The sequence below is a fragment of the Ylistrum balloti genome, unplaced genomic scaffold (assembly GCF_031769215.1).
Source record: "Ylistrum balloti isolate Yb309-2 unplaced genomic scaffold, AGI_CSIRO_Ybal_v1 Utg371002, whole genome shotgun sequence".
Classification (NCBI taxonomy): domain Eukaryota; kingdom Metazoa; phylum Mollusca; class Bivalvia; order Pectinida; family Pectinidae; genus Ylistrum; species Ylistrum balloti.
Genome location: NW_026782559.1, coordinates 1 through 72,089, shown reverse-complemented (window position 1 = coordinate 72,089; position 72,089 = coordinate 1). Strand labels below are relative to the sequence as shown.

Here is a 72,089-nt window from a genome sequence, read left to right as displayed (position 1 = left end):
TAAGTAAATGTCATTTCATTCATTAGCACTGTCAGATTATCTGATCACTATATTGAGTTTCGTAACACCTGCCAATTATTTATTCTGATGTCTGTTGTGGAATTCAATTACAGGAATGTAAACTAGCTGGTCTGAGAATCTGCCAATAATCAGTCAATACCTTGCTGCCTGTCTGTCTTTCCCGAAAAAAAGTTCCTGGCATTTGTATTCTGGCCTGGTCTGTCCCAGCAATAAACACCTTCCTCTGCATGGTTCGCTGGCCAATTTCCTCTCACAGCCAGATTCTCAGAGGAGGGTAAGTACTAATGGTTCAAGATTTATGAACAGCATTCTTAACTGCTTTGAAGCTTTGTCTTGTAATAGGCCTGTGTTTATAGCAGGCAGCCCCATGGTAGATAAGTAACATTACTTATACTAATTTAATCTTATATTGGCGTCATATTCTAAGTTTGTAAGGTTTTTATACAAATAACCTCTGTATTAGGACATAATACACAAAACCTCTATATAAGGACACAATACATAAAACCTCTACATAAGGAAACTATACACAAAACCTCAGTTTAAGACACAACACATAATAAGGCCTTTTACACAGGTGACAATTCAAAATTACCTGTCAATAAGGACCTTACAGATGACTTTTCCAGATTACCTGCCTTTAAGGACCTTACAGATGACTTTTCCAGATTACCTGCCTATAAGTACCTTACAGGTGACTATTCCAGATTTCCTGTCTATAAGGACCTTACAGATGACTTTTCCAGATAACCTGTCTATAAGGAACTTACAGAAGACTATTTAAGACTACCTGTCTTTAAAGACCTACATAGGTGGCTTTTCAAGACTTCCTGTCTATAAGGACTTGTACACAGGTGACTATTCAAGATTAAAAGTCTATACGAGGGCTGATTGATAACTTGTGAGCCTTGTATTGAAGAAGTAAAGCAGGAAGTTCCTTTTTCAGCTCTACTATTCCGTGGCTGTTCAAGACTATGAACCAGAAGACTGGTGTCATTTGGTCAGATTATGTGAATGAGGTAGCACTCTAAAGTAAACAAGGCATGTGATTTTAGCAAAAAAATTGCTGAAAAAGCAGTGATACAATGTTTGCATAAGAAAGGTCTAGCACCTGATATGGTAGCAACATAAGGGAAGGATGCCCCTTCATATGCTACAGTGAAAAGGTGGGTGGCAAAATTTAAGCATGGCAGGCTCAGCCTTGGAGGTGACACCCATCCTGGAAAGCCTGCCACTGTTGCAACTCCAGAAATGGTCAATAAAGTCCATGATATTGTTATGACTGACAGGTAAGTTACAGAGAGATATATAGCAAGTGCAGTTGGGACTTCACCAAAAAGAGAACATTACATTCTTACAGATGATCCTGCATTGAGAAAGCTCTCAGCCTGTTAAGACTTCGGACAGTTGATCACAAACAAACCAGGTGGACTTTGTCGCATGCTAATCTGAACCTTTTAGAGACAGATCCTGCTAACTTTCTGTAGAGGTTTGTGACTATGGATGAAAGGTGGGTCCATCATTTCAACCCAGAGGCCAAGTAACAATGTAAACAATGGAAACACCCTGGTTCAACCCGGCTAAAGAAGGCTGAAAATATGGCCGTAGTTTTCTGGATGTTGGTGATATTCTGCAAAATGGACAAACTTTCAATGGCACATATTATGCATCACAACAGAAAATATTAAACTCAAGCACTGCAGAAAACTCAGTAAAGGTGTGTTGTTCCACCAGGACAATACCCCTGTTCACAAGTCTGTCATTGCCATGGTTGCCAGTAACGATTGTGCCTTTGAATTGATTGAGCATCTGTTTATTTGCCTGATGTCGCTCCATCAGACTTTCAATTGACAAAGGCCATTTCCGGTACCCACTTTTGGTCAGATGATGACATCATACATGCAGTGGAGGACTTGTTGAACAGTCAAGAAAAGGACTTCTTTAAAGTGGCATTGAGGCCCTTAAACATTGCTGGAAAAGTGTCTAAATACTGAATGGTATTATGTTGAATAATGAGGCAATATGTTCGTTAAAAGTTAAACCCTTGAATATGAGGCTCACAACTTAACAATCAGTACTGTTAAGTCTTTTTACACAGGTGACTTTTCAAGATTACCTGTCTATAAAGACTTAAATTCACAAAATGTATATTGAATAATTTTAAAATATAAATGTTATAGGAATACTTATACCATTTTAACCAAAAAACTCCAGGGACGTGTTTATAGAATATATACATGATAACCTGCCAGTCTATGATGTCTGTACTGATGACTTGTCATACATTCCCTAGTGAGTGAGATGTCGTGCCAGGAACAATATGTCCCACATTTGTTCGTATATCTATATTGATCGGACAGTAAGTATCCGTGATTAGGTCTCGATGGTCAGATAAAATCGGTCAATTACATTCCCAGTGGTCATTACCTGTGGTCACATTTATAAAATAAGGAGTACAGTCTGAATGATTTATAAAAAAAAATTTTGCCTGTTAAATGTTCAAGTTTGAAATATGATGATACGATGACTGATTTGTCAACCAATAAGCACATCACATTAGAAAAATAAAATGTCTGTGAATTTTTTTTATTTTCCTTTTCTGTTTTTTTTAGATTTTTAGCTGTAAATTTATGAACCATCGAACAAAAACTTCTTGGCAGAAGTTTGTGCCAACAATTACTTTCTTGGAATGTTCTTTAAGTCTGTGCCATTAATGTTTTAGTAACAATTCAGAATACAACATGTGTGCCAATATCATATTGGATTTTCCCTAAGCTTCTTCTATGTATATTCATACGGTGTCCAGAGTCTACAATGACTGGCTGATCGGTTCACTAGTCCATGGAATGTACTGTGAGATGTGAGGATGGTGTAATTCTTTCCAATCATCTTTACACAAAAAGATGTCTGGTCATGTGATTTGGTGTGCGATTACAATTTTATTCCCGGAAATCAATATTCCCTCTTGGTCTATGTTTGCACTTTGTGGTAGAATTAAAGTCTCTCTTGTCTGGTGGTTTTTGGCAAATTACTCATCGAAGGATTATGATATTACCTGATACTGTAAAATCCTTATTTTTTGTGGGGATTTAATTTTGTTGATTCTGTCGGAACTCTTCATCTATGAATTCATAAGTCCACATATATCTTACAATCTGATTTAACAGGCAGTATTTTTCGACGAAAAAGAGATGTTTTGAAAAACTATGAAATTTGAGTTTCACAAAAAAGATTCGCAGTAATATTTCATTGTTCTCCAATAATTTTTTTATTCGATGCGATCATGTCTCTAAATCGTATTTTTGACAAATCAAATAGTTGCAACATTGAGAAAAAAGAAATTTTTTGACATAAACTTCTGTGAAAATTTCTTCTTCAAGACTCTAAAGTAGATGCTATCTTCAGTAATGGAGAGTGTTTCTCAGAGACATCAAGGCAAAAAAAGTCTCCAACACAACAGCTAGAACACATAAGACATCTGTCCCCAATGATTTTTAGAGCTATTTCTCTCCTTTATAGAAAGGTCACACGAGTTCACAATGTGTCTCCAAGATGAATCAGATTACAGTAGACATCAAGTCTTTAATAATTGAAGACATTTTTATGTACAAAGTACTTTGTTTCCTTTAATCTTATTTTGAGGAGAAAAATTTATCTTCAGCTGTTTTGTGAAAATCAATACACATTAAGATTATAATGGGTCTTTTTTCACCTAGCCTAACTGTTATCCTGATCTGTTGTGCGTAACTGTTGTGCCTAACTGTCATAGCCTAACTGTTGTGCCTATCTGTTGTAACCTACCTGTTGTAACTAACTGTTGTGCCTATCTGTTGTGCCTAACTGTTGTGTCTATCTGTTGTGCCTAACTGTTGTAGATAACTGTTGTGCCTAACTGCTGTAGGTAACTGTTGTGTCTGTTGTAGCTAACTGTTGTGCCTATCTGTTGTGCCTAACTGTTGTAGCTAACTGTTGTGCCTATCTGTTGTGCCTAACTGTTGTGCCTATCTGTTGTGCCTAACTGTTGTAGGTAACTGTTGTAGCTAACTGTTGTGCCTATTTGTTGTGCCTAGCTGTTGTGCCTAACTGTTGTAGCTAACTGTTGTGCCTAACTGTTGTAGCTAACGGTTGTGCCTAACTGTTGTGCCTATCTGTTGTGCCTATCTGTTGTGCCTATCTGTTGTGCCTAACTGTTGTGCCTATCTGTTGTGCCTAACTGTTGTAGGTAACTGTTGTAGCAAACTGTTGTGCCTATTTGTTGTGCCTATCTGTTGTGCCTATCTGTTGTAGCTAACTGTTGTGCCTAACTGTTGTAGCTAACTGTTGTAGCTAACTGTTGTGCCTATCTGTTGTGCCTATCTGTTGTGCCTAACTGTTGTAGCTAACTGTTGTGCCTAACTGTTGTAGCTAACTGTTGTGCCTATCTGTTGTGCCAAACTGTTGTGCCTATCTGTTGTGCCTAACTGTTGTAGCTAACTGTTGTGTCTAACTGTTGTAGCTAACTGTTGTGCCTATCTGTTGTGCCTAACTGTTGTAGCCTAACTGTTGTAGCTAACTGTTGTGCCTATCTGTTGTGCCTAACTGATGTGTCTATCTGTTGTGCCTAACTGTCTTAGCCTAACTGTTGAAGCCAAATATCACCAACAAACAAACTGATCTGGTGCAGACTGTGGCCTAGAGACATTTTGTGTAGTTGTAGTTGTCTAGCACTTGGGGAAGACAAGTTACTCTAATTGCTGTGGATGTCATGCATTGGGCCTCCCATATGTTGTTCAGTAAGGTAGCCACCAGCCATACATGTACAAGAACACTCTGTCTCAAAATGACCCTGACTGCCCACAGGGCAACAAACCCAATAAATAAACAAAAGTGTATGAAGGATAATTGTCCATCATTATTAACCCTATGTCTGTGCTTGACTATACAGAAATATATCCAGGTTATACATGACATCAGGATGTGATGATGATGATGATGATGATGATGATGATGATGATGATGATGATGATGATTTTTTTTCCCAGAAATATGGCTTTCAGAATAGATTGATTAGAAAAAAAAACAAAACTTTGATAATTATGATTATTTTTGTCCAGTATACCCAGTACATGTCATTATAATTAACTTGTAATTTTATTTCGTAGAGGAGCAGAGATTTTAAATCTTATTCTAATTCTCTAGACATTCCATGCATTCAAGAAGAATCCAAATTGAAGTTTACATAATGGATTTTTTTATATGTTAGCTTTAAAATGTCAAGTTATCAGGAATTGTTGTCACAAAAAATAAAATTGCAATGATAAAAAATACAAATCTTCTTAATAAGCGATTGCTCTAGTTCCCGTTGTTATGGTTACAGAGAAACCCCTATGGATACAAACATTTGTATTTAGATCATCTACTCTGTATACCACTATACTAACTGAACTTTTTTTGTCTTCCTTGCTATAAAGTTTACAAGTCAAAGGTCAAAGGTTATAAAACCTATGGGAAAGAAAAGACAGCTCTGCAGTAATACAGACCAAGCCTCTCTTTGTATCAGGGAAACATTGATTTAGTGTGGAGGATATAGGGGTAAATTGTGATGAACAGTCCCATCGGAATGACTGATGTCAATAGGGCAGGCAAACATTATAGATTCTTCACCCTCCAGAAGTTTGTGTATATATGGCCGACATAGCTGTAATCAAAGAAAATAGAGATTCTGTTAACTCATGTAATGTTATAAGTGGAATCTTGTTAAAAATAGATGTGAAATTTATTCAGCTGTGTGAAGCAAAATAGCCAAAATTATTCCTGCCAATAATTTATTTTTTAATTTTTTATTAAAATTTTGAACAATTAAAAGCACTTAAAGCTTAATATTTGTGAAAGGGCTATAGTACTGTTAATAGATTTCATGTAGGAAAGGTAAGGAATGGGGTCAGAGGTCAGCTGGGGAGGGGGTAGGAGGGGGGTGATCCGGGGGTCAAGAGGGGGGGGGGGGGTTAAGTTTTGATTGAGGTTATTGTATATTTTTCTCATGTAGAATATAGCATCTCTGTGTTTGTTTTTGATGCCAAATAGTTCCAAATTATAAAATATCACAAGAATCCATACTAAACTAAAAATAATACGCTCTTCATTTAGGTTGAGTGATTGGAAGTTAATGTGTGGCTTCGTTTTCTGTTCTGGAGTGTGAATGTCTGGTCCGGAAATAATGGTGTTATATTGATGGTTCCAATATGGAAACATCAGAAAACTGTGTTGTGTGTGATGACATTTAGGTAATACTTCAAGAAAATGGGAAAGGAAATGATATGCTATGTTGAGGTAATATATGGTTCTCGGTAGAAAAGAAATACTCTTTATCAATGCAGATCGTGTGACAGGATATGGAACCATCCCTCAGTTATCTCGAAAGTCATATATGACAGGAAAAACAAAAACTGTCCATTTTGTTAATTGGTGTGCTTTAAACTGTATTTTACCACTGATATATGGAAAGATCTGCAAATAAACTTGTCCATGTCTTGCAGTCTCAGTAAAATAAACGCTAAATTCTAAACACCATGTGATATATTCCATTCTCTATTTCAGCCCTCCATTATCAGATAAGCCCTTGGAACAAAACCTATGATTGAGTACCCAGAACAAGCCCCCTGAATTAGCCTGAAAATTCTTCATCAAGGAAACTTGGTTTCCTGAAACACTGGTAAGTGAACATGTAATCAGGATTTTCACCTTTCATGTAACGTATTTGAGAAGTTGGAATTCGCAAACATCATTGTTTGAATATATTGATTATTCACTGACTTAATTTAGTGATAAAATACAGTGATGAAAGAAATTAAATTTGCAGAAATCATTTTCTGACATTTTTACGGTGGTTGTATTTGCAAAGTCTGTTTGAATGCGTTAAAAGCTGTGGTGCTAGGGCATGCATATGGATTATTTTGTGTTATGTTGCGTCAGTGTCTAACGCCTACACACAAACATCACAAAAACATGACGTACACTAGGGTTTACTTAACGTCATTGCTGTTTAGAAATACAATCAATTGTATTGATCAGAACATAAATAACTTAGCAATATCTCTATATTATTAAGTATGTTTCCTTTCTTGGTTGGATTTCTGAATGGAGAAATTTCATGCTCACTAGCTCTGTTATGTTGCTACCTTACAATCAATTTGTATCTTAACAAGGTGTAGAAAGTGGAAAAACTAATATTTTGTAGGTTAACATCACTCTCTGTAAAATATGTCTGGCAATAGGACCATGTCTGGTAATAAGCCCACCCTATACTCTCCCTGTCAAAGACAATTTTACCATGTGGCTTATTGTAAAATGAATCAATACTTTCTATTTATTTATGGGAATATAATGAAGAAAAATGAACCCACTTTAACCATATATTGTCAAATTAAAGTTAATTCCAAATTATGAATTCAGCAATTTCAAATCTGAAAGAGTCATCACTATGAGCTAAGTGCGTAACTTATCAACTGAACAAATGTAGTTTTAATTCTAATCAAACATTCCATTTTTTCATGAATTATTACAGAGCCAATCTATGGGTTTGTTTTCATCTCATAGTGTTAAAACCCTGCTGTACAAAAAAATAATTTTCTAAAGAAATCCTATTGAAATTTTATTAAGTATCTGTAATCTACAGGAAGTCTTACAGAGTATTTATAATATACAGGAAGTCTTACAGAGTATCTATAATCTACAGGAAGTCTTACAGAATATCTATAATCTACAGGTAGTCTTACAGAGTATCTATAATCTACAGGAAGTCTTACAGAATATCTATAATCTACAGGTAGTCTTACAGAGTATCTATAATCTACAGGTAGTCTTACAGAGTATCTATAATCCACAGGAAGTCTTACAGAGTATCTGTAATCTACAGGAAGTCTTACAGAGTATCTGTAATCTACAGGAAATCTTACAGAGTATCTGCAATCTACAGGAAGTCTTACAGAGTATCTATAATCTACAGGAAGTCTTACAGAGTATCTATAACCTACAGGAAGTCTAACAGAGTATCTATAACCTACAGGAAGTCTTACAGTGTATCTATAATTTGCAAGAAGTCTTACAGAGTATCTATATTCTACAGGAAGTCTTACAGAGTATCTATAATCTACAGGAAGTCTTACAGAGTATCTATAATCTACAGGAAGTCTTACAGAGTATCTGCAATCTACAGGAAGTCTTATTAAGTATCTGTAATCTACTTGGAATCTTATTAAGTATCTGTAATCTACAGGAAGTCTTACAGAGTATCTATAATCTACAGGAAGTCTTAAAAAGTATTTGTAATCTACAGGAAGTCTTACAGAGTATCTATAATCTACAGGAAGTCTTGAAAAGTATCTGTAATCTACAGTCTCAGTGAGGATCTAACACCTACAGAAGTCTTATGATCTATTGGAAGTTTTATCAAGTACTTGTGATTTACAGAAAGACTTACAATTTATTGATAATTCATTTAGGTTCTTTCCAAATCTGCTTACAGTAAGTGTGTAGATACTATGTCCTAATTATCACTGTGTCTATAAATAGATATGTGTTATCATTATAGAAAATACAAACTCATAATGTTCACTTATATTGTTGTAGTGCACAACTGCATGTTTAGTGCAATTCACCTGTATCTGGATATCAAAGCCAGTGTTATTTAAAGTAGTCACAGGGCCTTTGTGAAAAAAAGTTTGAACAAATAGATGTGAGCTATTTTAAGAGCTTAAATTGATTTTCTGTACAAGAACTTAATTGGTCATGCTGTGTTTGCTGTGTATAGTATATACATGTAAGGTGTGCGTAGGTTGTACCGTGAATGTTGTCAAGCTCCTACCAACCATTTAACTCATTACTCCATTCCTGAATTCAATCCAGGAGTTCCTCTTACTTAACGAGCATCTATCAGATTGTCACCACAGGATTTTCTATAGAAAATTGGTTGTTAAAAAAATAAAAATCTGTATGACAAAATGCAATTCGGGTGCTGTAATTACCATGACAACGGCTGCTGCACAATCTCAGGCAATCAGAATGAAGCTTTCTCTGTGTAGCCATCATTTTTGTTCAGTTTTAGCAAATATTGGCTGATTTTGTTTTTTCTAAGAATTTTGTTTATCATCATCAGTGAATGAGATTTCATGATCTGTTTAATTCAGGCTCAAGTAGTGGAGATTTGAGGTCATGTGTGCTGTAAATTTGAGGATACTTATTTTCGTGGTCATGCATGTGATGGCCTTTGTGTGTCCAATAGAGATATTGTAGCCCAGTTCAATTTCAGAATAGTATCATTTTTAAATTCACAAAATTTCTTCTCTTGTTAGTATTTTTTTCCAATTTTAAAGAGCAGTTTTAAAAGTCAATAGTGGACCTGACCCATACTTTGTGTCCTTATAAATAATTCATGACTAGTAATGGTATCACATTTTTTTCTAGTTGAAAATAACACGAAAAAATTGTACATACAAGTAAATAATTTACCACATGCCGTCATCAAGAGTTACATCCCCCGACAAGTACCGACCGAATCCTGTTATCATACTGTAATGTCACACTGGTAAAGTACATTGTAGCTGCTTCAATTCCTTCAGTCTCTGCAAGGGAGAATAACTGTTTTTCCTCTTTCAGTACGGGATATATTGAGAAAGCTGAGGTTCCAGGAGGTTTGAGCAGAGACAATGAGAGATATATAGTCTGTGTCAAATTGGTATCTGTGTAGGGACCAGGAAAAATATTGACAAAATCCTTAGCTTTCCTATTACAAGCATCACTGTTGCAAATGGAAAAGTGAAAGGAATATATAACAGTTGCTTCCTAGCAATTTGTCAAGGGTGGAATTCTCTTAGTCTCATTCCCAAGATAATAAGTTTTGAAATCAGAGGTCCCAGTATTAAGATATATGAGCTAAAATTTATCTCAAGATTAAAGATTCCATTGTGTAGGAGAGAAATGTGTTACGGAAATAATGGGAAAGGAGGGTTATGTTAGTAATTTTGCCTTGCTGGAATGAATTTTTCATCTTTTGAATCTTGATCTTTTAGTTTTAGTTTTTAGACAGTGCAGGATCACTGAGGAAATTACACATTACTGACAGTGCAGGATCACTGACAACACTACACATTACTGACAGTGCTGTATCACTGACAACACTACACATTACTGACAGTGCAGGATCACTGACAACACTACACATTACTGACAGTGCTGTATCACTGAGGAAATTACACATTACTGACAGTGCTGGATCACTGACAACACAACACATTACTGACAGTGCTGGATCACTGACAACACAACACATTACTGACAGTGCTGGATCACTGACAACATTACACATTACTGACAGTGCAGGATAACTGATAACACTACACATTACTGACAGTGCTGTATCACTGAGGAAATTACACATTACTGACAGTGCTGTTTCACTGACAACATTACACAATATTGACAGTGCAGGATCACTGGGGAAATAACACATTTCTGACAGTGCAGGTCCACTGACAACACTACACATTACTGACATTGCTGTATCACTGACAACATTACACATTACTGACAGTGCAGGATCACTGACAACACTACACATTACTGACAGTGCAGGATCACTGACAACATTACACATTACTGACAGTGCAGGGTCACTGACAACACAACACATTACTGACAGTGCTGGATCACTGACAACAAAACACATTACTGACAGTGCAGAATCACTGACAACACTACACATTACTGACAGTGCAGGATTACTGACAACATTACACATTACTGACAGTGCAGGATTACTGACAACATTACACATTACTGACAGTGCAGGATCACTGACAACATTACACATTACTGACAGTGCTGGATCACTGATAACATTACACATTACTGACAGTGCAGGATAACTGACAACACATTACTGACAGTGTTGTATCACTGATAACATTACACATTACTGACAGTGCTGGATCACTGATAACATTACACATTACTGACAGTGCAGGATAGGATCACTGACAACATTACACATTACTGACAGTGCAGGATCACTGACAACATTACACATTACTGACAGTGCTGGATCACTGACATCACTACACATTACTGACAGTGCTGGATCACTGACAACATTACACATTACTGACAGTGCAGGATCACTGACAACACTACACATTACTGACAGTGCTGTATCACTGACAACATTACACATTACTGACAGTGCAGGATCACAGAAAACACTACACATTACTGACAGGATTACTGACAAAATTACACATTACTGACAGTGCAGGGTCACTGAAAACATTACACATTACTGACAGTGCTGGATCACTGACAACATTACACATTACTGACAGTGCAGGGTAACTGAAAACATTACACATTACTGACAGTGCTGGATCACTGACAACACAACACATTACTGACAGTGCAGGATCAGTGACAACACAACACATTACTGACAGTGCTGGATCAGTGACAACATTACACATTACTGACAGTGCTGGATCACTGACAACATTACACATTACTGACAGGATCACTGACAACACAACACATTACTGACTGTGCTGGATCACTGACAACATTACACATTACTGACAGTGCAGGATCACTGACAACACTACACATTACTGAGAGTGCAGGATCACTGACAACATTACACATTACTGACAGTGCTGGATCACTGACAACATTACACATTACTGACAGTGCAGGATTACTGACAACATTACACATTACTGACAGTGCAGGATCACTGACAACATTACACATTACTGACAGTGCAGGATCACTGACAACACTACACATTACTGACAGTGCAGGATCACTGACAACACTACACATTACTGACAGTGCAGGATCACTGACAACATTACACATTACTGACAGTGCTGGATCACTGATAACATTACACATTACTGACAGTGCAGGATCACTGACAACATTACACATTACTTACAGTGCAGGATCACTGAGAACTACTACACAGCAGTGTGTATTCTGGTCAATAAGTGTATTGATTCTTTCACTCACTATTCCCCTTTCTTTTCAGAATCTGCAGAAAAATTTGACTGCATAGTGAATGAACTACACACACAACGAAGAATTTTTGTGTCATACTGACAAGAAAAACTACGCTATTCCACTTTCCTTATGATGTAGGTTTAGGATCCGAATTCTGGCAACTTAAACAGAGAATGATCGGCTTACGGTTAGTATTGATGCTATCCAATGCTATTTCAGGCTTTCCAATAGCTCTGATTGGAATTCTTTCCAGGGCTGTGGGAGCTGGTCCCAGAGTAGCGTTGCTCAGAGACCGAGTCACAGTTCTAAATGAGTGTGATGACGAGATTGCTTGATATTGACTCTCATAGCAAAGCGTTTTCATTGATGACCAGAAACTGAGAGTTAAATACTGACAGAGACAAGAGTCCAATATAGCTTTGGCTCTGACTATTCCTGATCATACGTGTGTTTGTACCCACTGTGTGTGGATTGTTGTTCCAGAAAGCATGGATCTAAATACTTCATAGTGACTAGGTTTTGGAATTCTAAATTATTATGCAAGTTATTTCTCGTTTTCATTGACTTCTGACCATGTGTTATAAATTTCCGGCATTTTGCGGCATTTCTCTGTAGCATTCTCTGGTAACGGTAAGTCTATACTGTTGTGAAATGTCCCAGGAGTAAAAATCATTGCTGTGACCTTGAATTGATATATTGGAGCAGCCCAAGAAATCAATTAGTGTTTTTCATGAGGTTAATATTGAACATGGTAATGAGAATCTTGTTGTCCTTGCTACTGTTTATAATCAGCCTATATTGTTTGTGTGTAGTTGATATATCACACTAGGTATATCAGAAAAATGGGAGACCTATTGTGATAATTAAATGGATACTTATATACATCATTGTGAAAACACAGACACTCTTTATCTTTCCTATTTCTGGACAGACACACTGGGGACATACAGACAGACATATCAAACAGCATTCCCTTTCATATACATGTTTTATGATATTTGGACACACATCAAATATTGAAATTTAATCTTACTTGCTTCATATATCAATTCCCATCATCACAGAATTTACTATGAATCGGAAACTTTCACATTCATTTTCTATAATTAGAATCTTGAGTCATCCTGGCAACCATGCAGACGAATTTGAAAATTTGTGTTTTTATTTGAATTTCGTCAAAAGGGATTTTAAAAAACTGCTTCCATTATTTGCCTCTTGAAAAAACTGTGTTCATTTTCCGTGTTTAATGAAGAGGGCTGGTATGCTGTACCACTGTATCAGTAGGCTGTATTTAAAAACTTTTTCTCTGAAACACATGATTCGTATTGTGTACTAGCACATAATATTCCAATATCATCCCCTAGTGTTGTTGTACAGTGTTTTTATAATCTCTAAACCTACCTATTCTAGTGATAACCTTATTTTAGTGCCTTTATCACTGAATATTTATCAGTGAACTAATTAACCAGAAAGTTGTAATGCACTAAAATCTGATTATGGAAAATTAAGTGTGATTACAATGATCATTTAAATCAGATAGCACAAGCATTTCAAAGTTCCTTTATTAAGGATTAGACAAACGATTACACCTATTATCATGAACAATCAGTTGGAGTCTTCATAGATTTTTTGAAAGATTGATAATCTGTTTGAGGAATAATGATATGTATATATATATAAAGTCAGAGAGTTGTCTTAATGATTATGTGGGTGGGCTTATTACTGGGCATGGGCTTATTACTGGACAGTATCATCATAACTGCTGTAACACTACTACTTGTGTCTATACCTTTGTACATAGCAGTTGATGATGTCAAAAATACCAACAATGGCAGACTCACTGATCTGATTTTTGTGTGAACAGGTTTCATCATCCATGTAACATTTTGACAGTTTAACAAAGAAATGTTGATTTACTCTAAATAATCTAAATCTGCATTTTAAGTCATTCATTTGTTTATATATTCACATGATCATCCTCATACAATTCACAAATGAATGTTTTATACATTTCACAATAGATGTACATCTGACGAAGCAATGGTATCAGATTTCAAAAAAAGAAATGTTTGATTACGATGACAGTGTGAAGTGAGTAATGATGAGTTCTCTCTATCATAACTATATAGATTTATTCTTTTAAATGGTATTTTACTGAAAAGCACTTGAAATCTGAGGCAGCCTGGCCACTACTTCGAAACTGCAGTCCAAGACTGACGCAGGTTACTTGTCCTTGAAAGTAATGCATTTGAAGCAAAAATTGCCAGAATTCTTACCCTATAACTAGGTATGAAGCTGGAGCTGTGAAGTGGTCTGACACTAGCTGTTGCTAACAAATGTCTGGAGTCAGGCCTTAACTTCTGGATAAAAGACAGCAGTCTGACGCAAATTGACTCTTCAGAGGAATACCTTAAAATCTTACTCTACCTGCTACAAAAATCTGACCCATTTAAAGCAGTTTGGCACAAATTGACTCTTCAGAGGAATTACCTTAAAATCTTACTCTACCTGCTACAAAAATCTGACCCCTCTAAAGCAGTCTGACACAAATTGACTGTCATTATAAAGTCCCAAAATCTTACCCTAACCTGTTACATGACTTAAACAGTCTGACACAAATTTATTGTCATTGAAAAAAGTCCCAAAATCTTACCCTAACCTTCTTTAACCAATCTGATCTCCACTTATTATAAAAAAAAAGTTCCAAAATGTGACCCTTACCTGTTATTTCTCTTAAGATCACAGCAGACTTACACAAGTCATTTCTTATTTAAAATGCTACAAATTTGAAATGAACCTTATCATTAAAATTTGCGGAAATCTGACCCTAATCTGCTATAAGTGCAATCTGACACAAACTGATTCACATCAAAATATTCCTTAATCTGATTCTCACCTTCTGATATTTTCAAGATTGTTGCAGTCTTTTGACAAGCCGATACAATTTACAAATGTCAAAAGTCTGACATTAGTCTTCTACAAGTCCATAGCAAACTGTCTATTAAGTTTAGAAATGGCAAAAGTCAAATCTATTTCTAAGTTAGCACTATAAAGTATACTGTGAATTGACAATATCACTGACCTGCTTGTTTTGGAAAACACAACTGCAGGGCCTGCATAACAGTATATGTAACAGCCTGGTTCAGTAACAGGCATGGGTCTGATTGGCAATTAAATGTTGTTTGCATTGATTTAACATAAAATACGAGGTGCTGCAACCCTTGCAATCGTTTATTGTCTTGAACTTCAAAGTTTTTTCTGATAACAGAAAATACAAGCATTGCACATCCAAAAGGTCATAGCTGGTTCTCTTCAAGGGCGAAGACTTTGTGAGAGTGCGATTGATTCAGAATTTGAGTGGAGGGTAGAGGTCAGTATTATAATAGTATTGACCAGTGGGAACGTCTCTTCATTCTTCCTACTACAGAAGTAAAATGGCAAACAGTTCTTGCAAACTTGTTCAGTAGATTAGAGCGCTTACTGAGGAGTTAATCAGTATTGGAGGTGTTCTAAGGCATCGTACCTGGATCACAGCTGTTTATAACTCCATAAAAACACTTTCACTCAGCACACTAATGAATAAGTGATATAGTGATTATTGATCTTCAAGCAGAAGAGTTCCTCTAATGTTGTACTTTCTATCCTGTTAATATAAGGATCGTTTAACCCTGGGTAGAAGACAGGTGCAACCCTATATAGCCATTATTGTAGAATGGGTTTCACTGTCAATAGCATCATCCACCTCCAGGTAAGATATATATATTGATTGGTTTACCTGAATAATGTTCTAACTACTTACCATTGTTTACTGTTTATTTATTGTTTGTTTGGACCCTTTGATTCATCAATCACTATTGTTGTGCATATTGATTTGCAGAGCAAGCATTTACTAATGGTTGGCTTTCAATCCCTAGTGTTTGGCTCCTCGTCTTGTGGTACAGCTGCCATCTATCATTGCTCAAGGTCAGAGAGAGCTCTCTAACAGGAGAACTCTCTAATGTATGGAGGACATTTAATCAATGACTTTGAAGACATTAAACACACCTTCTCTCTAAGATTTTGCATAAATTATTCTGTACTTGAAACATCCATCGTCAAAATAATTGAATTAATTTTTTTAGTTTTAAAAGTAGTGACCTTTTCAAATCTCTGATTTAATTCCATTCCTGTTTGCAGACTCTGTGTTTGGATTGAAGTTCTGGGGATATAACAAGAATACAGTTAAGGTTATAGGTCACTGCTGTTAAATCTTGAAACTTGATATAGACTATTGGTCATCATATTGGTGAATGTAGTTGTCCTTGTAACTGATGAGTAACTGACCACAATACAGGTCCTCCTGCTCTGGGAAATGCCTTAAATCCATGTCACTTACAGAGCAATAATGATGATAAACTGTAAACAAGCAATGTTGCAATGCAAAATGTTTTGAAACAAATTTTGACCAATGCTTTCATGCTTATTGGCCAAGTCTTAAAGAATGACCAATGTCCTCAAGCCAAGTTCTGACATAGATTTTCACCATAATATCACAACACTGAACCTGATTCTATTAGACCAAGCTGTGAGTCAAATTTTTTTTACCCAGGATGACAACTATAGGCCAAGCAGATTTTGATATAACTGGTATTTGTGTTATATGTATGTACCTAGACAAGGCACTTTATCCTAATTGCTCTGGATGCTTTGTAGCAGACATCTTGTATGTTGTTCAGTAAAGCCACCAGCTACTAATACGTCACCTCAAACTGATCCTGGCCAGGCACAACAAACAAGCAAACAAACTCACAGTCAACAGTTGATCAATATTGTTGTTTTGTGGTAAGAAGATTTGCGCAATCCTTATGTATAAAAAGTTTATAAGCATAAGATTTTGATGAACCTAAAGGTTATTGTTTCCCTTTGACAGTGGACGTCCCATACTGGTCCTTGAGCATGATTGGTTAACACTGCTTAATGTCTTATCTACAGTCGGAGTCATCTAACTGGCTTCCAATGAATGTGAGGTGAATGCACGTGTTAAATGTGTGTGTTTCGAGAGGCTGTGATATGATCCTGTCTGCCTTCTTGTGATAGTACGAATCGCAATTGACTTTATAGTGCTACCACACTGAGCATCCCACCCTGTCACATTATACTGACAACGAGTGAACCAGGCGTTACACTACTACAATGCTAAACCTTAAACAGGAAGTAGTAACTACCAAGATTCATGTATGTCTTGGCCTTATGTTAGACCCCGCCTGCCTCACAAGGGCAAACGCTCAACTAGAGGCCAAAAAGTGCGGCAGTGTCACGGAAACCATTAAGAAGAATGAAAATCTCTAAAAAAAAATACCAAATTTAGTCGCATCATACTATCATGCCATGGGGCAGTAGGTACAATGTCTTACCTGAAGGAGTCTGATAAGGATCTTTCACTCAGAACATACGTATCCAACAATTCATCCATGCCTGTTAATAAGCCCGCTTATGTCTATTGATATTTAGTGGAATTTGAAACAAATTTGAATCCAAGTAGAGGCATTGAAATAATCAATGACTTGTGTTATAATTGTATGTCCCACCCCCACTTTGTTTTAGAGGATAGACATTCTGTATTGTTACACAGTATCATAATTCACTATAACTAAGTTACAAATGTGTATAATAAGCCCGTGGGATCTTTCCCCTCATTGTCCACATTTCTCCTGATCCCTAAGTTGTAATATTTACATGTAAACTCAATGCAACATGTTTTGTAAAATAAAAATTCCACTTGGTCATATATATTGTGATGTTTGTGAACCGATAATTTAAGTCATGAAGAGAATGGATGAAATAACCACATACTGCAAAATAATATAATTTTATAGTACTTAATTTTCGTGGTTTTTCGAATATTGCTATTTCATTGACACTTGATTTCATCAACAAAAGCAGTTGAATGAATCTATTTATACTAATTTCAACAGTTCAAAGATATATGAATTCATGTCATGGATTATGTCTACCCACGAAATCAACAAAATAAAGTCCCACAAAAATTAATGACTTTGCATTAGAAATGTGTGTTGGTGAAAGTGTGTGTAGTGGGCCTGAGTTGGGTGGGGAAGGGAGGAGAGGGCAGATGGGGGATTATTCTTGACATACAATATAAACATACATGCAAATATAGAATGGTGTTTACAGTCCTATAAATTGCCATTTGGTATTGCTGGCATATTACGTGATAAAACCTCAGGATAGGATCATTTTAACAATTAATGAAGAATCCGTGAATAGATGTTAAACGATTGAGATAAACACTAACGGCAACATTCAGCAAATAAGGTTGACATCTGTCGGACAAATACACATCTTCTGTTTATTTTTTTTATCAATATCAATGGACATAATTTGTCATCATCTCATTACCTTTAAGGCACGCCTCTTGGTGAATGATGATTAAATTTTATGTAATGATATTTTTATTCTGCTGTTGTAAAGGATATACTGAGATGTAATATGTCATTTTCGTTGTGCTTAAGGTGCTTGCTTTAAAAAAAAAATTATTTAGCTTTTTTTTTTTAATGCATGGCCTGGAATTTCCTTGAAATCCCTGACCTTAAACACCACAGTGTGATACAATTAACCTTCTATCTGGTGTATAGATTTAAACAAGGTGACTTTACAACATTTGATTGAATTTAGAGGTCAAATGCTGGTCTGTGTATTGATTAACTGGGGAAGACAAAATGGCCACACATCTTACTGAGTGAAGAGTTGGCACAGAGCCAGTGACTGCCATGACAGTTACAATTGGGTCGGTTATCTGGTCCTGCATAGCTGTTAGGAGGATATGAAGCCTTCAAATATTCAATAAAGCAGTCTCACATCCAAATTTTTTTGGATAATGGCGGACTAAAAAAAACATGTGCTCGAAGTATGTTTAAGTCATTTGCTGTCATGGAATTTAAACTCGAGAGCATGTTTTGTTTGTATTTTTTCTACAATAAGCCCGGGGGAAACGAAGTGGTGGTCATGGTCTTATTATAGGATAGGATTTAGAATTAAAAAAATGTTTATGACACCTGGTACTGTTTGAAATGCTAAAATAAATAATAATAAATTCACAAATAGATGTTTTAAGTGGTTGTATATAAGGACAATATATTCTCTTTTGAAATAAAAGTAAAATTATATTCAGATTCCAATTGCTTTCCCACGGAAACTTTGAATGGAAATTTATATTTGAAAAAAGCCATTTTATATTATGCCTCCATGACACTAGCTACTTACCGTGATCGCTAATTACAGTATCACAAGTAATATAGATGATTTTATTATAATTGTGCTTTTGACTCATGAGTTTGCTCTTTCTTGACAGTAACTTGCCTGCTTCCCCTAGTTACGGAGTTGACATGTCAATAGTCACAGGGTTGCTCTGAATGTCATAGTTTCTGTGATTGATGGCAAATAGTGATAGAAAAACTTATTAAACAGGATTTGAAGAAATGCAGGTGATGTAGATGATGGGCAAATTTTACGATCACATTGGGAAACAGCAATTTTTCCATACTATCTAGATTTTCAGATGCATTTGATCTGATTAATGGATATGACAACCCCAACGCCCCCCCCCACCCCCCCCACCCCCCCACCCTCCACCTGCCTCCCACCTGCCCCCCAACTCACAACAGCCCTCTGGGGCTTACACCTTGTAAAATATGGTAACATTTTGAAACAATCATTCAGTCCAACACTTTTACGTGACATATATAGATATAAGATCAAGAACCAGTTTTGTCAAGTTCAATTTTCACAATCCAAAATAGAGTGAAATCTATATTTGGAAGTATCATCATGACTAGCTTTACAGAGAATCATCTCATTCTCTTAAAGGTGTAACACTATACATGACTACTTATCTGCCGGAAACTCAAATGGCTGATAGTAAGTAGTCAGTAAGATCGCAAATCAATACCATTACATGTCGACTTCTAACGGCAGTCATTTTTCCATGTGCAGGTGACGTGTAATTTAATTAAGTTGATTTCTAAGAATTTTATATGAGATTAAGGACAAGAGCCTAGATGTTATATATAAGAGGCAAAAAAGTCAATACCTTTTCAAGTATAAGTGAAGTAAAGGATAATTCATGGAATCATTTTAAGGTCACACGTCTTGGTGATATGTAAAGACGAAGTTGTTTGTGTTTTTGCTGGCAAATTTTTTTTCAAAGATCAGTATATGATCCTCCAATAAGCCCACACTTGATAATAAGCCCAGCCACATGTACTGCAGTTTCAGAAGACATGCCAGCCAATTCTATATCATTGTCAAAGCAATAAACACTGCACTCCTTTACATAGAGTCAGAGGATATTATGTGCTGGCCCCCTGAAGCGATTGAACAATAAAAAAGGTATATACCTCATGTGCAATTTTTCTCCCCAAAATGATAGTAGCAGTGTTATTGATCAAACCGACATCCTAAAATTGATTTTACATGGGTTGTCGGAATGTGCATTTATCTTCTGCCATTCTCAGTGTGAAATAATCATTTCTGTACCAGGTCTCCTTCAGTTATTTGATTAAGTTTTCCACGAATTAATGTTTGAGCTTTAAAAGCATGTCTCTTCAATTTCCTGATCTTATTGTCGTAATAATTATGCCTCAACATTTTTTCCTGTTAAAAATCATTAGAGGATTTTTGGCGAATTTCCTGTGCAAATTATTGGCTAATTCCTTTATCTACATAACTAAGTGCCTGGCAAAAATCCAAAACAAAAGAGTGCATCCCAAAGAGAGATAACTGTGTGTATACATGTGTACATAGAGAGAAGTCAGCTATCATTAAGAAGACTTCTACAGACCATGAGAGGCTTCATGATATTTGCACTTAATACTTAATAGTCTTTTCGTTGAAAAAAATCAATAAATCCTAACATCTCACTTAGCTTTCAAGTATTTTTCACAATCCTGTGGTATGATTCAATGAAAGGAATTAGATTTATCTTTAATACAATTTTTAAAAAAATAAAAGAAAAAAAAAACAAATATGAATGTACATTAGAATTGAATAAAACATTCTATACATTTCCACAGCATGGAAAATTTAATTGATATGTAAACATTTTTTTTTACTCAAATTTTGAGCCAAATTCAAGATAGTTAAAGCCCTCAAAAATACCTTGCAATACAGTAAAGAGAACATGGATATGACAGAGACACTCTGTTATAATAGTGTGATGTCTGTTCATTCAGATCAGTATAATAGAACAAAATGAAAATCCTGACAGATTTCTTTCTCTGAAAACCATTAATTTAAAATCTTGGTTGTGTGGAACCATAGCTGAATGGGATCAGACATTTAGCTCAAGGTAATCCTCGGCTTAGAAATGAGCTTTCTACACCACTTAGATACCATGCTCGTAAACACTCCCCTTTCACCAAAAAATTTGATGTTTGTTTGGTCTTTTGTTTTTTTTTTTTTTCTTTTTGATGAAGAATGTAAAACAAACATGAACAATACATGTACATGAAAAAAAAAAACTCTGTTTCATTAATCGATAATTATATACTGGATCATTCTCACTTGCACTCACACAAACAAAAGATGAAGAGAGGATAGAAAAAGGGGTGATGGAGAGTGTGGAGGGGAGAGGGTCAGAAAGAAAGGAGTGATGGGATTATTGGAATGTGAGGAGGGGAGGGGTTGGGAGAGTGGGATGAGGTGGGGGATAGTATGTACGAGAGGTAGTTTCTCCAGACTACTTCAATTTATAAATCAGATATCATTTATGATGAATATATATTTAATAAATAAATATATGGACTGTGCTGTGTCGGTGTTTGATGTTTGTTTCACAGGGAAGGTATTAAGTAAGAGAACAGTTCAATAAATTTCTTTTTCTTGATTTTGTTTTCTTTATGTTGATATTTGCTTCTTCTACTTCGGACAGACAGAAGTAAATAGATTTCACGTCATTTTTCGGGTGATTTCTGGCCCTTTTTCCTGAGACTCAAGCATTGATCATTTTTTATTGTTCCATGTACTTGACCTCGGAGAAGGATAGGAACTAAAAGTCAATATGGTGCAATACTTTCCTAAACACAATCCCAAATCTGACTCAGGTTATTTCTAAAGAACATACAAACACAATCCCAAATCTGACTCAGGTTATTGCTAAAGAACATACAAACACAATCCCAACTCTGATATGGTAGTTTTCTTAAGATTTAAGATCAAAGTTTTCTAAAGGCTGTACAAAACTAATTCAACAACTAATATTGGGATTATCTAAGACTTAACAAATGGTATTCCCTGCGGACATAGCATGTGACATTCTTGCTGAAATGATATCCTGTCTAGGGTTGCAGCATATAAATTCTGACTCAGATACAGTGGGTGGGTTTATCACAGGACAATGAAAAAGCAGATTTTCTTTAATTCTACCAAACAGCAATAGATATAGATGAACTGAGTATAACTAGGCATGGATGAGGTTATTACCAGATAAATGCAGATATCTTTAGTTTTCCAATAAACGTTCCTCTTCATTCTGTTGATTTTCATAGCCTGTACCGTAAATAGATAAAAAAAAAACAGGTTTATTTATATATATTATTTTTTTAATTTTCAAGGTTGGGACAAATTTGTGAAAAATGATCACCATTAATGTCAAATTAAGGAAGACAACCAAAGTATGTTTCATAGCTTCTCTGAGAAAAAAGGCCTTTTTATCCTACAAGTTAATCTTTAACAGACAATCCATACATCACTTTCTGGTCATTAGGTTTTGGTGTAGCAGTGTAATACATGTATTATCAACAATAACTGACGGGACATACAATGACTTTTTATCTTACAGATGATCTGAAAAAATCTAAGCAATGACGGGAAAACAGTAATCTGTTGTAGCTATGTTTAGGTGGTGTATCACACATTGAGACCAAAGATATAAACATTTTTTTTTTGTTTTTACTCTCAAATTGACTCTTTCTTTGATAGTTTCTGGAGCCATAGACCCTTGACCAGCAAAGGTAATTTTGAGGCAAGGTCTCTATGTAGTATCTGATGGCTACCTCACTGAACAACATACAGAAGGCCCATCACTTGCAATCAGTTCAATCAGAATTTAGTGTCTTGCCAAACACACAACAACATCAGCACATATCAGTCTGTTTCTCCTGATCAGCCTCCTGAGGAATACATACACACCTCTGATCTTTACCCGAGGTTACGTAGATCAACACTCTCATCAACTGCGCTAAAGCCCCACCAAATGATTTAAATCATAATTGATTAGCTGTTATATAAAACTTGTAAATTGATGGCTTCCATTTAAAAAAAGATGTTCCTCATGACAGAGACAATATTTACGCAATAAAAAAGTAACATTTCCAAATACACAAGGAACAAACAGATTTTATCCTTTAGAAGCTATCATAGCAGGAAGGCATAAAATTGTCTCCAACCACTGATGACCTTTCTAGAGGTGGTAGATATAAAATAAAACATGTACATACGTCTTTTGATTCCCAAACAGCCATATACAGTGCTGTTTCACCGTTGAAATGTCAGGTGTCCAACAGCCATATATTTAATATCCTCCGCAAATGTCACAGAGAAATTCGGCACTAAAGAAAGGTTATTTGACGAAATGAACACAAGGGCTCTTTACCATAAACATGTTAATGGATTTAAGTCTTGTCTTCTCAAGTAGTTGTCTGTACAAAACAGTTTTGATATCTCTTCTTTCTTTTAAACTTTTCTAAGATATCTTCAAAATAATAAACAAGGAATGAGTTTCTTTCAGAAAAGAAAAAAATATCTTTATTTCCCAGTGTTGCCATCCTCGTGACATCTAATCCCTGGTTGCAGTCCTTCAAAATTCAGGGTGAAGTGTGATAAAGGAAAAACACCTTATGATAATTTTCATTGTAAAGTTATCACATTTGCATGTTTTAGATAATGTTTTATGTATTGTTTGAACATTATTTTGGCTATAATAGATGTGAAATTTAATTTTGAAAATTTTAACCACTTAAACATTTAAAGCTAGACTTTTAGAGATCATGATATAGCTAATATCAACTTTGACAAAGATATCCAAGAAATTGTTTTTCATTTGAGTCTGAGTAAAAATATTCTATTTTTTCATGGTTATGTACAGGACTGAAAGGTGATATTTTGCATAACTATTCTCTCATACGCATTTTTTTCTTTAACTTATAACTCTAACTCATACTTGGCCTTAAAGACTATTTGAGTTTAATTGGCATATTAATTAGTCAAGATTCCCTAAAAATTGCTTGGAGTCATGAATGACTAATCAAATTTGGACTAAATTTGAACACCACAGGTCTTGAAGGGGCCAGTAGGAGGAAAAAGCAAATTCTTTAAAGTCTTTCTTCTGCTGTAGAAAAGTCAGGATTCTATTGCAATTTGAAGTTTGCTATGATTGAAGAACATTAGAAGATTGTATAAATGAGCGGGGGATGCACAATGGATGTAGAATTCCCTTTCCTGTTGTTTAGATGAAGCTGTTACATCCACACAAATCTAGTTGAGTGATACAGGCTCTGTGGGCCTCTTGTCTGGTTTTGCTCAACTGTTTGAATCATTAATTGATCGGATCTGTTTTAGTGATTGGCTGCCATCTAAAAAATGTATTCTGACTAGCCATTAATATTTGTGAAGTTTTTATTTTCATCGTTTTATGGGTACGCATAATCCACAAACTTATATAGCCCACCAATAAGGATTTTTTATTTATTTCATTTTATCATTTTTTTTTTTTTTTGTAATGAATTGATTTGAGTCTTAAGTGTGATTTTATGGGTATTGTTAATTCAAGAAATCAAATGCTTACAAAATAAAAGCTGTGAAAATGGAGCCCCCCAAAATACAGGATTTTTGCAGAAAATGTGAAGGTTGCAATATCTAAAACCATGCATAAGCCATATTAAAGAACAAGACGCTTTAGATGTCTCCGAAAATTATAAAGGTACTTGTGTACTTCTACAAGAACATTAAGTATGAAACAAGTATTTTTTAACTTTAGAATTGATATAACATTTTTATCAACCGGTTGATACATGCAGCTTTTTAATAATATGGAATTCTTTTAATAACATATACATATTGTAACATGAGAGAGTTAAGAGGGTATTGTTTACATAAATAAAATATGTAAACAAAAAGTGATTCAGAATGCAAATAATGTCCAAGGTGTTTCATGAAGACATGCTAACTTTGTATAGAATTCTGGGAAAAGCTAAGTAATTATCGGTACAGAAGCTTGTGTTTAATGATTCTCGTATGTTAGGAAGTGTACATCTTGTGAGGAGACAACAGAGACTTAACCACACTAATTAAGATCAATATAGATACACATGCAGGCTTTACAGATTTTCTGCAGGTACAGATTATTATATCAAATATTTACACCTCTCAACAGTGAGTCACATGGTATTCCTTGTGTCACTGTGTGGGAGTGATCACATGATGAGAGTGTTGTCATTGTGTCACTGTGTGGGAGTGATCACATGATGAGAGTGTTGTCATTGTATCACTGTGTGGAATGATCATATGATGAGAGTGTTGTCATTGTGTCACTGTGTGGGAGTGATAACATGATGAGAGTGTAATTCATTGTATCACTGTGTGGGAGTGATCGCATGATGAGACTGTTGTCATTGTGTCACTGTGTGGGAGTGATCACATGATGAGAGTGTTGTCATTGTATCACTGTGTGGAATGATCATATGATGAGACTGTTGTCATTGTGTCACTGTGTGGGAGTGATCACATGATGAGAGTGTTGTCATTGTATCACTGTGTGGGAGTGATCGCATGGTGAGAGTGTTGTCATTGTGTCACTGTGTGGGAGTGATCGCATGGTGAGAGTGTTGTCATTGTGTCACTGTGTGGGAGTGATCGCATGGTGAGAGTGTTGTCATTGTGTCACTGTGTGGGAGTGATCGCATGATGAGAGTGTAATTCATTGTATCACTGTGTGGGAGTGATCACATGATGAGAGGGTAATTGATCTCTATTATGTGGGAATGATCACAGAGTGAAAGGGTTTTCCTTGTGTCACTGTATGGGAGTGATCACAGAGTGAAAGGGTATTCCTTGTGTCACTGTATGGGAGTGATCACAGAGTGAAAGGGTATTCCTTGTATCACTGTGTGGGAGTGATCACATGATGAGAGTGTTGTCATTGTATCACTGTGTGGGAGTGATCACATGATGAGAGTGTTGTCATTGTATCACTGTGTGGGAGTGATCACATGATGAGAGTGTAATTCATTGTATCACTGTGTGGGAGTGATCACAGACAGGATTATACTTTTATCACTGTATAGGAGTGGTCAACCTGATGAGAGGGTAATTGATCTCTATTATGTGGGAATGATCACAGAGTGAAAGGGTTTTCCTTGTGTCACTGTATGGGAGTGATCACAGAGTGAAAGGGTATTCCTTGTGTCACTGTATGGGAGTGATCACAGAGTGAAAGGGTATTCCTTGTGTCACTGTATGGGAGTGATCACAGAGTGAAAGGGTATTCCTTGCCTAGTTCTACATAGCTTCATTTTTCATAGAGGTTTAAACATTCTGAAAACTTACACAGCTGCTTTGATATACATTTTGTCTGTTGTTGTTGTTGTTGTTGTTGTTGTTGTTGTTGTTGTCGTCGTCCTCGTCGTCGTCGTCGTCGTCGTCGTCGTTGTCGTTAAATAAGATGTAAAATCTTCTTTTTGAAACATGTGATTGTTGTTGTATAGAAAAACACTAATGACAATGATGCCAGTCAAATGGATACACATTTGTCATCACTTTCTGGAAATGAACTTAAAGGAAAAATCATTGCTTTGTAGAAGAACAACTGATCTTTTCTGTTGGTGCATGGTTGCTGAGATTAGATATCAATCTAAAGGATAAAAAGTGACAGAATGTCGACGTGTGACTATTACAGAATTATACATCATTAATTCTTTAACTGTCTCTCATTAAAGGATGAAAATCAAGAGAAACAGATGAAAGATTGGAATACTTTATCTGATTCAGAAAAACGTGTTTAAAAGCACCATGATTGTTATCGATGTGCCAAAGAATGTCGTAGACTTCTAAATGAGGAGAGGGGCTGTTTCTTTGATCTCAAATATTTGTGCATCTTAATTGATTGTTATATGAAGGATACGCACAAAGAAGACATTCATAACAGATTCATTCATCGTAAAGTAAAGACATTTGTCCACGCTGCAAGAAGGTCTGCAGTTTTGTTTTAATTGAAAATGAGACATGATATCTTTGATTGTAATGGGTTTATATGTCATACTAGAGAGGTTTAATTGTTCTGGATGCCAGACAAGAGAGGTCTCTTTGTACAGGATGTCAGACTAGAGAGATTTCTCTGTACAGGATGTCAGACTAGAGAGGTTTCTCTGTACAGGACAACACTAGAGAGGTTTTTCTGTACAGGATGTCACTAGAGAAGTTTCTCTGTACAGGATGTCAGACTAGAGAGGTTTCTCTGTACAGGATGTCACTAGAGAGGTTTCTCTGTACAGGATGTCAGACTAGAGAGGTTTCTCTGTACAGGATGTCACTAGAGAGATTTCTCTGTACAGGATGTCAGACTAGAGAGGTTTCTCTGTACAGGATGTCACTAGAGAGGTTTTTTCTGTACAGGATGTCAGACTAGAGAGATTTCTCTGTACAGGATGTCACTAGAGAGGTTTTTCTGTACTAGATGTCAGACTAGAGAGGTTTCTCTGTACAGGATGTCAGACTAGAGAGATTTCTCTGTACAGGATGTCAGACTAGAGAGGTTTCTCTGTACAGGATGTCACTAGAGAGGTTTTTTCTGTACAGGATGTCACTAGAGAGATTTCTCTGTACAGGATGTCACTAGAGAGGTTTTTCTGTACTAGATGTCAGACTAGAGAGGTTTCTCTGTACAAGATGTCAGACTAGAGAGATTTCTCTGTACAGGATGTCAGACTAGAGAGGTATCTCTGTACAGGATGTCAGACTAGAGGTATCTCTGTACAGGATGTCACTAGAGAGTTTTTTTTCTGTACAGGATGTCAGACTAGAGAGGTTTCTCTGTACTGGATGTCAGACTAGAGGTATCTCTGTACAGGATGTCAGACTAGAGAGGTTTCTCTGTACTGGATGTCAGACTAGAGAGGTTTTCTGTACAGGATGTCAGACTAGAGAGGTTTCTCTGTACTGGATGTCAGACTAGAGAGGTTTTTCTGTACAGGATGTCAGACTAGAGAGGTTTCTCTGTACAGGATGTCAGACTAGAGAGGTTTCTCTGTACAGAGTGTCAGACTAGAGGTATCTCTGTACAGGATGTCACTAGAGAGATTTCTCTGTACAGGATGTCACTAGAGAGATTTCTCTGTACAGGATGTCAGACTAGAGGTATCTCTGTACAGGATGTCAGACTAGAGGTATCTCTGTACAGGATGTCACTAGAGAGTTTTTTTCTGTACAGGATGTCAGACTAGAGAGGTTTCTCTGTACTGGATGTCAGACTAGAGGTATCTCTGTACAGGATGTCAGACTAGAGAGGTTTCTCTGTACTGGATGTCAGACTAGAGAGGTTTTTCTGTACAGGATGTCAGACTAGAGAGGTTTTTCTGTACAGGATGTCAGACTAGAGAGGTTTCTCTGTACAGGATGTCAGACTAGAGAGGTTTCTCTGTACAGAATGTCAGACTAGAGGTATCTCTGTACAGGATGTCACTAGAGAGATTTCTCTGTACAGGATGTCAGACTAGAGGTATCTCTGTACAGGATGTCAGACTAGAGAGATTTCTCTGTACAGGATGTCAGACTAGAGGTATCTCTGTACAGGATGTCACTAGAGAGATTTCTCTGTACAGGATGTCAGACTAGAGGTATCTCTGTACAGGATGTCAGACTAGAGAGGTTTTTCTGTACTGAATGTCAGAATAGAGAGGTTTTTCTGTACTGAATGTCAGAATAGAGCGGTTTTTCTGTACTGAATGTCAGAATAGAGTGGTTTTTCTGTATTGAATGTCAGAATAGAGAGGTTTTTCTGTACTGAATGTCAGAATAGAGCGGTTTTTCTGTACTGAATGTCAGAATAGAGCGGTTTTTCTGTATTGAATGTCAGAATAGAGAGGTTTTTCTGTACTGAATGTCAGAATAGAGCGGTTTTTCTGTACTGAATGTCAGAATAGAGAGGTTTTTCTGTACTGAATGTCAGAATAGAGCAGTTTTTCTGTATTGAATGTCAGAATAGAGAGGTTTTTCTGTACTGAATGTCAGAATAGAGAGGTTTTTCTGTACTGAATGTCAGAATAGAGAGGTTTTTCTGTACTGAATGTCAGAATAGAGAGGTTTTTCTGTACTGAATGTCAGAATAGAGCAGTTTTTCTGTATTGAATGTCAGAATAGAGAGGTTTTTCTGTACTGAATGTCAGAATAGAGAGGTTTTTCTGTACTGAATGTCAGAATAGAGAGGTATTATTGTTATACTGAAGATTTGCTTATTTTCATTTTTTCCTCCTTATTTTTTTATATCAATTTTAGTTGATGTCGTGTTAAAGAAATTCTTTTACATGAAAACTAGGTTAAAAAACGTTTCTTTGAACAGCACTTCAGGTTGATGGAAGATTCTGTCTTGTGCTGTGCTATGCCATACTAATGAGGATTCTGTTTACTTAAATATCAGATTCAGAGTTTGGATTATCCAGTAAAGATTGATTTTTTGTTGAAGAGTCCCCCCAAGAGATGTCATAAATTACAAGTAACATCCCGGTAGTATGTGAGGAATTTTAATCTTGTTTCACTTTTTAAGGTCCAATAAAACAGTTATAGATCAAGGTCAAGATCAAGGTCACATGTCTGAGGATACTTCTATTTTGATATTCAGTATTACAGATTTTACTGATGGCCATTGCTTCCCCTACTTAGAGATCTGACACCTGAACACTTTCTGTTAATATTAAGCATAACTGTACTAAAATTTTACCTAAAAATGTAAAGCAGTTCCAAGAAAAGCAAGCAATGACAGATCATTGTCCTGTAATAAGCCCACCCCTTGACTTTGAGTTAGAGGTTATATCTTTATCCTTTGGGTATACAGTTTTAATATTCTCTAAAATAAAATCTTTTATGAGATCTCCTGTGTGTGTGAGATGTGTTGGAATAAATGTAATCAATAATTTGTACGATTATTTTTAGAGAGTCAAGAAAGATAATTGAAAAAATTTTAAATTAAAGTTTTGAATGGAAAGAAACTGAATAATTTTCTAGAAAGACAAATTTTACACCAGTCAGTCAAATAGAATCTTTGAGGGAAAATTTAAGAGTTTCCTTAAATAAACACTTTTAATCATTGCTAAGATACTGAAAGAGTTTAAAGGCCCTAAAAACTTGGTTTTCTTAAACCCAGCTTCTTCTGATCATAGGTTCAAGTGTTGAAAAGAGGAAAATGATAAAATTGTTGTCATGTGTTTGCAAAATAGATTGGTTAACTGATGACTTGTAATCATGGTTTAATTTGCTGAAAAAAAATATATATACATACTGTTACAGTCAATGATATGATTATTCTGCTGAATATAATCTCCTATGGGGTGAACACTTCAAATCACAAGTGTCACACCTCTGGGCCCTGTATGTAGTATAATCTCCTAAGGGGTGAAACTTGAAATTACAAGTGTCACACCTCTGGGCCCTGTATGTAGTATAATCTCCTAAGGGGTGAAACTTGAAATTACAAGTGTCACACCTCTGGGCCCTGTATGTAGTATAATCTCCTAAGGGGTGAACACTTCAAATTACAAGTGTCACACCTCTAAATCTGTACCTAGCATAAGCTATTATCACAACTCTGGCCCTGCATTTACCGTAATATAATCTCCTAAGGGGTGAAACTTGAAATTACAAGTGTCACATCTCTGGGCCCTGTATGTAGTATAATCTCCTAAGGGGTGAAACTTGAAATTACAAGTGTCACATCTCTGGGCCCTGTATGTAGTATAATCTCCTAAGGGGTGAAACTTGAAATTACAAGTGTCACACCTCTGGGCCCTGTATGTAGTATAATCTCCTAAGGGGTGAACACTTCAAATTACAAGTGTCACACTATTGACAATATTTCCATAAGCAATCAGTTTTAGTGATAACTTTGTTAATGAATAATTACACTGACTGCAGACCAAGTTCTGTTTTGATCAGATTTAGCTGTGTTGTATACAACTGACCAATGGTCAAGCAAACATTGGTGCATTACTAATGGACAGACAGCTTAAGGCTGAGGTCAAGACTAGAGTTTCTATCTCCATACGTTAAAGAGTTCTGGACACTGATGTATTATAGCAGATTTAACCATGTGTTCACTACCTACTTGGTATGGAAACCAAGGAGACTACCCGCGTCAGTCTTGTTCTCTCCCATTAGGTATATGGGTGGGCTTATTACCAGGCATTGACTGATTGCCAGATGAAAAGACCATAGAGATATGGTAATAGTGATAGGATAGTGATATTTCACACCCGTGGTGAAATGTCATTGTTGAAAACAGATAAAATTTACCAAAACCAAAGTTTATTGAGAACATTTCTGGAGAATTTATTTGAGGTTTTCTGGTTTGGACTGCCTAACAGGTCTTTAATTTTGTGATTTTAGCTCACTATGTCTGAAGAGCAAATTTTTAAAAAGTCCTTCTTCATCGATAGAAATGGTTGAATTTCGAGCAAATCTAGTCTGAAGCATCCTTTGGGGAATTGAAATCAATTTTATATAAACAATGGGTTTTAGCTTCCTGGAGCAGAAGGGGCAGAGCTCATATGGAAATCCTACTCCTCTGGAAGGAATGTCAGTGTTCTGTCCCGAATTGGTTTGAAGCATCCTTGGGTGTAAAAGAATAGATATTGTATACCAGGAAAATGGTAAGTGTTAACACCAAAGGGGCCAGGGAAGCAAAGCCTAATTGGGGAAATAGAGCAAATTATTCAAAATCCTTCATCTTCTGTAGGAATGCCAGGATTCTGTTCCAATTTGGTTTAGAGCATCGATAGATAAAAGGGAATAAATTTTATATAAAGAGTTGGTCTGAACACCCAAGGGCAGGAAGGATGGGGCCCAATATAGGATATACTGAGCATTTTTTCTAATCCATCTTCTCCTCAAGAAATACCAGTCCTATTTTGGTCTGAAGCATCCTTGAGAGGAATCAATTTTGTATTGAATGGTTGGTGTCGGACTCCTGGTTGGAGATTTATGACCCAATAAGGGAAATATAGCAAATTCTTTGAAAAATGTCTGCTGAAGAAATGACAATATTTTGTCCAAGTATTTTAGGGACAGGCCCAATGGGGGAAAATCTTGCAAATCTTTACAATCCTTTATGTTTCGTTTGGATCATGCAAACCCAGTGATACAGGCCCTATTGGCCTCTTATTCTATCAGTTTGTATCAGTGTGTACAGCCACACCAGATATTTTCTACGATTTTAATTCATTGTAAAAATATTTACTGGGTATTTAATTTCACATCATCTTTAATAATCAGAAATATATTAAAATTAAATCCCCTGCAAATTTTAAGAACTACAAGTAAGTTTAAGTACATGGCTAGGTTTAGATATCATTTACGTATCCAAAGGAAAATATATATTTTTTTTACATTAAAATTTTTCGTGATACACAATATACATAAGATACAAGGTGACACAATCTACCACCTTCATTATTATACAATGGGGAGGGTTCATAAACACTCTTATTGACCTCATCAGATGTCAGTATCATTTCTGACTGCCAGACAATAACTTTAGGGATTATTTTCACACATGATGTTAAGATGCTGGTTAATTCCCACTCAGCCCAGCTTTATTAAGTTTCAGCACAGTGTTATTACCAATGACAGCTTTTTATACCAAATGTTTCATACCAAAATAGCTATCGACCTTATTGATTGGCTGAAAACACAGTAATCAGCGATTGGAAAAAGGAAGGTTTCATGGTCCAATTATCGTAATACTCGCTCCAGAAATTAATCATTGTCTAATACCGACGTACTTGTTAACGACCTGTGGCACTCCGCTATATGCCTGCCAATTAATCGTCATGAATTTATTGATTGTAGTAAACCATGATATGACTGGAGTCTGTTTGTGAGTCGCCAGCAAACTTGAGTTAGACAGGAGAAGCCAATATTCTGCCGTTTGGGTATATAAGGTGTCAATAGAATTTTGTTTTATTGACTTTATCACAATTGCAGGGTTCAATGTTGGTTTCGTCCATAAAAAGACATGTTCACAAGATTTTACACTGTTTTTTTTTTTTTTTTTTTATGATGATGTTAGCCAGTTCTGATCAATAAGCTGTATTTTGCATTAGTGTAAGCTTCACTTTTTACAATTTCTTATTTGCTTCTGTGATTTCAAAATATCACAGACGGTAATAAACAAATCAACATTGATTATATCGGAGTGAACACATTCTTCAGAGATACATAACTTTTATATCTTGTTTGTAATACAGGGAGTGCCTTTGTCTGTTTGTTTGTGAAAAACAGAATTATCTCAACCAAGAGAAATACATGTATAATGTGATGAATTACAGAAGAACAAGATCTGAATGTGGGATATTAGGAAACTCCATCCCCAACTGATATTGTTTTTCTTGATCTATGCGTTCGATTTTCTTTGAAAAATGGAGAAAAAAATTCATTTCTACTAAAACAGCACATCTGTGAATCTCAAGGATTAAATAAAATAAGACATCTGTCAGTGTCTGGTCTGGCAGTAAGGTCAGAGGTTACTCAGACTACATAAGACATCTTTCAAAGTGTTTCTGGTCTGACAGTAAGGTCAGAGGTTACTCAGACTACACAAGACATCTATCAAAGTGTGTCTGGTCAGACAGTAAGGTCAGAGGTTAATCAGACTACACAAGACATCTATCAAAGTGTGTCTGGTCAGACAGTAAGGTCAGAGGTTAATCAGACTACACAAGACATCTATCAAAGTGTGTCTGGTCAGACAGTAAGGTCAGAGGTTAATCAGACTACACAAGACATCTATCAAAGTGTGTCTGGTCAGACAGTAAGGTCAGAGGTTAATCAGACTACACAAGACATCTATCAAAGTGTGTCTGGTCAGACAGTAAGGTCAGAGGTTAATCAGACTACACAAGACATCTATCAAAGTGTGTCTGGTCAGACAGTAAGGTCAGAGGTTAATCAGACTACATGAGACATCCAATGCGTCTAGTTTTAGATATCCTGAATGGAGAGATGTTTAAAATGTTATATGGCGAACACCGTAATTAAGCGCCCTACCCATGTCAAACAACTGCGGGAACAGTGAAGTTAACTGGCCATAAAACCTGTTTCCTTTATTTCATGTGACATGGTATTGTAATTTTATGGAAATAACTGGATAATGATGTACTTTAGGATGGTTCCATTGACTTAAGGATACACCATTAATGTATAATGTCCTTTGTATATCCCCCTGTGTCTCTGAAAAGCCCTGGGCAGCATCAACGTGTTAGGACATTATACATGTGCAGGGATAAAATAGTCCCATAATTAAAGGGTTCTAACATTCTATCCCCAACAAAAACCAAAACTGTGGATAAGTAGTCAGGAAGAATTCTTCTACCTCATAATATGGACATGTCGATGTTGAGAAACTGTACTGATAGAGAATTACTTATTTGGCATTCTTCTGGAATGGAGGTATATTTTTCTGTAAAAATATGCAGGCAGAAGAATGGATTATGTTTGATTTCAGCATTTTATGGCCTCCAGAGCCATTGAATTTTACAACCCATAATTAATCTCTAAAAGTCCTCATCATTTTCGGCACTCTAGCTTTTCTTTCCTAATAAGGCTTCTTGGACAAGTTCCAATTTCAGATTTCACCAAGGTCAAGGTTAAGTTTCTCATAAAATCCTAGCAGCTTCATTTCTTGACAAATTTTCATCAACCTTCATTAACTTATAAAGCTTGGACCATAATATCTGTGAAAAGTTTAAATTTTCAGGATTGAAAGGTCAAGGTCTAGGTCAAGGTCATTGGAGGTATTTTTATCAAACTTTACATTTATGTAAAGAACAATGATATCAACAGACCAGGTCAAGTTTCAAGGCGAAAGGGCAAGGTCGCCATTACTATTTTTAGAAAATTATTTTCAGCACACAAATGACTTCTGTCCTTGAGGCATTTTGATCAAACTTCACACAATTCACTGTCCTCTTTATTTTGCTTAAGTCAAGGTGGACTCGTGACAGAATGTCCATCATTTGTATTGCTTTGTTCATGTGATTTTTTGGTCATTTTAATTGACATCATAGCTCGAACAAACAAATATCCTCATAAAAGTATCTGGAAAGTATTCTTAATTTGAAATTAAGTCATTTGAGAATTAAATTAGGATTGTTTTAAAACTTAATTAATTAGATTTGGGGGCAAAAACCAGTTGAAACCATATACATATGTTGAATAATCTTTTAAAGGAAATCACATTAAGATACACGTTTGCAAGTACCTTCCAGAAATGTACCAGAGTATTGAACATTTGTTCTATACAGAACTATATATTGGGAGTAGTTTTCCTCTAGTGACGAAAACTTTCATCACATACAAATTTTCATGAGAAATGGTTGTGACATGTGATTTTTTGCTTCCAGATTATTTTCTGACATCAGTATTTACATTGACTTGGCTTTAGCTGACTAATATTATGATATAGTTATTTATGTTTCATGCATGGCTGATTATAAAAGGTATTTAGAGTGATGGTGGTGTGTGGGTGGCATATTTAATGTGTATTATAGGGTTGACACAAAATTAGGTATATTGCTCAGTCAGCTGTGTGGATCATCTTGAGGCAGGCTCTCCTTGTAGTATACACATGTACATCTTACCACAGACATTACCACTGATACACACATACATCTTACCACAGATATACCACTAATACACATGTACATCTTACCATAGACATTACCACTGATACACATGTACATCTTACCACAGACATTACCACTGATACACATATACATCTTACCACAGACATTACCACTGATACACATGTACATCTATCTTACCACAGACATTACCACTGATACACATGTACATCTTACCACAGACATTATCACTGATACACATGTACATCTTACCACAGGTATAACCACTGATACACATGTACCACTGATACACACATACATCTTACCACAGACATTACCACTGATACACACATACATCTTACCACAGACATTACCACTGATACACACATACATCTTACCACAGATATACCACTAATACACATGTACATCTTACCATAGACATTACCACTGATACACATGTACATCTTACCACAGACATTACCACTGATACACATATACATCTTACCACAGACATTACCACTGATACACATGTACATCTATCTTACCACAGACATTACCACTGATACACATGTACATCTTACCACAGACATTATCACTGATACACATGTACATCTTACCACAGGTATAACCACTGATACACATGTACCACAAACATTACCACTGATACACACATACATCTTACCACAGGTATAACCACTGATACCACTGATACACACATACATCTTACCACAGACATTACCACTGATACACACATACATCTTACCACAGATATACCACTAATACACATGTACATCTTACCATAGACATTACCACTGATACACATGTACATGTTACCACAGACATTACCACTGATACACATATACATCTTACCACAGACATTACCACTGATACACATGTACATCTATCTTACCACAGACATTACCACTGATACACATGTACATCTTACCACAGACATTATCACTGATACACATGTACATCTTACCACAGACATTACCACTGATACATACATACATCTTACAACAGACATAACCACTAATACACATGTACATCTTACCACAGGTATGACCACTGATACACATGTACCACAAACATTACCACTGATACACACATACATCTTACCACAGGTATAACCACTGATACATATGTACCACAGACATTACCACTGATACACACATACATCTTACCACAGGCATAACCACTGATACACATGTACCACAGACATTACCACTGATACACATGTACATCTTACCACAGGTATAACCACTGATACACATGTACCACAGACATTACCACTGATACACATGTACATCTTACCACAGGTATAACCACTGATACACATGTACCAAAGGCATTACCACTGATTCACATGTACATCTTACCACAGGCATACATACAGGTTATATGGCTCCAGAGCCCTTGATCTGTCTTTATGTTTGAAACAATTTTTCCAATAAATATTTTTATTAGACAAACAAAACTAGATAACAACAACAGCTGCTATGTTTACAAGGCTTCTGATGGTGGATATGAGAATGACCTTTTAAACTTATACAATATTCAGTTTACTACCTCTCATTGTCTCTGAAAAGTTGTTGTCAGAAAATCTGCGTGTTAAATATTAGGATTCTAACTAAGCCCACCATTGTTGGACAAGAATTATTGACAATGTAGGCTATTCAAATTGCCCTTCACCTGTTGTCTGTTTTTTTTTTTTTTGTTTTTGTCCGTCTGTCTGTCCATTCATTCTTAAACACTTCTTGTTATTACTATTTCTGGAGGAGTAGCGGTTGCAAAGTTCTCAAATTTTAAATGTGTATTTACATTGGTCTTTTGGTACCGATCAGAAAAACAAGATGGCTGACACAAATAACATTTGTACATCAGTGGTACACCACACAAGAAACATGGCTGTGATGTGTTGCAGGTCTCCTGTGGGCATCTAATAATATCTCTTTCATCCTTAAGCTATGTGTTTCATAATTTTGTTTTAATATTTTACAATAGAAAATGCACTTTTATACATAAGAAACTATTTCTATGATCAATAATAAATACATTATTTTCTTATGAAGAAAAAAATGAGTTTGTGTGATAGATGTTCTACTAGAACAAAGTCTGAATGAAACAATTACTTTATCAAGGACTATTCTCTATGGTGCTAAACTGATGATTAATACTCAAGATCTTCATTGTACTTTGAGCAATCTGCTCTGCAATAGTTTTGGTGTTTTGCATATACACATAAATAGGTTAGGGCATACATGCTGTATTAAGAAAGCATCAGAAAGCCTTCCTATTGTATCAAGTGTAGTATATTCTTTCCTGATTAAAACCTAAGACAACATTTTAAGGTTTTAATCTTTCATGGTTATAACATACTATACACATTCTTTACTCGGGAGACTTATTCACTGAAATTTATTTACGAGGTTTTGATGTTTCCTCGTAAATTTTTTTTTTTCATAATAACTATATATTGCTTCAGTTTTATATTTGGTACCTTGGAGGTGATATTATTGTTTAAACGGAGCACTTTTAACAAACTGATATATATTGCAGTCTTTAGCAGGCAGCAATTGAAATGTGTACGTGTTATTCTGCCGGGAGTGTTTGTATTGTATTCCATCCATATATCACGTTTATCTACCATTTGTCCCTAATGACCATTCACGTCCCTCATTGACGTCCTCTCTCATTGTTATTATCACACGTATTCCCAATGAGGCCAACTGAAACCGACTATGGATACCTCGAGCCTTTTTGTCCGATTTCTATATAGTTTGTGGTACTGATGGTCATCATCTTGTCCATCTGTACTTCTGAACATAACTTAGTTATTCAAAAACTCATCACATGGTTTGCAGTGTATATAGGTCAATGACAAAAGAATATTACATTTGTTTGGATCAATAAGAGAACCAAGATGGCTAACATTTTATCGAATTGACTTACTTGGTGATCCGAGGTCATTGTGACATTTTGTTTAGTGGCTGTCCATTCAACATCCCAGTTTTCTGTACCAATATACTGGTCTTTACAACGAAGAAAATTCCAATTCTGTGAAAAACAAGGAAAGTCCCAATTTTGTGCTAAACAAGGAAAATTCCAATTCTGTATGAACCAAGGAAAATTCCAATTCTGTGAAAAACAAGGAAAGTTAGAATTTTGTACTAAACAAGGAAGGTCTTAATTTTGCATGAACCAAAGAAACTCCTAATTTTGTAATTAGGTAAAGATTGTATTACTCGTATGAAATGTTTTCATGTGTTTCATTTCCGCTGATATATATGATATGTTGGCCAGTTTGTCAATGTTATTCATGCAATTAACTGTGAAAATTTTAGCCCTCCAAAAAAAAAATATTTGCAGTAAGTAAGCTTGTCAAAACTGTAATCTTTTGTATCAAAACTCCTTAATGAAAATTTGACTGCTTTGTTTTTGTTTTACTTGCAAAGTTACATAAGCACAGTGGATTTTCTATCAACTTGGAAAACAGCCTACAGAAAGTATTTTCTTATTTCATATCAGCATGTCGTTCATTGTCCTACATGAATGCCATTATTGTTATAACACTCGCTGTACATCTTGTTATGAAAAATTTAACAGAGATGTTTTAGCGTTATTTAGGGACAATTGACATTATGGTAGCAGACATAGGATAACGTAAACAGAAGGTAGGGACCGATATATATATAAGATATCTCACAGGTAAATCAATTATATCTATATATATATAGGTGTAGGATGGAAAAAGTGCATCCGTTTACTGTGAAATTGGTGAATTACCATGGCAACCAAACAGGTTCTCTGGTCTCAAGATCATTTGTTGAGAACAGACTGCATATGGGTAAAGTACATTTATATACTTTCATATTCAGAATATGTGATTAGGAGGTATGTTTATGCAAATCAGATTCATATTTTGAAAACTGATTCGGGTGCTATGTACATTTTGTAAGTATGATAGCCACATGACTTTGACATTTTTTGCCGTAAATGCTGTTAGCCAAACAATTTGATGTGCATGATGACAGAGTAAATTGGAAGGGCCATGGGACTTTAATATTTCTAGGGTATAGCTCATTAGGGGGTTGGAAGGAGCCCCTACAATAGCTGGATGATGACTTGTCAAACAACTTGCTTCATTTTGTACTGTGAGATGAGTGTTTGCTTAAAGGTAGCTATGTGTCACACTGTATACCCTTATTTGAATCCAAAATTTTTTGAAAAATGACTCAAATTCAATTTTTTTTTATTCCAAATATTTAACTACTATGAAAAATATGACATTGAATTTTTTTTCACTGATATATCATTATTTTTTTGTTTACTTTTTGTTTACTAATATATCATTGATTTTTTGTTTACAGATATGAGAAGTGGGATCTTCATTGCGAAAAGCTGACAAGTTGAAAAGGTGAAAACACAGGAATTTGGAGTTTAAAATCATTTAACAGACATGGATTTCCTGCGAAGACGTTTGTCACAAGGAGGAAGTAGCGATGAGGAGCAGAGGTCTTCATCGTCAAGTATATCAGAAGGAACTTCTAGATTTTTTAGCTCAGTTGTTGCAAAAAAGAACGGATTATTGAACAATATTTCCTCCAAGATTGAAAACGTTGGAGCTCGTTTGACAAAGTCTTCAAGTAGTAGTTATGATTCAAGCAGTGGTGAAAATAGTCCCACTTTTCTCCCGACACCAACAAGTGAGAAATCAAAAGATACGTTGTTTCCAGACCATGATAATTATGATACAAAATCTGTGAGTTCTTTTGCCTCAACTATAAACCCAAGTGTTCAAATTCAATACGGTCGTGACCGCCATGACAGTTCTTCAGGATATTCGGACAGTAGTGGAAACGCGGACAATCACTCGTTATCCAATATAAACATGAGTTTTGAGGAGCCTCTCTACTCTCCAACAGGTAAAGTACCAGTGGATACTATTGAATCACATTACGATCATCAATTCATAGAAAAAAGTGCAAACGAACGGAATGAAAAGGATAATATTCAGTACCATAATGGAAACAACCATCAAGTGGTTGCAGATGTACATGTCGACCAGTCGAATTTCATCGATAGACACAAAGTAAGTGCTGCACACATAAAGAGCCCATCTTCTCCAACCATATCATCCCCTGATTCAGGGAAGTCGACACCTTCTGAGGTATTCCGTAAAAACGGATCTCGACCAAGAGCACCGAAATTTACAACAACAAAGCGTAGGTCAAGCACGGTGGACGAAATGCTTTTTGATGATTATGTCCCACCCCCAGAGGAGGTTGAACATGAACATGATGACGAGACTGCAGATCAGGTTGGCGCATTGGTGGAACCAGACACAAAGACTTCAAATCGCAGGAGTCTGATACCTCTTGGAGATCTTATGTCTTTTGATGATGACCAGGAAAGTGAAAAGGAGATTTTAAACAATAAACAAAAGATCCAGCCCACCGTTACCGATAGTAACACACCAAACGTGACAAACAACCGTGTCTCACTCGAACAGAGTGTTAGTAGCATAGACAGTTCAGAGTGGGGAGGCTACGATCAACAGACAAGTGTCGACTCCTCGGAAAACGACTTTGGGGGTTATCAGATACGACATCGGACCGGATCAATGGGGTCAGAGAACTCCTGGAGCTCTTCATACAGTATAGAAAGCCAGCCTGATGATATCACACTGGAATGTATGAGCTTTATGAAGCAATTTGTTGAAAAAATCTTCAATACCAGGTAAGTTTTATACAGCATATGTTTGTAACAGGAAGTGTAGGTAAATTGGCATGTAGATATACAAGTGTCTGTTTTTTTGCAAAGAAAGTGATTTTATTTGATTAAAATTTCTGATTGAAATTAGTTGTCACTGTTTTATGCTTTATAATTTTTCAATATTATTTGCAGATTGATAAGTTTTTAAGATTGAGTGTGAGGTAGGTATAAATAAAACAGTGTATACATTGTACATAAAAATGTCAACTATATACACACAGGAATTTGACTTAATCAGTAATACTGGGATTTAAAATCTTTTTGCTTGTGGTCAGTTTTTCAATATATAGTTTCACATGTAGATTCAAGTAGATTGATGAATTTTTCAAGTAAATAATTTGTTTTGCTGAATAGTATCTTGTTTTCATATCTGCTTTACAACTGTCGTCTGCTATTCGGGTTTAGTGATTGTAACAGATGGTTGAGCACATTATGTGGGTTCAGATCACACATGTAGCCTTGAACTATGTCAAATATATTCCATATACACTGCTGTGTATGAATGACAGCTAAAAGCATGTTGAACAGACAATGTGTTCCTAAAGTACTTTTATAGAAAGTGCCAAAACTTTACTTAACAAAAGCGTGGTTCCAGATCAGCAAGCGAAAGCAGAAATGAAACAACACAGGTGTTGAATTGAAAACAAACTAAAGAGAGTTCTATATCTGTACAAGTATACCTGTGTAAGCTGTGGCAAATTTTTTATGTAGAAATTTGCAGGTGGTTTTTGATATTATGAAAAGCTCCTTCTATAATCACACTACATCCCTCGATAAACCAATAGTTGCCTTCTTCATTATATAGTCATTATCATTTTTCTTATTTTCGTAACAAAGTATCAAAACGTGAAAAAAAGGTGAACATAGGCACCAATACAGCAGAATAATTCGTATACATGACATCAAATTTATCATATAACTGGCCTGTTGTGTCACATTATACATCCATGTCATAAAGATTGTAAAACACATGTGTAAAGACATTATCATGACGTCATGAATAAGTAGCATCTTGATTATGTCACATGGTTGTCTCATTAGCTCTAATGAAAAATGTACCTACAAATTTGAAATAAGTCTGTCGGGAGATTAATTTAAGAGTTCTTGCTGAATTTTTTTTCAGAAATATGAGATATATGATAAATAGAATCTTACACTCTTTAATCTGCTACTCAACTGAAGGGTTGTGATATCGAATTATTGAGCTTGTTAATAAATTCTATACACATATACAATCGTGTACAATTCTATATTTATCTAAATTTTCATGTAATCTACAGATTTATCCTTCACTCGGATGTTAGTTACAATATATTTCTTCTGTGTATAAATGGGTTTCTCTCTCTTTATCTCTCCCTCTCTCTTTCTCTCTCTCCTCTCTTTCTCTCTGTCTCTCTCTCTTTCCATCTCTCTCTTCTCTCTCTTTCTCTGTCTCCCTCTCTCTCCATCTCTCTCTCTCTCTCTCTGTCTCTTTCTCTCTGTCTCTGTCCCTCTGTCTCTGTCTCTGTCTCTGTCTCTCTCTCTCTCTCTATCTCTCTCTCTCCCTCTCTCTCCAGCAACAGAATCAACTGCAACATTGTTTTAATGTTGAAAGTGCAGAAATAAAATCATTGATTTCAGATTTACAATACCCATTGAAGTTTGTCCAGCATGTTTATTGCAAATCAATGTTTATTCATGAAACACAATGTAATGGCTATACTTTTACAGGTAATCCAATGCTGTGGTATTTGTGTTAGTTTTTTTTGTTTTTTTTTGGACATTCAAAATTATTCATTGCACCTAATGGATCTGTAGTCGAAGTTTAATTGTGCGCACTATGTTTGTTCTGCTTGAGGTCCAGGGTCTGACACATTATACATCTATTGTTCTCAGTCAGGGGTGGTGGGATGTCGGGGGAGGGGGCGGCTTATAAAAATGAATACTGAAAGAGCAAATTAGGGTGATTCTACTGAACAAGGTGCATATGTGGGTGGGCTTATTATAAGACATGGCTTATTACCAAATTATTATGGTAATGTAATGAATAAATGAATATGTGATTAACAGCTACAATTGAAATAGATAACGATTTTACATACCAGGTCTTTCACGAAATGTTTGTCATGATCTCTCTGAATGAACACCAATCTTTCACCCATCTTTCTAAATGATACTTTATCTTCTTTATAACACCCTTACAAATTCTGTTGTCTTTTGAAGTACCCGTATTCACCCTTCACTTTTCCTCTCATTCATTCGTCACTTTTCCTCTCATTCACTCGTGACTTTTCCTCTCATTCACCCGTCACTTTTCCTCCCATTCATTCGTCACTTTTCCTCTCATTCACCCGTCACTTTTCCTCTCATTCACTCGTCACTTTTCCTCTCATTCACCCGTCACTTTTCCTCTCATTCATTCGTCACTTTTCCTCTCCTTCACCCGTCACTTTTCCTCTTACTCACCCGTCACTTTTCCTTTCACCCGTCACTTTTCCTCTCTCATTCATTTGTCACTTTTCCTCTCATTCACTCGTCACTTTTCCTCTCATTCACCCGTCACTTTTCCTCTCATTCATTCGTCACTTTTCCTCTCATTTACTCGTCACTTTTCCTCTCATTCACCCGTCACTTTTCCTCTCATTCATTCGTCACTTTTCCTCTCATTCACCCATCACTTTTCCTCCCGTCACTTTTCCTCTCATTCATCCTTCACTTTTCCTCTCACTCACTCGTCACTTTTCCTCTCATTCACTCATCACTTTTCCTCTCATTCACCCTTTTTCACTTTTTTCCTCTCATTCATTCACCCACTTTTCCTCTCATTCATTTGTTACTTTTCCTCTCATCACTTTTCCTCTCATTCATCCTTCACTTTTCCTCTCATTCACCCGTCACTTTTCCTCTCATTCACCCGTCACTTTTTCTCTCATTCACCCATCACTTGTCCTCTCATTCACCCGTCACTTTTCCTCTCATTCATTCGTCACTTTTCCTCTCATTCACCCGTCACTTGTCCTCTCATTCACCCGCCACTTGTCCTCTCATTCACCCATCACTTTTCCTCTCATTCACCCGTCACTTTTCCTCTCATTCATTCGTCACTTTTCCTCTCATTCACCCGTCACTTTTCCTCTCATTCACCCTTCACTTTTCCTCTCATTCACCCGTCACTTTTCCTCTCATTCACCCATCACTTTTCCTCTCATTCACCCGTCACTTTTCCTCTCATTCACCCGTCACTTTTCCTCTCATTCACCCGTCACTTTTCCTCTCATTCACATGTCACTTTTCCTCTCAATCACCCGTCACTTTTCCTCTCATTCACCCGTCACTTTTCCTCTCATTCACCCTTCACTTTTCTTCTCATTCACCCGTCACTTTTCCTCTCATTCACCCGTCACTTTTCCTCTCATTCACATGTCACTTTTCCTCTCATTCACCCTTCACTTTTCCTCTCATTCACCCATCACTTTTCCTCTCAATCACCCGTCACTTTTCCTCTTATTCACCCGTCACTTTTCCTCTCATTCACCCGTCACTTTTCCTCTCATTCACCCATCACTTTTCCTCTCATTCACCCGTCACTTTTCCTCTCATTCACATGTCACTTTTCCTCTCATTTACATGTCACTTTTCCTTTCATTCACCCATCTCTGTAAATTCTTATTTTGTCTCTTCAGATGTCCATTTTATCCAACAATTACTCACCTTCATCATTAACCTATGAAAGGAATGTGTTCCTGTGGTGTTTAAAATTTAATAAATTTGATCACAGTCACTCAGATTATAGAGCATGCTTCTGTGGGTCAGTTGGTAGAGATGCGGATAACACACCAGAGACCTGCGTTGGATGCCTGTCAGGGCACTCAGCAGAAATATGGTTTCCTGTTCTGTTACGCTGGTGCCAAAACGAAATCCTACATGTTGTGGTATTTTTAGAGTCGCCCGTCATGATAAATAGGAAATCTCAGGAAAACCAGTGTAAGAGGAATGGGTCGGTGTGACTTGTACACAGTGTGATGTTCTCTGTCAATCAGCTGATACAGAATGCTTAATTGGCTCATTTGCAGGTAGAGTCATGGTATTACCATAACAAAGCCCTAGACTCAGTTCTGGACACAGCAGAAATGTCTTTTTTTCTAAAAATGTTCACTTTATAATCTCCCATCCCCCTCTTTTTTCATCCATCCTAAAAACGAATCAGTTTCCACCCTGACCCAATATCAATCTTTTATTTTTATGAATGGCATTCAGGGGAAGCTTGAGACATGCAGCTATCCTTTCTATAAGGATAAATCTAGAGGGGCTCTGTCCTTTTCCTACCCCTCCAGATTCCCAACCACTTAATCCAGACAGACACCATTTCTCAACTTACCTCCTACAACTTTCCAAACACTTCACTAAATGGGTGTAATATGTCTCAATATACAGAGGGTACCATTAGGTTATTGCAACTCAGAATCATGGGGTGGGCTTATTACAGGACACTGAACCAATCATATATTCAACTGAACAGCAATAAATACATGGAGTTCTTGCGAGGCACAAACATATATATTGGATAGTTGCTAAATGTTGCTAAATAAAATCTAATCAACGAGCTCACTGACTAAACGACAAAGAATGTTCTAGATCAGAAAAACAACCATGGATTTTATCATGAGATTTGTTTACACCCAATATTGCTGACTAACACCACAATGGAGCTGCTTTCATCAGAGCTCATATTTATCCTCGTCCACTGAAATATGAAATTACAATCTGTCTGTTAGCGGGCATATTTATTGTCTGTGACAATCTGAAATATAGATAATCGGAAATATTCCATTTCCTGAGTTGGGATGAAATGCCATCCACGAACAGATCTAATCAATAATGACAGATTCTTGTACATAGAAATTTTTTATCGGGGTTTGCTTTCTTTCATAATAACAGTATTTATCTTACAAAAAGCCCAGGGAAAGAAGGTGGAGGCTACATATCAAACCTTGGATCAGAGTCAGTGTGGATGGGCTTATTACAGAACATGGAAAGGGCATTTGTCGGGTGACTCATAGTCAAAGGATGGGTATATCACAGAGCAAAGAAAAAGCATTTATTCACAGTTAAACAGTGGCTCAAAGTCATGGGCCAGTGTCCCGGGCTTATTACAGATCATTGAAAAGGCATTTGTATGTATTTCTACTGTATACAATAAATAAATAGGTGGGCTTATTACTGAATAGTTACAGTATAAAAAGTTTGCTGAAGTATTGATTCATAATGGTGTTCTGAGAACCTGTTTGTAAAGGGATCTTTAACAATCCATTAATTTTGTATGGACTAGGTGTGTATTCACCTGCTGGGTTTATTGATAAATTTCATTTAAAATCCCACATCGATTTTTCATCAAAAAAGTGTAATGTATTGTGATAATCTGTGTGTTTTGCTTCCAATATGAGAGTAATTATCTTGCCTTCCATTCCATGAGCTGTTAAGCCAGTCAATGGTTTTTAAGTTCTGACAGGCTCTGGGCTTGAGAGGCCTGAGTTAGGGATTTCATTGGTTGTATATCTTAAGAATTCGCTCCAAAATTAGGTTAATGTGTCCTATTTATTAACCCATTTAAGACATCAAAGGTAACCTCAATGTTTATAGGCCTTCTCTGAGAATATTTATGTCAAGTTGTCACATCAAAATCATTAACAGTTGTCTTAACATTACACAATTCAAGATGTTTATGGGAAGAAAACCGTCTTTAATTTTATACAATAACCCCATGTCTGGTAATAAGCCCACCCATATCAATTTCAGTTCTACACAAATTCCCTGTAGAATTTTGTGGTTTGGATTGATTTATTAAAGTACTACCAACAGCTATGATTTTTTCAAGGACTGATCTTCAGTTAACAAAAATATGTAATGCAAGAATTAGGTCATAGTGACCTCTTTCTGTTCTAAGATGATATTGAATACCTTGTTCACAGCCTGATTAGAAAATTTCATTTCTAATCGTGTTATATCTAAACATAGATTACTGTGACCTAATTTTTATCTGATATAGATCATGAAACATGAGTTGTCAGGAGCCTCTCTTTGATATATCATAGGTTTGAAATAGCTATATCACATTTTAGTAACCACCATATCTGTCCGGTAATGAGCCCACCCTTATATGCATAATACCATATAACAGACTATTTTGCCTAACACAAATTTTCCCATTCGTCTCGAAACAGAATATCTTATTTTTGCCAAGTTATATATTTGCCATTGATGAGAAGGAAGTAATTGTATATTGTGTAAATCTTTCCTTGTTTAATATTGCAAATACTTAGCAAAAACTATACCCTGATGGGGAAAAAAACTGTAACACTGTATTCACTGTGTATAACATCAAAGTGTCTAGAAGTACTATTCCATAACTTGAGAAAACTAAAATAGGAAGAATCAACGCTGAAGACATCTAGGAAATCGGCATGTTCCTGAATGGACACCATGTGGTATTTAATAGAGATCCTTATTGATGAATCGATCTCTGTATATAGTATTTATGGCATTTTTAAATCCTCTAAAAAATTTACAATAACTCCATGGGTTAGAGCCAACGCCGTGTTTTTAGATGTGGGTAGGTTGTTCCTGATATCCCTTGATTGGATACCATCCGGTATGCAGGGCGATTGAGGAATAGGGACAAACAAAGCAAGTATCAACCGACGCCTAAGTTTACCTTGGATATCGGCGATAACGAGGTTAACTTCCTAGACACCACTATCTATAATGAACTGTGCTAACTATAACCGTTATGGACACTATATATGATAGCGCACGTGACTCTTATTATTATGTCACAATATAACCAAGCCCACATTTTTAGTACTTCAAGGGTAATTTTCTTACATTCGCTGTCCTGATGAAGCCCACATAGCTCGGGCGAAACCGGTCGACTAGACGAATTAAACTCACAACCAACTTATCCTGCGCTTGTTGCGGTTGATACTTGCGTTGTTTCTCTAAAAAATTTTATTTACTTTTCCAATAAGATAATTTTCATTACTATATGTTGTTCGTTTTGACGGAATGTTTTGTTACCTGCAATTTGTTTCCTTGGTTTCATGTTTGTGTTTGTTACAATCGTCCTCGTGATGGCCGCATAGGGATCAAATCGTGTTGACGATACACTTTGAGGAATAAAAGAAAAACAGCCTCCGGGATGTTGAGGTTTTTTTTTTTATCATACTCATGTAATTGACATCATATTGATGTCAATTACATAAATGTTGTCAGGGAAATGTCCTGAAAATTGTTAAAGGTGTAGAAAATGACAAGAGAATCTTCGTTATTAAGTCCACAATATCTCATTGCTTCAATAGATTGATGATTTCATAAACTATTTGACATATTGCCTGAAATCCAATTTAGATCCATCACTTATTGAAACATTCCAATTCCTGTTTGGCAGTTAGTTTAAGCCATTTGTTATTGCCATATGACATCATTCCAGATAACATCTATCATTTCTATTATCATACATCAAAATCTAAGTTTAAAAACTGCCTCTCTTATTTGTTATCTGTGGTGCTATGTCATTGGTTTGTAACCTCTCCCATGTATATTGCTGACAGTAAACTAAAAATCTAATGTTATTTTATGGTCCTGTAATAAGCCCACCCAATGACTCTGTAAGAATTAATGTGCTGCACCCTGGGCTTAATTTGACGATGGATACGATATCTCATCTCTCTCTGGTCATGGATATTTTTCGCAACATTGCTTTAAAGTGATTTCCCAGCAGATCAGAAACAACATGCATCCCACCTGCCACTACGTTCTGCTTTACTGTACATGTTGTTCTGACAAGATAATTACGATGCTCATTTACAGAGATGATTTTCTCCCTGTCGCCCTGATCAACAGTATCACTGTCGCCACTCCCTTTATGGAAAGTTCATTGGCAATTGATTTAGAAATGCGCCTCTAAGCCTCCAGTCCTAATTTATATGAAAACATTTTTAGATTCGATGCGATTGAATTAGAACAAAGCAATTTTGAAACCTAGGGGAAAAAAATCATTGATGCTTTTAACAAATTTCTATATGACAACTGCCTGCATCAGCCAATCTTGTCCAATATCGTGATTCCGTTTTTACAGTTTTGGTTGTATTTGTTATTTTGATGTAGACATACATGAATCACTTTTAAAAAAATTATTTTGTTATAATATAATAAGCCCGGAGGGCAATTATACAGCTTTAACAAAAGAGCGAATGATATTTGTGAGATCAACCCCAGACAAGGAACTTTAAACACAATACTTATTTTCACAAATGTATTGTTTTCTCCCTGCAATCAGCCCACGGGACCAACACATTATCTCTGCCTCAAAGTCAGGGGATGGGCTTATTACAGGATATCGAAATAAAATTTGTTGGCAATGCTAATGAACAGTGGTCGTTATGAGTTAAATGGCTTATTTACAGGACAATCAATTAGCTGTACTTGGTAGTTTTTCTAAACAGGAATATAAATGGGTGGGCTTAATACCAGACAAGATAAAATATGGTAAATGTTATTATTTTAATATAATTAAGACACGTTTCTTCCCTTAAGCTGAAGTGATCACTGAAACCTCACATCAGCTGGTAGAGGCCATGGGAACCTTTTTCTAGAAGTAAATATGCTCCTGCCCTGTCAATTAAATCAGTAATTATTCGCGATGTTCACTGACCTGTTGCACAGCAACTTCCTGTCGCATGAAGCCACCATGTCATCCTTACTTAGCTCAGCGATTGCGGTAACACGGTGTGCTGCACTTGTTGATAAATTGCCTGTCTTTGAGAACTTTAATTACAAATAACATAAGATAGTTTTTAGGCTGATGGGATGTCAATGCATTATCTGATGGGGATTTGGTATACGATATTGGCAGCCATTGTTGTGTCACCAGAGCCTAACACTCAGATACTCACAGTTACATGTATTATGTAGATGTAACATCCGGTCTTTACCTGCGGCAAGCCATTTTGTCTAAATATGTAAATATAACAGTTTGTCGTCAAAGTTGAAAGGAAAAAAGATTATATGCAGTATCATCATTGAAATATTATTCCCAAATATAGTCATGTTTACATACGAACTTCTGAATAAGTGTTCTCAAATTGAGTGCAATGCTTAAAAATGTTGATATAATTAAATCCAACTTTCTCCCCAATACACAAGGTCGTATAATAGATATGAGTGTAGGCTAAAAAAGCAATAGGTTTGTCTGTTGTCAGTATGATGTACAGTATGGGTGGGTGAGGCCTTCAATTGTGCATTATCACAAAGGCTTACATAGAATGAAACATATCAAAGCCTCCCAAAATCACATGTATGGGAAGACATTAAATAACAATAGTGGTGGGCCTCCAGTATGATGTTCAGTGAGACAGCCATCAACTTTTACAATGAAACTTGAAAGTCAAAATTTTTTTGGAATTGTGAATTTGAATTTGGAATCACATCTAAATGGTTTCTTTCTTAAATATTGGCAACAGTTGAAAGCATTGTAAATAGATCTACCCTAAATCCAGAAGAGCTTGTTAAGACTTTTGCAAAACTAGACTGCTGCCTACATTAATTAAAAAGCAAGTAACAATCCATATATTCAAAATCCAACATCAACCCCATGACTTTCAAAATTGCTGTCAGATTTCAAATATATATATACCCGTTAATAATAATCTATTAAAACATCAGAGAAATTGTTCTCTACATCAAAATTAATCAATAATCGATTTAAACCAGCAAAAAAGATATTGATTATAGAAATAGGAGAGAAAGCAGATAGAGTGTACCAAACAACTAAACTAGCTGTGATAAAGTAGCAGAATGATCAGTGACATTTCTACCCGCGTACAAATAACATGCAACCATGTTTGAGTGGGTATTGAACGACGAGAGAAGAAACAGCTACATTAATGACTGTGTGTTTAATAAGAGATAAGGACCATTGCGTGTAATAAAATCAATTTTACCGTATCCCTGTGTGTTATTAAATATGGCATGTGATCTTGTTTAGTGTCATTTAGCCGATGTCTGTGTAATGATGCATCATGATCTTAAATTAGCAAACATGCAGACACAGCAAGGTTTGCGTGAAGAGCATTTAATGAAACGGTGCAACATTTGTAAATCACATTGTCCAAGAATAAGCCTGTGCTTGGTAATAAGTCCACCCTTATTAATTGTTGGACAATAGAATTAACCAACAAGTCCTACTCAGTTGTCTTGTTTATATACTAATATATCTTTGTTATAACTTCCATGATTTGTGATAAGTATGTATCCACTAATAAGCCCATGTCTGGTAATAAGCCCACTGTTATTATACTTAAATAATATCTACCCAACAGTGGGCCCATGCCTGGTAATAAGCCCATCAGTGTTTATTGGTGTTCAATAGCATTACCATTGGTTTTGCAATGAGCCCACCAGTGTACAGAAGCATTACTATTCGTCTCATAATAAGCCCACCAGTGATCCAAGTTGTATACAGGGATGTGTTGTGGGCTTATTGCAGGATATTTAAAATGATTGTGGATATTTAAGATTGATGTTGCTATAGTTATCTATCAGATTATGGTTAAGATTGCAGACATTCACGTCTCACAGCTGTGTTCTTATCTATTAATGCAGAGAAACAAAAATCACCATCTTTTAATACTTTTCCTGATTAGACGAACAACTAGAGAAATCATCATAGGTCTCAAAGAGCATGCTACATTTTTGGTGTTTTTGATAATTGTAGTTTTAGTTATGGTGGTAATGTGATCACCTTGATATTGGTCCCGTATCTGGGAGACGTGCACGCTGATTGGAATTCCCAACATTTTTTTTTCTTCACTGTCAGGAATCTTTCATAGTTTTCCTTTTTTCTTTTCAGTCATTCCATATCACAGACAGAAAAAGCCAAGTTTGGGGAACTCTGTCAGGTGAGTTTAATAAGTCACTTTTATACTATGATAATCTGGCATAATTGATCTGTAATTCACTCACTGACTACCCACCGTGAAATCATTTGTAACTTTCTGTAGATACAAGGATATAAAACTTATCTTAGAAATTACCATTGATTGATGAATTATCAATATCTCTCTCAGGGGTAATGTATATACATGTATCGATCTTTTTACGGTATCAGAGCGACAGGTTCACGAGCAAGCTTGTCTATGTATAAGTCACCTGGGGGGATTAGTTATTTGATACTGTCATGTCAAATTTGCCATCAACGGATGACACTAAGTAGGAAAATAATCAGAAAGCCATTTCACATTTGAAAGCATGCAGTATCATCAGTTTTTCTTCCATAATTGTAAAGATGTTTTTGGTGAACACAAGTTTTAAGGTAATGGAGTTCACATTTGTTTTATATTGTTACATATGGCACAATTTATTACATTTTTGCTGGTGAAATACATGCATTAATTTTATAAAAATGTTTTTATATCATCTCTAGTAATAATATAATAGAAACAACACAACCCGTATAAGTTTGGAGTGTGACGTTTCGATGAGAACACGGTCACCTTTATCTCATAACACAACCAGTAGAAGATTAACGCGTGACATTTCGATGAGAACACAGTCACCTTTATCTCATAACACAACCAGTAGAAGATTAGAGTGTGACGTTTCGATGAGAACACGGTCACCTTCATCTTATAACACAACCAGTAGAAGATTAGAGTGTGACGTTTTGATGACGACACGGTCACCTTCATCTTATAACACAACCAGTAGAAGATTAGAGTGTGACGTTTTGATGACGACACGGTCACCTTCATCTTATAACACAACCAGTAGAAGATTAGAGTGTGACGTTTCGATGACAACACGGTCACCTTTATCTCATAACACAACCAGTAGAAGATTAGAGTGTGACGTTTCGATGAGAACACGGTCACCTTTATCTCATAACACAACCAGTAGAAGATTAGAGTGTGACGTTTCGATGAGAACACGGTCACCTTTATCTCATAACACAACCAGTAGAAGATTAGAGTGTGACGTTTTGATGACGACACGGTCACCTTCATCAGACAAATATCCAGTGTAGAGCGTACAAGCACTGACTTACGTAGTGTTTAAGTGGATAAGAAATTAACCAACATTTAGCTGTACTATAATCTTCTGTACACTAAGGTCAAAATAGTGTGACAAAATGGTAAACGGATTATAGAAAAAAAAACACAAAATGGTTACAATGTACAGCAGTCGGTTTGACTGTGTTTTGTTGGTCAGTTCATAACCATCTTGTACACTTTGGACATCAGTGCTACTACCCTTCATGCTGGTCATTTGTCTGAAGATACAGACATAGATGATTTGATGTCATTTCTACCAAATCTGCTTTAAATGGGGGTGGGCTTATTATCAGACATGAGCTTATTTCTAAGCAACATGGTAATCACTGCCACGACTTGTGGGTAATTCCTATCTCCTAAACAGCTTATTGATATGTGTCTGTCATTGACTGTTTACTAATGTCTATAATTCTGTATTAATTTTGTCTTAACAGTTCGCTCCTGGTCGTTTGTGGTTTGCGAGATATGTCAACTCACAGGTAAATCATTTCAGTATTTCTGGCTATTTTTACTTGATCGTTCATCTGATATTAAATATCTTAAATTAGTATGAATGATGGAGAATTTGCTGTTTCGATATTACACTTTCAGATTGAACTTTTTCTCAATCTCAGTTTTCAAATATTCATTGTTTCATACAAAAAAAAAACAAAACAAAACAAATGAAGCTAACAGGACAGTTTTTCCCCAACAAATTTTTTATACAAACAATAAAGTTTTCTGGTAATTTCATTATCTAATACCAATTTTTATTCCAAATTCCCTTTAAAATACAAATTTGGAAAAATTCCTTTGAAAATAACCTTTACTTCAACTTTTCAGCAACGTTTGGTATATGTTACCATAGAGAGTTGGAATTTTTTCCCAGTGGAAAAGAAAGCGAGAACATGTTTGTGTTTATGTGTAATCAAAGGTGGCAGCTGTGAATGGTGTCCTTATTTAGCTAAACTAACCAGAAAGGTTTCTCAGATTAGATTTATCCAATGGTTGATCGGAAAGTATACGTTACTAGACAACATGAATACGCTAGGGATTTCCACGACAAAGTCTAAACAGATAACGCACACCATGTTGATTCTTTCTGTCACTCACCGCAATAAGTGGCTGAGACAATAGAAGCAGACGGTCACCTGATGACGTGTCAAAGATGAAAGATCCGAAGTCATTTAGGATCTCAACAGACATTTTGTTATCTAATGCTCTCTTTTCCTCTGCGTGATATTGTATAAAGTCTCCACTGTAAATAAGAATTACAACTTATTTCTAGACTTCATTGGTGGAGAAAGACTTGGCAGCTTGGCATTCATGGTCTAGTGGAATGAAGCATATTTTTCTTCATAGGGTTAAATTTTTTTTCTTTTTTTTTTTTGAATGCAGAACAATGCAATTGATAATTAAGTTTTGTCACCACATAACAAGCCTATCATTAGTGTTATACCAACCACGAAATAAACTTTTGTTGTTACACACATGTCATATGACCTAGAAGAGCTATGATTGGCTGAAGGTTCCTATTGATTTCATTGTGATGTCATAACTTCATGATGTCATATATATTGTGACTTCATCAAAGAAAGTGGTATAAAGTGAGAATATCACCTATTCAGATTCTGTATCAATCTCATATGGTGCTGTTTTCAGGAATTTTTGAGAAAGTTTATAAGCTCTGTGATAAACAGAATCTTTAACTTTTCTATTGCATATGAGATTTTTGAATCTTTAATTTTATCAAACCATGCAGAATTTTTGTAAAAAAAAATCAACATCTCGTATTATAAATATTGCATGAATAAAACCTATTTAAGAAAATCTTATGTACAATATATATATACAATGGTGCTTCATCAAAATGTCAGCATATACTGCAAAATACAAGATGGCACCCAAATCCAACTTGAATCTACTAAATATCTAACACACCCTGACAGAGTACTATCTACCATCTGGGAAAAAAGAAACCGAGAAATTGGTCATTAATGTCACATTGGAAAATAATACCTGTATCCAAGACAAACCATTATAAAAAAGATGGTGGGAAATAAATTTTTGTCTACATTTTCCCGTCCAAGATGGTGTCCTTTTTGCCTTAAAACTTAAAAACACACTTTGATTTCAGCCAATATATTACACATTTAGTCATCTTGTTTCTGTACAAGACAAAGCAGCTAGATTTTTTTTCAACGATATATCGAAGAATGTTTGATACACGTGTAACATACAAAGTTTATGTTGTAGAGATGTTCCTGTAAATCAGTGCAAAAAAAATCCACACATATATTTTGATGTATAGTTTTAAAGGTTTTTTTTAGACAGTTGACACCCATGAAATATCAGTTTCTACATCATCATGAAAAATGACAACAGTTCGGCATATATTTCCAGTGTCACCAATTCACCAGATTTTATCAGGTCAGACTGATATAGGCCACATCCTGAATATAACACAGGACACCATCTTAATACATACAGATGTGAAAACTATACAATAGAATTGATTATATGGCTTATTCCTTGATGACGCTTAAAACATCCTGTCACCTTTGATATTTAAGGAATATGATCCTAGGTTGGCAACACTAACTTTTTGCAGTAAGAAAGAATAATGGGGTTTTAACCACAAAAAGGTCAAAGGTCAGATCACAAGGATGTTGATTGAAATTGATTCATGTGAAACTGACGTCAAATTACACAATGAACCTTGAAATAAACAGGATGCTGTGCTGTGATCATTTATTTTGTACCGTAAATATGTTTCAGAGAGTCCACATCAAAAATGTTTCGGAGCAGATATTCTTCCAGTTGGTGCAGTACTTTGCGGTTGTTCTATTCGAGTGTAATGAAGCCGAAGATTTCTCCCCAGCAAAGTCTCTGATGAACATGTGCTTTACCTTCTTCTATGAAAGTGAGAACATACCACTATTTTGCAAAATTGACCTGATTTTTACCTGTCGACCATATTCAAATTGCTTATATTATAAATTAATGATATCAGAGATGCATTGTTTACACTGAGTATGTCCATTTTTTTGTAGTTACCACTATTCCGAATGAAGAATTTATGATAAAACCTATCGGCGTTTTGATTGGACCTTCCCTTTATCAGTCTATTTATAGCCTCATTTTTATTGTTGATGGGAAATGGAAAATATTAACTAAAAAAAATATTATGTTGAAGGTAACAGAATGAGATTGTTCAAGGTCACAGAAAGGTCAAGATCACAAAAGCAGAAAGGTCATATCTCCCAAAGTTCCTTGGTTTAATAGTCAGTACTGTTGCAATGTCAAATGTTAAATCGTGAATTTTTTTTTTTTTTTTTTTTGCTTGATTTAGACAAATTTGTCAGTGACTTTAATGTCAGAAATTAAATTTTCAAAAAAACTGTAAAAAAAAATACATATTTGGTAACATTAGAACAGCATATAACAGGTACCTAAAATTAAAGATTTGAAAATAAAAAAAGACATTTTCATTTTTTCTAAAAATTCTTAAAATAACACTACACAAGAATTTCCCAAATCACAGTTCTGCAAGATCACTAATTTTTGTGGAAGACTTATTTTCATCAGATTTGGAATACTCTTAACACACTAATTCATACGCCAACTGTTGTTAGAATTATCCTAAAGCAGATTTGTTGAGATGTATACATCCACCAATTTATGTGTCCACATAACAGGATACAATATAGGATCTTACAGTATAACATTAGCTTGGATTGTACGACATGATCTACTGAGTTTGTAAATGTACTTTAAATTCACAACACCTGAACCAAAAGATGATTGTATGTCACCATATGATCAAAAGAAAATGCAATATATTGCTATATATGCAGTTGTAATTGAGTCAAGAATTTCCCTTCTTGAAACAAACGCAGATGTGTCATAACCATATGTAGATAGACTTAAATTGAAGGCGATTTTGTAATTACAGGTCACCATGGTAACGTTAGTGGGCGTAACTTTTTATACAGCTTTCTAAGAGAACAACCAATATGGCAGTCTTTACGCTTCTGGAATGCGGCTTTCTTTGACGCTGTACAGTGTGAGCGAGCCAGACAGCCCATGTGTACAAGGTATATAGCCCTCTGTCATTGATTCTCCATTAACCTGTTATACATTGCACAGTCAGTGAATGGAGTTGAACCATTCACGTTAGGGAACTTTTATTAAACTCAGATAATTTGTTTGTAAGTAGTGTAACATGTTTGTCTTGTAATAAGCCCGGGGGTTCAATAAAGATTTATACAATTCCGGACTCTAGGATTAGGAATGGGGGACAATAAAATGGTTTTTATTAGAATTCTGCTGGACAGTAATAAGTGGGCTTATTACCAGGCATGGGCTTATCACTCAATAAATATTACAATTATATACTTTGTAAATGAAGCCTTTAACACACTTAAAATAAGTTTTTTTTAGTTTTACTGATATAGAACATTCCGTTTTTTTTCTCTCAAAAAGAATGTATTATTGGTGTCTGTTCTGTCTCAGAATGATAATGTACTCCCGTTTGTTAACTTGGAGCCAATACACTTTGTATTCTGTAGTCAGCCATCAATAACATTATCTATACATATTTGACAAAACTTATATGAATATTCATCCTTGTTTTTTGGTGCTGATGTCTTTAATGTCTTTTGGAAACGGAATCTGACACATCGTTTCAGCCAAACCCACTGTCTATAGTAACTGTCACTTCATGACAGAAATCATCTCTTGATTCTATTCCTTAAAAGAAAGACGCATTGTTTCTTAATTCATCTCGTGTCATCAAACATTGAATGAAATTTTCAAATTTACATCTCGTCTCTCCCCATTTTAGGGATTGAATCTTGTTCAGGATGATGTCCAGTCTTGGCTTAAAAGGATGTGTTGTGATATATTTCTCAAAAGATAAATTTCATCAGATATGCAGATGACTTTATAAGCTCTATTTTTATTTCTGTAACAGTCAAGAAACTGACCAAGCCCAGACGGACGATAAACAATTCCAAGAAAACATCACCTTCGGACAGCTTGGGTAAGGTCCGACCCGCAAGGTCATAGAGGTCTTCCAAGTGGAAAGAAATAATGTTGTCGTCAATCTTTTTTCCCAGTAAACTGAATAACACTGAAGACTATTCATATATAGGACATTATGTTTTAGTATAAAACTTTAAAAAAAATAATAATAATATTTAGGATAATGAATAGTTGATAGATTTACTCAGCCTGTTTAAATTCACGGGGTTTGGAACGGATTCCTGACTCACGGTCCATACATTTGTATTATTAGTATTGGATTTGTGTCAAATACTTGTGTTTAAATCTGCTCCTGACAAATCATGTAATTGTTGTATGAAATGATGTTTTCTTTCATATTTAAAGAAAAATGTTTGTTTGTTTTGATTATATTCATTTTTTATTTACAGGACATTCACGTGCAACATGAGATCTTTTGGACTAAACAAGGATCTTTGTTTGGAATTTCTCAGGAAGCAATCGACCATTGCCAATCTGAGAGAAGGTGAGGGGACACAACTCTTGTAAATCTGAAGGCGAAATTCATCTAAGTTTGTTACGCACTGCAGTCTCCTTAAACATAGTTGGATTATTTTTTGAGCTACCTTACATCAGTTTTCGGATTTAAAGAAAAATATCACATTGCTCATGTATTAATTTTGAATTTTTGTGAAAAGAAATTAATTACTGAGTTTCAAAAGATTTATTTTTCAAACATTAAAAATTTAATAATACATATTGCAGCAGTTACAGAAAACCATCTTTTTGAAAAACAAAAAATAATGACTTCTAATTTTGGTTTCTTTCAGAACAAGTTCAGATGCTGAGAGATAATGTGGAAAAGCTGAAAGAAGCATAGAACTTTGGAATGTTTAGGTCTTTGTGATATGTATAGCGGTACATTTAAATAAATCTCATCTCCTATCTACATACCCTCCCAACTGATGATAAAAATTGACTGATCTCATGTGTACAATACTCATGTTGGCAATGTTCAGTTAATTATTTGTGATATTTTTTTTTTTCAGTTTTTTTTTTTTTTTTTTAATTTTTAGCGATAAAGATGAATAATATACAAATAATGTCATAATATACATCGTTTTGAAATTTTCAATTTAAATAAACGTAATCATAAAATTCTATCAACGTTCTTCTCCAAACCTCTAAGAGGATGCTGATAAGTCATATTTATCAAAAAAAAGTAATTCAAAATCCATTAGAATTCATAATTGGCTTTGGATTTCACCCTTGTAAGAACTTTGGGATTACAAGACTGTCTTAGTTTTAGTCAAAGAATCTAGCTTTAATCACTTGTGGTTGTAGAAAGATATTTTACCTTCATCAGACCAACATAAAAAATTGTAATTAGATCAAACCAAATATGGTAATGTAGGCTCACACTCATTGAGGGCGAAGCTGTTGGGTGATCAAAATCATTCTTCATGTGAAATGATGTGCCATTTTTTTATTTCAATTTTGGAATCTGTTGAACTGGAGCATCATTTTATCTAAGGTACTGGTTTTTTTTTTAAATCAAACAGTCTTTATTTACTTACATGTGTTGTGAGGCTATTGTGATATGTTGACTTGTTCCCATAGGAATCTATATATAACATTAGTATATTTTGTGGGATTATCCTGGTGTGAGAGGGTAGAAGTGCAATATTGTATTTTTGTGGTAGTTCCCGGCAGTGTTATTAGGCTGTAACCAGCCATGTTGAGAACTATCAATGAAAGTTGGTCAATCTTGCTTTTAGGTTGAAATTGATCCAAGGTCAATAGATATATCTATATATAAGGATTTGTCATCCAACGCCAATCAGTCTGTATGTTCGTAATTTCTTGTTATCCCTACTCATCAGGAGACACATCCCCTGTTAGTGAGTAGAGCACGGTCCCTATTGATCCTAAAATAAACTGGGACTCCTAATGGCCATTTTGTTACCACTACTTGCCACATTCAAAATGGCTGCCATGATCGTCATCTTGAAATGTATTTCTTAATCTCCTGAATGTGAATTCATATTGATACAGGGTTCACACTAAAAAGTTATATCTGGTCTACAGAGGTAGTCTTGTCAGGAATTTAGACCAGTGCCACATTGAAGATGTTTTTTTAACTTGAAAGTTTCATCACTATTTCTCACAAACGGAATATAGTATCTGGACAGCAAGTCTTTTAACTTAAAACAGTTGGAGTGATCTCTGATCCAAAACAGAACGTATCATGTAAAGAAATTATAGAATTATATACTTTCACGGGATAGCTTATATAAATGTCATCTTGGCACACTGTAGATAGAATTAATATAAAAAGTGCAGAATTTAATTCGCTAACTACCCAAACCATTTCATCGACAAAATATGTACAGTTTGTCTTGCCCTGCTGTGTTTTTAACTGCAAATGAAAGTGTGCAGCAAGCAAAAAATACTCATTCATTATTTTGTTGATCAATTGCAAAGCTAATTTTGTTTTGTTACTAGAAGACATTAGAGAGTGACAGAAGATGAAAATACCAATTGTAGATTGTAATCTATCCAGCCTTAAATTCTCCCTTGGATATATATATATATATATAGTTGCATTTAAACTACATTTCCATTTGGAAAAAAAAATCGTAGAACTTATCAGAAATGAAATACCGACTTTTTTGGTGCATTTGAATAGCTGATTTTCTGTATTACAAACGATGAACTTGTGCATGGCTGCTTTTGAGAGAATAGTTTTTAGTGTAGAAGGAAATGTGATTAAGAATGTAAAGAAATTTTGTGATGCAGATAAATGTTGTTAGCTATGTGATTATGGGTTGTATTTTATTGAGGAAGGGTGAATGAATGTTTGTATGGGTGTATAATTTGTTACCATATATATCTGTTAATAAGCCCATGCTACTTGGTAATAATCCCACCCATGAATATTTGTATTTACCAGCAAATGTTATTTCATTGTCCTGTAATAAGCCCAACCTGTGACTTTGAGTAAAGTCTGTAGTTATGTGTTGTGCCCTGGGCTTATTACAGGATATATTCAGAGTTGTATTTCTACTAACGTGTATGGTTAGTTCACTTGTTTATGGTGTAATATTATTATTTGTTATCAAAGTGTTATACATCTGTTGTCATTAACATCTTCCAGCCGCCTTTTTTACTTCCACAAGGGAAAGGATGAGAGGCATGGGAAAGACGAGAGACATGGGGAAGGACGAGAGGCATGGGAAGGACGAGAGGCATGTGGAAGGACTAGAGGCATGGGGAAGGACGAGAGGCATGGGAAGGACGAGAGGCATGGGGAAGGACGAGAGACATGGGGAAAAGCGTGGGGAATGACAAGAGACATTGGCAAAGGCGTGGGGAAGGACAAGAGACATAGGAAGGACGAGAGACATGGGGAAAGACGAGAGACATGGAGAAGGACGAGAGGCACGGGAAGGACGAGAGACATGGGGAAGGACGAGAGGTATGGAAAAGGACGAGAGGCATGGGAAGGACGAGACACATGGGGAAAAGCGTGTGGAAGGACGAGAGACATGGGGAAAGGCGTGGGGAAGGACGAGAGGCATGGGAAGAACGAGAGACATGGGAAGGACGAGAGACATGGAGAAATACGAGAGACAAGGGGAAGGACGAGAGACACGGGGAAGGACGAGAGACATGAAAAGGACGAGAGGGTGCGTGAAGGGGAGAGGGTATATAAGGAGCAACATTTGATAGGTATAAGTACCACGTGAGATTACATTGCATGGACAAATTAATAATTTGTCTTTAAAAGGTTGCAGTAATTATAGAGGAAATTATTTATAGTTTTTGAAGAAATAAGAATCAGGCTAATTATTTCATAAAATTATATTTGGCCATAAAATAATGTAACCTATACATTATGTCATGTCGTAAACCCAAGAAAACTGAGAGAAATTTACAACACTTGGAAAATAGTCATCATTCTTCACTTACATCATCAAAACCTGTAACGGAAGCCCTCTCCAAACAAACGATATGTTTGGTGTAAAAGGTGTCCTCATTAGAGGGCTTTTGTTTATAGATGTTTGGCGGAGAAAATTGTCGCAAAGTTTTAAACCCTTTTATGAAACAAAATTTTTAAAAATGAATATATAGTTATAAATAGTTTTAGTTCAGGTAAAACAAACAGATTTTCGATGAATCAAAGTATGAAATCCATTTAGACTGTGATCTGACCCCAACTCTGACTTCTGGTTTAATGTATTTTAGTAATGTATGAGAGTTTATATCTAAAACAACTTTGTGTACATAGATTCTTATTAGTGTTAAGTTTTGCAAAGACATGTGTTTATTTTAAATTGTCCGTTGTTTAAGTTAACTGTTTACTAGGGAAAGATTTTATAGATGTTATTGATATTATTGTTTTATTTTCAATATTTTTTCAAATCTATGGGAAATTTGTATCCCAGATATCTGTTAAACTTGTTTGTTGTTTTATTAGCTCTGTTTATCGCCCATTGACAACCACGGGGTTCATTAAACATCAGACGAGAGGTGTGTATATCTGTATCAAAATCTGTTGTTTAGCATATTTACAAAATTTTACATACAAGTTACTAGAGAAATTCAAAACATTTAGTGATGTAAAAATGAAAATGTTTGTGTGTGGAAATGCTACCGATACCTGTTTTTTTTTTTTTTTTTTTTAGGAGGGGGCAGGAATGTGGATATTTCATTTAATCATTTGTCCAAATCTGTATCAAAACTTTTATGCATTTTCATGTTTGTGTATTTCCATAACAAAAAAATGAATTTTTACAATGTTTCATTGGTGTGTTAGTTTGTCTACCAAGGTCATATAATGTCCTGTGTCCCAGTCAAAGAATGTTAATACTAATTATATATACCGTTGTCTGTTCTGAGGTAAGCCTGCCTTCATGCAATACTAGTTCATATGAAAATATCAAAATTTAAAATATGACCCCATCCCCCATGCAATGGTTTTGTATCATATAGAGATTTTTTCAACCGCCCCATACGTTAAGAGGTTTGTTCACGCACTTCCTGTTGGATAAATGACCAATGAGAAAACGCCCTCTAAGTATCTGTGACGGATGTAGTTAGAAACACAGTGACTAGGTACAATTTCCTAACCCAGGATTGGGGATTCGTATCAAGTCCTTGTGTTTAGAAATATAGGACTGATTGTATCACACCGTAGTTTGTGTTGTTCATATATCATAGACGCTATCACTGAAATCATAATCTTGCACATAGTCATCAAAAAATCACTTTATATACTGTAAACGTACAAATTTTCGTGTTCTCAAATTTTTGCGCATCCGATTTGCAAATTCTTACCAGAAAATTAAAAGGCATCAATGAATTAGCGCACATACATGTACAATAAAATGCGATTATATACAGATACCATACAACTGATGCATTGATTTATTTTAGTGCAATAGTGTCGGTGAAGAAAACGCCAAAAGAAAGACGCTCACTAAAACATGTACGTTTTACAGTAACCTGTAAAGTTATGAATGCGAGGAGAATGTGAGTGCTTGGTTACCTGTTCTTTTCCTTGTTTTGTCAGTTGTCAAAATAAAATAATTTCGTTCATCAACAAACTGCTTAGAACTTATTTACTGAAGAATAAACAATTTAAAAAACATTTTTGCATGTTGCACAACAAATAAGGATGTTTTCATGAAAAAAAAACAAACAAATAGATTAATAGATATATAAACCAATCAAAAATCATGAATTTCCATGTGTAAATATTATGAACTGTGTTACATCTATAAATCTTGCAAAATCATTTGATAATCAGCATTTGTCGTATTGATCAGCTTTTGTTTATGTTAAAAAGAAAGAAAATACCAACATTTGAATAAAAATGGAATTCTGGAAATCGTTAAGTAAGATAATACACGGAAAACATTGGTCTCCTGCTTTACTGGTGACACTGGACACGCAACTGTAGGTCGATTAAGTATTGTAGCGTTATCAAAGTGAGAACCGTGTCAATAACAAAAAGAAAACACCAGACTAACTAATTATTGAACACATAAAATTTAATATCGAGTAAGAGAAAAGATTTTTCTCATCAAGGTCATGTTGACAACATTTATCACAGAAATTATCATTGGTGAAACGACATCGAACACCAGCTCAGCTGCGATATTTAAACACTATGGAGTCATCATGCTTATCAAGTTATCATACAGCTTAGTGGAAAGCAGCTGACTATAAAAAGCTGTCTATGATTTTCAGTTCTGGTGGGTACATATATGTCTGAATTATTCAACAAAGAAACTTAAAGACTTGTCGTGGTCTTTGTTTCTTATCCTTATTAGCTCTTGACAGGTTCAGCCTGTAAGCAATTCGGTCAAGAGAAGGGTTGTAGTTTGTTCCCATAAGCATGCAAAATATCTTTTGAAATACCTCGCCACTTATCTCAACGGGAATATTGTCATCCAAAAACTGGACCGCTTCGATGATTTTATACGCGGTAAATTTCGTCTTGGCTTCAATTATTCTATCCCACAACAGCCTCAACATATTTTACTCAATCCCATTATTGTTTCCTTGCTCGGCTTATTGAAAAAGAGAGCCCTTGTATCAAGAAAATAAAGTTTTGTACAGTATGGGATGTGGAGTGTTAGTGCATTGTGGAAAAATAAGATTTTCTACCAAAGGAGACATTTTCAAGGAGCGTATGACTCTGGATTGCAAAGTGTTTTGTGTATATAGTCACGCCAAATCTGTTAAACCTTAATTTAACATACTGGCATGCATGCTGAGAAACTAGCCAAAAAAGCAACACAGCCTTGTTGAAGGAAGTTGCTTTGACGTCTTGGAATCCAATAGAAACGAGGAAGGTCCGTATTCTTACAAACAGCTAGGAAACGTGTTAAACTAATGTTCCATCTTTTGAAAACATGATAATACAATGTATTAGCATAAGTTTTAGGATATCCAACCCACTTTTCGTACAAAAAACGATATGTGATTTCGGCACCGGGGTCAGCAAGTACAGAGTTATGATTTGGTTCGTTTTACTTCTGTAAACGATTACATAAAAGTACCACATATTGGCAAAGGAACCCATGTCACGTAGACAGGAAAGAGTTAATCATTCCAGCTGACGTCACCTTTCCAAGATGTGACATAAACTGTTGATCACTTGGTGAAAACATAACTCCAGCCTTCCCTTTAGTTTTGTACCCTAAACAAATCGCCTCTCCGAAAGCTTTGATATCGTCTGGTGTCCACCATCTCGGTTGACGATCAATCACGTGATCTAGAGCACCGCCTTCTCTCAGGGCGAAATAAACAACGGTGGAACTATTGCACGTGAGAAGGTTGTACTTGTTGTTGGCCTTGAACTTCAACCACCACCTTTTAATCTTATCTTCATCTAATATTTCGTCGGAAATTTTGATGGCGTGGACGGGAAGTTTTCCAAACTCTGTACGAATATCGTCCTGTAACGTTTGCTGAGCGCGTGCAATCACCCATTCTGTCGCCTGCGAATAAATGATAGTTTATTGAACTTTGATCTTTAATATTCTAAAAGAATTTGAAACCAATCATTTTGAAAAAAAAAAAGTCTCTTAGTAAGGCTGCAGAAATAGAGCTCACGTTCACACAAAACTGTTTATAATTTTCCTGTAACGTTTTATTGATAGATAGGATGGCACACTCGTCTTTAACAAAGAAGACCAATGTTTAATTCCGCAGTCGAAGGTGAGAATGGATGTCTGTCTCGTTCTCTGGTTTTCCTTTCACTTTATAAAGCACGCTTCCATCCGCATGCCAACAAGAGTAATTAATAAAGAGCGAATTTTATCAATATTATGTAATGAATAATGTTTCATTCACCTTATGACAGCTCTAAACTACTAAAAGGTAAATTCAATATCCGTCGGAAAAAGATAAAATTATATATTCTTTTGTTTCAAACACGGCCACATGCCATAAAAGTGTATACGCCTAAATCTAAATACTGAAAGTTTTTCATTATTTAAGTGCAGTCGACCTTATGAAAAAACGAAGTTGCTACACATATATTAATCTTTAGAGTTAATACTTTTTGTTAGGTCCGTAGTTATGTTTGAAATAAACAATATTGTGAACTGATTGTGTTTTCACGCATGCTTCTATGAATTTAAGGGGGAAACAAGAATACCTACATGTCAACATTATCATGGTCCAAGCTCAAATTCAATAAAACTTGGAGAAAATAAGAACAAAAGAAATATTTGACGATGACTCCTGAAAATATACAAGGAGAATAGGACCACGTGTTCCGGAAGAGTAAGCGTCTTCTGTTTCATCGACGGCACTTTCCATGTTAATTATGGTCAATTCAAGTAAATAATGCCACGTTCTTCAAATGAGAACAAGGTCAACAACAACGGAAGTAACGGGGGAAAACTGACGATCAGACGCATCAAGCTTCATACTCCTTAAAGAAACAGATTATAAAATAACTGACGATTATGCTTTTATGTTATGTAAATATGAATATATCGTTATTTTATTGATAATGAAAGATTTCTAAACTTACACAAGTTGGATTTATTTCCACTTGGTAGGTCGGTCTCCAACTGATGTAAGTCCCGTCCCCCAAGGCCAGGGACACGTGACCCCAGTGGGACTTCGTGCTCCAAATATATAATTTCACCACCATGCCGGAAATAACATAACTACGACTTCTACCTGAAACGCCAGAAACGTGAAATGTCGAGATAGCAAATGTCTTCTAAAACCATGGGTTAGATATCATTACGAATTCTAGACGCAAATTGGCGAAAGATAAGATTCGCCTATTCTTAAATCGATTACAAGGTTCTTCACCGCAATAATGTCTTTGATTCAATTAATGAAACCACGGTAAAGCAAACAGGCTTTATTTGAGATGAACAATGTCATTGTTTTTTCCATAATTTTCTGTAACAAGCCAAATACAAGCAGCAGGTCATTGTCGTACAGATTCCAAGGATACGGACAAAGTATTGAGAGAAAGAACCCTTGGATTTGGAATATACATCTCTTCTGTTGATATAACATCATCTGCCAATATGACAGCGCCTCCTTTTGACAAAAAATTAAGAGCTTCTCGAGATGTAAAAGCATGACGTCATATCGCTATTTCAAAGTAATATATGTTTTTTTTTCCAAATTATGACGACATAGCGCTATTTTACAGCAATGTATGCGTTTTCGTTTAAAGTTCCTCCGTCAAAGTCTTGTTTATAGGTTGTATTGAGTGGAGTCTCCTTGTAGTAGTCTGTGGCAACCTGACTTAACATTATACGGGAGGCCCAAATCATTTTATATAGAGAGGTTGAATGAGAAAATGTTGACTGAAAACATCGATTCAATTACTACGATTCAATAAAGAATTACATACATTGATAATGTTCGGTATTAGTTCTATATCGTCAATTTCGTTTAGTAAACAGGTATGTTCTATTCATACAGAGTGTATATAGATCAGTTGAATACAATCAGAAAAAAACACAAAGACATTGCGTCACACATTTCTACCTGTGTAAATGAAAACATGTATGACATCATCTTCAAGAATGGTATAACGTATGATATTTTTGAAATGAAAAAAAGGATATAAAATCGAAGTAAAAAAAAACATGAAAATTAATTTGGCAAACTTATATTTCAGTGAATTTGTTACCGAAAATGGCAAATATTGCCACAACTCTCACATTATGTAGTAGAAAATATAGTTATCCCATGTTAATCCTATTTCACACAGTTATAACATTGATTGTTAAGAACTTCTATTTCACACAGTGACTATCAAGAAATCCTATTTCACACAGTAATAACAATGATTGTTAAGAAATTCTCTTTCACACAGTGACTACCAAGAAATCTTATTTCACACAGTGACTATCAAGAAATCTTATTTCACACAGTTATAACATTGATTGTTAAGAAATTCTATTTCACACAGTGATTATCAAGAAATCTTATTTCACACAGTAATAAAATGAACTATCAAGAAATCTTATTTCACACAGTAATACGGGTGTTAGTAAGTGATAACGTGCTGTGTGTACTTACCCTATATAAACATATATACCCCAATCCTTCAGCAGGTCCTTCCTTGTTTACGTATAATTGTGACAAAAACGAGTTCCAAGAATTCTAAAAGCGGAAGGTAGCACAGTATTTCACGGACGCTATTTTTGAATTGTGACTTGATCTGTTACATACGCAATACTCGATCAGATATTCAGATTTGCTCTGATAGCCGTGTTTTTGGCTATAGTGTATATTGATGTTTTGGCGTAGTACAAACGACCGTGATTAATAACCATGACCCCGTCTTTATGAATATTAAATGTATTTGGAAGTGAAGCGATAGGAATATTAGTATCATATCTATGATATATTGTAGTAGTTTTAGTACAAAGATATTGACCGCCAAAAAGTACGACCTATTTATGGGTGTGGATACAGGAAGCCGAGAAATTCCATAAGAAATTCATGGTTAATTCACAGAAACCATATCTCGTAAACTACGGTAAATGTCCCAAAAAACTCCATGTAAAACAAGATTAAAAAGCAGTATGTCGTCCCTCATTGGTAACTACTTATAAGTGTTAACCATTTCACATTCAGGTTTGCCTATACATATTGTTTCTTAATACCACTTGACAGGAAAACTTCGACTTTATCGATACAAGTTTGTCAGTTTACGGAGAAAAATCGTTATAACGCCGCATATTTGCCACCTTTCAAGGGAAACTTCGATTTATCGATGCTCGATATAACGTCACGGGTTTGCCACTTTACATGGAAACCTCGATGTAACGACACGGGTTTTCCACCTTACTCGGAAACCTTGCTATAACGACACGAGTTGGCCACTTTACATGGAAATCTCGATATAACGTCACGGGTTTACCACTCTACATGGAAACCTCGATATAACGACACGGGTTTACTACTCTACATGGAAACCTCGATATAACGACACGGGTTTACAACTTTACACGGAAACCTCGATATAACGACACAATTTTTTACCACTTTACATGGAGACCTCGATATAACGGCACGGGTTAGCCACTTTACATGGAAACCTCGCTATAACGACACGGTTTTGCCACTTTACATAGAAACCTCGCTATAACGACACGGTTTTGCCACTTTACATGGAAACCTCGCTATAACGACACGGGTTTACCACTTTACATGGAAACCTCGCTATAACGACACACTTTTTCACGTTATAGTGAAGCTTGGATATGGTGTCTTAGGGTTTATCCTTCATTTTCCTGGTAAGATATATAACATAATTCCTCATACTTTCTTCTTAATAGCGTCCTGGTCATAATCATCGATGCGTCATAAAAAGTATATTTAAATTCGGTGTAACAAGATCTGCAACAGATCACTTAGAATATGTACAGACATGATTTATTTCTTACAGGTAGATGTTTAAATTTAAATATAAGTTAATTTTTTCGACTGTTGTAGTTAGAGAATAATCATCATATGTTAAATACGGGGTTTTAAATATGTTTCGTTTGGAACCCGTAATCTTTTATATTTATAGAATATACGAAATTGATTTCGTAATACATGTAAACAAGCGAGACTCCAAGGCGGTACAGACACGTAATTACTCAGTATAAATACATATATACGTAGATATAATAGATCTAACTACTTGTCAGCTAATAGCTTGGAAACCAATTATGTCTTCTTGGTGAAACCGTTCAGATTACTTATCAAGATAAAGTTATCATATATTGTTTCGTGCACATTATTTATTTTCACAAAACCCGATTTTGTGTACGATTTATTTTCCTCGCTGATTAGTTTTCAAAATACCACAGAACATAAGAGAATATGTCTAGATTTCAAACCAACTGAACTAGGAAGTTATAGAAAAATAGCTTGAGAATGTGTCAAAAATGTACACCCTGTTTAGCAGTAAGTGATAGATACGTAGGTAAAACGTCATAATTGCGTGTACTTTATAACCAGTAATAGGATTTTACACTCCATAATACATAACATTCCCCTTTGACGATGTTAAAATGGACTTTCTTAATATACGTAGGGTGTAACATTTCTCAAGTTACATCCGGCTTATTTGTTAATACGTAATATGACTTCTTACTGTTTTTGTCGTGTCAGGTGAGTGTCGTCAGATCACTGATATGATTAGCCTAGATCTAGATCCTGTCCAACTTTTTTTATTCCATAAATTCTTTCGTGTATACTGTGACTTTATCTTTGACCGATATCTAACTATGTCGAGCTTAACTGGTTGTTCTATTTTTAGATCTTAGGTATACACTACTTTTGCAAAGTTTTTTTTTTTTAATCTGAAAACCATTTTGTTTTTTCTGATCAGTCCCAAAATCTTACTGACACAATATGAGACAAAGAGGAACCCATACATGAAATTTGAGAAATACCTATGGAGCATTTATCAAGAAGCAGCGATAACAAAGTTTCAAAATCAACACACAAGATGGCTGCCTGTTTGCCATTTTCTTTTCCTGGCCAATACAAAAATCAAACAGGCACAACTAGGGAGCAAGGGAAGCCTACACATGAAATTTGCAGTTCTCAAGAAGTAGCGAAAAAAAACTTTCGACGTTAAAGTCCAAGATGGCTGCCTGTTTGCCATTTTCCTTTTCTGATCAGTACAAAAATCAAACATGCACAACTAAAAATCACAGTGCCATTGAGGAAAACATCATTCTAAGGAATGATTATAACCCTTTAAAGGTTCAGCAAAATTGGTGAAAATGAGTGATATCTCCGTAAAAACTTAAAATGCAAAAAAAGAGGGTAATAACTCCTTTAAAAATTGTTAAATATTTGATGTCCGAGCTGAAATTAGCATGACAAACAGCATGTAAACTGGATCACATAACCTCTACATTGATTTCGATAAGAAACTCACAGCATTCTTAATGGCCAGCCCCTCCACTGGTACAATTTTAAGTCTCATCTTCCCTGACTGCTCCCAACTGAATACGATATAAAATGCAAAGTTCTACAAGTCATACGTTGGCCCCATCCCTCAAATTCTAGAAGTCCTACGTTGCCATGTTTAAAGTTGCAATGACCACCTACAACCTGCTTTGAAAGCCTATTTGACACCCTGTTACCAGCAGCCTCTTAGACGCCTCCCCTTTACAGAGAGTGCAAACTGAATTTCTTCGTATCTAAGTCATCAGACTCAAATGCTCTCTTGATCTCGTATAGGACAAAGGCTTACTTATACTACACAGCAGGTATCGAGCCGACAATACCACACTGACCAAAATATATCATCGTCACCTTT

At 35.6% G+C, this 72,089-nt stretch overlaps 2 protein-coding genes across 2 annotated transcripts; one reads left to right on the top strand and one right to left on the bottom strand.

The window, feature by feature from the left end:
- The first annotated feature begins 40,380 nt into the window (after positions 1 to 40,380).
- Positions 40,381 to 59,645, top strand: LOC132560026 (uncharacterized). Its single transcript, XM_060224684.1, has 8 exons — positions 40,381 to 41,660; positions 52,582 to 52,630; positions 54,217 to 54,261; positions 56,540 to 56,684; positions 57,717 to 57,858; positions 58,737 to 58,805; positions 59,197 to 59,291; positions 59,596 to 59,645. The coding sequence occupies exons 1-8, from the start codon at positions 40,381 to 40,383 to the stop codon at positions 59,643 to 59,645; spliced, it is 1,875 nt and encodes a 624-aa protein (XP_060080667.1).
- Positions 59,646 to 65,859: 6,214 nt separating this feature from the next.
- Positions 65,860 to 67,442, bottom strand: LOC132560004 (uncharacterized). The gene is made up of 2 exons (XM_060224659.1): positions 67,320 to 67,442; positions 65,860 to 66,276 (listed from the first exon to the last, which is right to left on the bottom strand). The coding sequence occupies exons 1-2, from the start codon at positions 67,440 to 67,442 to the stop codon at positions 65,860 to 65,862; spliced, it is 540 nt and encodes a 179-aa protein (XP_060080642.1).
- Positions 67,443 to 72,089: the final 4,647 nt, after the last annotated feature.

What these genes read in the sequence shown, in the direction of transcription:
- LOC132560004 (XM_060224659.1), bottom strand. Translation starts at nt 67,442, where the DNA reads ATGGTGGTGAAATTATATATTTGGAGCACGAAGTCCCACTGGGGTCAC. An exon ending in TGGAAATAAATCCAACTTGT is followed by an intron (nt 66,277 to 67,319) that starts GTAAGTTTAGAA and finishes ATTTATTCGCAG; the next exon opens with GCGACAGAATGGGTGATTGC.
- LOC132560026 (XM_060224684.1), top strand. Translation starts at nt 40,381, where the DNA reads ATGGATTTCCTGCGAAGACGTTTGTCACAAGGAGGAAGTAGCGATGAG. An exon ending in CTTTACCTTCTTCTATGAAA is followed by an intron (nt 56,685 to 57,716) that starts GTGAGAACATAC and finishes TTGTAATTACAG; the next exon opens with GTCACCATGGTAACGTTAGT. An exon ending in AGACAGCCCATGTGTACAAG is followed by an intron (nt 57,859 to 58,736) that starts GTATATAGCCCT and finishes TTTCTGTAACAG; the next exon opens with TCAAGAAACTGACCAAGCCC.